Genomic DNA, 72,089 nt, shown 5'->3' on the forward strand with positions numbered 1-72,089 from the left:
GCAACCGAATGCCTAAACTTATCGGGTACTATTTCCCAAAACATGTATTTCTGAATATGTACTCCAGATATGCAAGGGCCTTGGAAAAGATACATGCTACCCGAGAATAAAAGTTATAAGAAAATTTTTTTCTTTTTGGCTTAAAAAATAAAATCTAATAAAAAAGTAGCTAGGACAAAGAGAACTTTGGAATATTAATAAATGGATTAAAATCACAGATAAAAATTTGAATTGAAATAAAAGAAAAAATGGCATCCAGGAAGACAGGGAAACTCAAAGCATCTCCCAGCGTGACTTAGTCTGAAATAACTTCAAAAGTTCTGTCAGCTTGAATACACAGGGCAGCAAAAGGTGAGTTGCTGTTCTAGAATAATTATTTCCACTCCTACTTTTTCTTATGTATAAACCCAACTGAGACAGATGTCAGCACTTGTCAATCCTCTCACTTGTTTTTTTTTAAACAGAAAAAGTATTACAAAAATAAATTTATTTGTGGAACAGAACACAAAGGAAACAACTTCCTTTATAAAAAATTATTGTAGCATTAAACATTCATGCTCTTTAATTATAAAATACTTGCAGATAAGAACAATGTATTTTCCAGTTCATAGCTTTTACTTTCTTAAATCTTCCCACACAAATCATAGATTTTACCTAGGAAATCACAGGTAAGCAAAAGAATATTTTCCCATTCAATTCCCAGAGAAGTAAAAGAAATTTGTTGCCTGTTTTTGTGAACTGTCTGTAAGTTGGCTTTAACTGGTACTGACCCTATGTGCAACAGAAACGCTCCCTAACACTGCTTCATTCCCACAATTGTTTCTATATTTGAGACTATTGTTCAGCCTCTGTGTCAATACCGCTGACCTTGAGTCTACCCCACCTGAATTTGGAGAACATCTCAAGAAGAGATTTGATGCATTGAGCACTAATGGCAGAAGGCCTGTGAGGCTATGGGATGACATCAACCACATTCTGCATGAAGGAAGCAAAAGGTCACTAAAAAACCAAACAAGAAAAAAAAGATGAAAGCAGATGAATTTTGATTTTGGTGCTGGTGAAGAGTATTGAAAATAGCACGGACTTCCGAAAGAATAAACTTCCAGATCTTTCTTGGGAGAAGTACAGCTAGAGACTACTTAGATATAAGAATGGTGAGACTTTGTCTCACATTCTTGGGACATGTTATTCAGAGAAGGGCACTCCTTGGAAAATAACACCATTCTTAGTGAAACTGAGGGGTAGTGCAGAAGAAGACCCTCAACAAGATGATTAACACTGCAGGGCAACACTTGGTTCAAACGTAAAAACAAGTTTAAAGACGATGCAGCACTTTTCAATGTTCTGTTATATTGCACCATAAACCAGCATGGGTTCACTTAACCTCAAGTATTAAATTTTTAAACAGGGTCTGTTTAAATCGACTGCTCATATGATAATATAAGTATTGTAAAATAGTAATTTCATTGAAAATAAATTCTCAGAAACTAATATTCTTTGCTGGTTTTTATTTGTTTAGAGTTCCTTAATTGTCAATTCTCTGCATTCTAAGTTTTATCACTTTGACTTTCTTTCTTATCCTTATCCTGTGTCTTCTCTCTAAAGTTTGGACCCAGATTTGAATCTAAACTGACTTATATCATGAGCTTCTGCTCTTTCTTGCATGTTTGAATGGTAATCGCTTGTTCAAATATTCTTGGAGACACTAATTTTAATCCACATGACTTCACAGTTTTACCCTCATACAAATTATTATTAAAAAGAAAAATAAAGCAATTAAGGCATTATTTTTAATAACAAAGAAAATATGAGGAACTAGAGAAGAAAAAGGTAAACTTGGTTGTGAAAATTCAACCTAGTCAGTACATTCAAGAGGTTTACACAATTTGAATTGTAAAAGGTTATTTATTAAAGCAAGTGTGCAAATGTAAGAGAACTTCAAAAAATTCTGGAAGATGGATTTGAAAAATAGGATTTTTCCATAAATTTTTGAAGCCCCTTCATATACCAAAAGATATACAAATGATATAGGTGCACATAAGTTGCAAAAATAATATATTTTGAAAAATAAATAATGTATGGACAATTATGAGGAACTTAATAATCATCTACTTATACATCTATAAAATTCACCTCATTTGGTGGTTAAATTTCATGCCAATATGTATGGTACCTGCATGAAGGTTGGGGTGGAGTCCAGCCGTCAAGCTGGTGATAGCTTGGTGATACCTCCTTAGAGTTGTGGCCTTATTATGAGAGCCAGAGAGGCCACTCTAGCTTGCCCTTTGCCTCCTGCTTGCTTGGGTTCTCTGTCTGCCTCCACAGGCAGCCCTGTGTTGCCTAGTAGCTGTTGGCATCCTGGCATGTTCCCATCTCCTTTGGACCCACGCACTTTGCACTCATCTGCCTGGGATCTACCTGCTTCCCCCCTTCACCTTTCTGTTTCAATGGGGTGCAGCTAGTGGAGTCTGAAGAGGGCTCTGGCTAACATTGGACCCAGGCACTTGAATTGGACTAGACTGGATGGCTCCTTTATATAAACTTTTTACATATTTGGGTATTATTGGTTTTGTTTCTCTACATAACCCGACCTGACACACCAAGAGAAATTCATTTTTTCCAACTATATACTATTAGATGCAAAGGAAAACAAATCATAAGAAATAGATCAGAACAATTAATCAAGTCCAATGTATTAGATGGGATTGTTATTTCAAAATTTAAAACAAGACATGCCTCTCATGTTATAAAAAGTGTGGAAGAAAATACAAACATGAAGCGCCATCTATTTCATTTGATGAAGTAAAGATAAATCTAACAATAATTCCTGTAGAGAGAGAAAAATAAATATATACAATAAACATGTTAGTTATGTTAGTTAGTTATGATCGTGACTTCTGGAGAGCAGGTATAACAAGTATTTATTGGAGAAATAGCTGTGAAAGGGTATTTTATTGCCTGACAAAGAAAGAGGTAGCCAACATAGCAAGGGAGATCATATAGGCTAGGAGGCTGGCCTCAAACTTGTGAGTTTCCGTCTCCTCAAAGAGTCTACTGCCTGTTTTTCTTTGGGTTTTACCATTGAATTCAAGGTGCACATGTGACGAGGTACTGGCTCAGTTCTTACTTATTTACAAAGCACTTTATCCTTTATCGGTTTTTTAATAGCCACGCGTGTAAAGTAAATATAGCAATTTTATATCTAAAATTTGCTTGCCAGGCTACTAAGAGGAAATTTGAAAAGTTTGAGTTACAAGGAGGGAACCTGTCTTTTAAATTCAAAAGTATTTCTTTTTTTATGAGGTAGATTTTAAAAAGGAGAATGGTTTGGCGTAGCTTCTTGAACAATTGTTCAAATGTCCTGGGTTTGGCAAAGTTTAAACTACATTTTCCCAATCCGTTTTTTTCTCGTAATATATAAACCCATGTATACTTCGACGGAAATATAATCCATATGTTTTGATTCATTTGCACTTAACTTGTCAGAATGCTGTTCATGAAAATCATCTCATGTCCAAGTACATTTACGAGATTGTCTTTAATAAGCTCTGCTTTTCTCCTGTCCTAAGGAGCTGCATTTTGGCATTAGTTTGCCAAATGGGAATCCAGGAAGGGTGAAGCTTGGAAGTGTGGATTTCAAATAAATGTAGACTTGGCCAAATTTCTCTTTCCTATTGATTTGTGTGTTGTAATAGTGAAACTAAGAGTACTAAGCTAAAGACCAAGTGGGCAAGGCTAGCTATTCTTTTCTTGTTAAAAAGCCAGTTCTTATAAAGGGTTTTAAAGGAGGGAATATCATAAATAGATCCCCACAAGTAAGAAGTGTGACCTCTCCATGGAGAAAGTATCGTATCTCTACAAGGACAAATTAAAGAGCAGATGCCAGACTTATGAGACCCTTTGTCAGCTATCATTCTTTAGAACGGAAAGGCAGCCCCCAATGATGAATCTAACACAAAGGGGAAAGAAAACAGGACCCAAACAATAGCACCTTCTCAGAGTGAGAATTGCATATCCTGCACAGGGTTAGTGTCTGCGCCTCTCAGAGAGGAACAAACCATATGGCAGGGAACATCTTAACGGATTTTGAATTTAATTGCACACAGTTATATGAAAACGGATATCAGAACACTTCAAATATTGATTTTACTTTTTAAATAAGCTGTTAGGAATTATATGCTGTTTTTATTCCCAATGCTTCTAAATATTCTTCCAGCTACAGAACACAGGCCTTGCTCATTTTGGATGAACAATCCCCAACACCCCAGTAGCTCAAGGACACCTTAGGAGTGGTAACGTGAACAGGAGCATGTTCTGCACACTGTTTAGGATACTGGGTGCCATTCAAAACTCCCCAGGAAGAGTGAAGCAAACTCCAGTGCGAGGCTCAGAGACTGAAAGCTCAAGTGCTAAACCAAACCTAAAATTTCAGTCCGCATCTATTTAAAATTGATGTAAACCACTTATCTCGGGGGAGAGCAAAGAAGACTATATTTTCTGTTCTGTCAGCTATTTTAAAGTAAAAACTATATATTCTGCAATGAATGTTTATGCGCACATCTGGATATATACACAAAACTAGTGTAATTAATGGACTATGTAAAATAAATGACTATATTTGAAATCTCACTCTTTGATTCTGGGTGTAAGAGTTTGCGGTTATAAAACTAGTACTCAATTGGACACACGTACATGTGCACACATGCACACAAACACACACGCACAACATATTCCACAAACCACCAACTCCAGGAATGAGTAAATTATTCAGCTCATTGGACCAGATAGATTTGATTAATGTCATCTGGACTGAAATACATTTTTCTAAAGGAAGAAAATTATAGAAAAGCATTTGAATACATTTTCAAAATATAATAGTAAGATGATAAAATTACTATGATTAAATACTTTATCATTTATATGTGAGTCAATTTTGTGGATCAAATAGTCTTTCACTGCGAAATTAATCTTCAGATAACATGTGTGACCATCACTCACTTCATTGATTTAGCAAAACATATTAGCGAGGGTCAATATTGTTCCAGGACTGTTACTAGGCTTGATGGTGGGAATGGAACCAGATTCATGTATAAACCAAGCAATCCCAAGTTTGTATTTATGTTGGTAACTCTATTCATTTTATGAGCGTTCTAGTTAAGACAGGTGTGGAGCATTGGATGAATTGGATCACCAATGGAATTTACCTTGGCGGTCAGAAAATAGATTCAAAGAAGAGAGGCCGTTTAGTTGAATATGGTGATTTTATATCCCCTCTAAATTATTAGTACCATGATAGAGTTATTTCTATGAGTCAAAATCAGCTCAAAGTCCACAAAAACAAAAAAACAACAACTGCTAACTCACTTGGGATTAGCTCATTCTATCCCTGTGTTTACTCTCTCGGAATCTCACATCTCGCTACAAGGTCCTGGAGACAGAAAACGGCCTTCAGGAATTTTTCATCCTCATGGACCTTTGAGACTGAGTCTAACCCTACATCAAATCAGCTCTGGGAGAGGACCCCCTAGTCAACATTTCCATTCCCAGAACATAAGCTTGGCTGGATGATTGCGACAAAAAGGGGCATGATCACGCTTCGAACAACTTCCTTTTTAAATGTAGCCTTTCCTTCAATTAAATACTCAAATTACAGAAAGCTCTGGTTTCTAGACAACTCAAAGTTGTCCTTTAAGTCCGAGCACATAGAGAGCCTGGCAGGTAAGCCGCATGTACGGGGCACAACTTGAAAGGACTCTGATACAATTTCTTTTCAGCTGTCAGACTGGTCAACACTCTTTCTCAAGCACATATACAAAGATGCTTCAAAATGTTCTAAAAGAAAAAAGAAAATGGTCCCATAGGGTCTCTGAGACTATGAACCTTTCTAGGTGAAGTCCGCCCCCTCTTCTCCCTTGAACTGGCTAATGAATTTGACCTCCAAGCAATCATTTAGCAGTCTAACCTTCAACCACGGCAGTGCCATGACTCCTCTTTTTTATTAAAGTCATACTAAATGAGAACCAAATTATCTTTGTTGACTTCAGTACTCATCACTAAAATGATCACTCAATCCAAATACTCTCCCCAAAATACATGTACCAAATCTAGTTGTCAGGCTGCTATTTTGCCTTTTACCTGCATTAACATCACCTGCACTTGAGGAAGGCTGGCCATACTGGCTTAACAGAAATTGCTCAGCAACATGCATTTCAAGGAGCCCCTAAAGTACACGCTCTGCTGGCCACATCCTATACCTGAAAGGTACCTACACCATTCATGTAGCACATCCTACACCTTTCATGCTCCTGAAAGGTCCTGCTAGGAATGGATCTCACGTGTAACCTGGGGGCTGCCTTTAAATTGAAGGTCAGCTGCATATTTGTTAGGCGTTCTGGTGGGGTAGTGATTACCCATTGGGATGCTAACCACAAGATTAGCAGTTTGAAACCACTAGCCACTCCTCTGGGGAAAGACAGGGCTTTCTGCTCCTGTAAAGAGTTACAGTCTAGAAAATCACATGGGCTGTATCCACCCTGTCTTACTATGAATGGCAATTGACTCGATGGCAACAAGGTTGGTTTGGTTTTGTATCTGGGAATGTACATGTCTGGGAAAGGTACAAAGAACATCCCATAGATAACATTGCTGTATCCTAAGCATTTCTTAACAGGCTATTCATTTTTTGACACTAAAAATACTATTTCTGTTACATACTAGTGTACTGTGCTGAAAGAAAAAAAAACAAGTCCCAGTCTTAATTTTTTATCGGTTGAAGATGTTTTCCCATGCTTCTCAAACTATTAAAAAACAGAAAAAACATTTTAGAAAACAATGCAACTAGTTGCTCATCAAGGCAATTCCAATTCCTGGAACCTACCGGGTCGCTGTGAGCTGACAGCAACTCAGGGGCAGTGAGTTTTGTTGCTGCTACTTTTCCCGTCCGTCTGAGTGGAACTGTGCATCAAATGGCTTCAATAGTTTCAATAGTTGATTTTTCAGAAGTAGATCAGCATGCATTTTCCCAAGGCACTTCTGGCTGGACTCAAATCACTGAAATTTTGGTAAACAGCTGAGTACCTTAACAGTGCACCAATCAGGACCCTGAATAAATAGAAATTATTTTCTTATTCAAGGCTCTGTTTCATAGGGATTTAGGGTAAGATAAAATGTTGAATATGAGAATTAATGATCAAAGTATTAATGCATGTTCTCAATATCTAGCATAGATTCTTTAACATGGATGATCACATAATATATATATGATTGATATAAATATACATTAGTAGGATTTTTAGTCTAAAATGAATATGAAAAATCCTTTAGTTAATCTTTACCTCTTCTTGGCCCCAACACATTTAATAGATTGCTATTTTAAGAATCATCACCGTTATAGTATAGTTAATTTTTTATGCATATTTTTCTAGCTTTCTGCATTGTGTTCTCTTCACGTTTGCTTTGCCATTGCTTGGTGCAGAGTCCCTGACGTAAGCCAGCCCTCACTACATCTTTGTGGAACTACTAGTGCGCTGACAAACATCCCGGATTTCATCTGAAATGTACAGGAACCTCTCTTGAACGGCTCCTCACCTTATTCTGAAAGCAAAATTACATGTTCAAATTAGTGACATCTTGGGGAAAATGTCTGTGGTTTTCTCCTTTTAACAGTTACAATTTGAGTCCGTATTTGTTCAGTGTTTGATTTGAAATCCATCTGAACTTACGAGTATCTGTACTAAAAGTCTGTCTTTAAATTCCATATTTGCACAGTAGATTTTTGTTGGGGGTATACTGCTCTGATATTTTAGTGGGGACTACAGAGTTTTGCTATTAATGTTAAGTAGTTGGGCTTATGGTAATTTAAATCCGCAGTTTTTGTGTGCATTAGTGTGTGTGCATATGTGAAGAAATTATACATCCGATACAAATGCACATATAAATTATGTTGGTGATTTGAATAAGTAATAAAAACATGGCAGTATAATAATATTTATGGTCACTGACTTTGGTACTTTTATTTCTGCCAAAATGTATTTGCTTGTTCAAATTCCTTTCTATGAAGAATAGAGTTATATATGTAAAGACTGTGGTAGGGATGAAAATATTGTTGAAAAATAGGTATATTGAAAATTGGGATTGTGTCTTTTTTTACTATAAGGAAAGGAAGGATTTATTACTAATACATTTGACCTAAATAAATTGAAGACGTGAAGATTTTATACTCTAATGTGAGCAATTAAAACATTTTTAACTATTAGTAGGGACATATGAGTTCCCCAACCCCTTTTTTCTATATTTCTGTTTGAGCAGCTTTGACATTATTAAAATTTATGATAGGAATTATATTTTGTAAATTATAATTGATCATGTTTTGTTATTTAAGATCTGACATATTAGTTATACTTGCATCTATTGCATTTGAAAACCCAAGCACACAAGCAGCTCAAATAAGTTAATACAATAATAAAAACAAAACTTTAAAGTGAAAAATAAAGCTACTTAATGCATGTTTTGTAAAAGTCCTATAACGTTCAACTATCTTTGAAATGTCTCATTTAATAATAGTGCATGCTTAGTTTTATTTAGGATGCTTCTAATATTCTAAAAGGAATCCAAGATCATTAATATACATTGAAATTATGATAAATACTAGGTAATTATAGGCAAGAACAGAAGCAAAATCAGAATGCAAGCTTCCTGAATTCAGGGACATTTCTGGTTCACTTTTATCCTCCTTGGTCTACAACAGTGCCTGACACATGATTCTATTGCTCTGACTCAGAGGGTCCTTAAAGGGACTGGTGGGATTTGGGTTTTCCCAGGCTGTAAATCTGTATGAGAGCAGACAGCCTCATTTTTCTCCCACAGGTAAGCTAGTGCATTTGCACTGCATAACTAGTGGTTAGCAGACAGATGTTTAACCCACTGCACCATCTGGGCTCCTTCACATAACAGTGCTTAACAAAGCATTATCTCTGGGCAGATTTTACCCAGAAGTCCTGATGGTGCCATCATTTTAAAAAATCTAGGTTATCAATTGAGAGTTCAGCAGTTTAAATTAATCAGGTACTCTCTGAGAGACAGGCTTCAGTACAAGGTTGGTAGACATTGGGACCAACTGGATGGCAATAGGTTTTGGAAATTGTTGTTTTTTGTTTGTTGATTTCTCTCTCTCTCTCTCTCTTTCTCTCTCTCCTTCCACCTTTTAGATTTCACACATTACTAGGGCTAAAAGTCTTGAGTTCCTTTAGTGGATTTCTTCTTACGTATTTCTATAAATAGACATTTTTGATTTTTTTGATAGGTCAAGATTATTACAGTGTATTCTATACAACACTGTTGTGTTTCCTCCCTTTATTGATTTAGTACTTTCTATTGAGTATGAAAATAATTATGTACATAAAAGATCTGTAGATATGCTAATTTTTACTTTTAGAAAAACATTGTCCAATATCAGTGTCTGTGATGATGGAAATGTTCTATATGTTGTTTTGTCTAATATGATAGTTATTCGTACATGTGACTATTAAGTATTTGAAAATTACAATGATAATTTTTAATGAAATTAATATAAATTTACTCTTCCATAGTCATATGTGTCTATTGCTTTGTATTACATTTTACAATACTAGAAACAGCATTTAACTTCAATGCTTGTATTTACTGAGGATGTGTACATGTCACTTTTTCTTCTCTTTAGTCAATCCAGCTAAATATTAAAAGGTTATTTGTAAAAAATTTGAGTATTTATCCCGATTATATTGTTCAGGATGGCAAAGTTTCACTATGGTCTCCTGTTCTCAGTACCTCAGTTTCATTATGTCCTACAAAAATCATTGTATTAAATATATGCAGGTAAAAGTACTTCATTTAATAAGACTCATGTGTCCTGAAACTATCATTAAACACATTATTTTTTAAAATTTATTTTTGACTAATGGAAAAATCAACATACCTAATAAGTTTTGTTATCTAATATTTTTGAATCTTCAAAAAATAGCCAAAATAAGTAATTACTTTTTATATCACTTTTTATCATTTAATGGGAAATTTCATACTAGAAAAGAGCTTCACAAAAGGATTTTTCTTTCATTGCTAATATTCTATCAATTCTTCTGCATTGTACTTATTGTGATCTTGTGAGAACCTTTATTACTGTCACTGCTATAGATAAGATAATTGCATTTTTAAAGCAAAAGAAAACCGCAACAAGGCAATAGGATTTGTTTGAACAAAAATGCCATTTTTCATTGGACACATTTAATTATTATAAGCCACAATAAACAGAATGTATTGCCGAAAGTCATTGGCCAGCTTTTCTTAGAATTTCATTCACTGGACGACAAGAATATCATCATGGATAGAGTAGATTAAATAAACACTTTTACATCTATAGGCACAATGCCCTGCCAAGAACATTAGGGCATCTTTCTGTTTTTATTATCTTGGCTTCTCTAACAAGTCCCCATAAATCCCATGCCTTGCCAGTGTCACAAAGACCTGGGAAATAGATTACGTTCAGAACTCGCATGTCGTTTTGCAGACCGTCACAGAGCAGCTGGATAATGATTCTTGAACGAAGCCCACAGTGTAACACTAGCGGAGATATTACAGAGTCAATTACTATTCAAGTTTATAGCTGCCAGTAAATTGAACTTATTTTCTGGGGATAAACCTGATTACTTTGAAAACCAAATAAGGATTTTCCTCCTGATATGTTGGTATATGTGAGATTTCTTTATATTTTGGAAAGATTTGTGGTTGTGTCCATTGTGAGCAATATTTGTTACATATGCATTCAAGCTCTTTGCCTTTATTTTGTGAACATAAAATATTAATAACTGCTAGAGAAGATGTAAAAGAACCATGGTCTAGGCATCTTTCTCACCCACTGTTTTATTAATGGAACAATGACCACATATAATTGTATCATATAAGGGCAGATCTAATGAACATCCTGGATAACTCTCTTACTGCAAAAGGCTTTGGAAGTGCTTCCAAAATTGCATGTTTAGGAATATTCAGAATTTCTACTAAGTGGAAGTCAAATCTTTTATTATTATTATTTTTACAAAATTTGGCCTTACACTGTTACATGGCTCTTTATGAAAGAATCAAATGGATTCTAAAGTGTAGATAATGAAGTTCCTTAAGAAATGAAGACCGTAGAAGAATAGGCACATTGTAGCAGAAGGCCCATGGACTGCTGAAAGGACACGCTGATCTCTGTTGAAAGAAGTAAGGCCAGAGTGCTCTTTAGAGGCAAGGATGGCAAGACTTTGCCTTAAATATGTTAGACATATTATCAGGAAAGACCAGTCCTTAGAGAGGACATCACGTTTTATAAAGTGGAGAGGTGGTGAAAACAAGTCTCTCCACGAGATGGATGGACACAGTTGCTGCATCGTTGGGGTCAGGATGAGAACAATTGTGAAGATTGTACAGGACCCTGCAGTGTTTTGTTCTGTTGTGCTTAGGGTCGATATGCGTCATAGTTGACTGGAAGCACCTAACAGCAACAAAAAGCTCTTTTTAGCAGAAACACAGAAGCAAAAGAAATCCTTACTGCCATTGAGTCAATTCTGACCCTTTTTTAAAAATTAGTCATTTTACTGGGGGCTCTTAGAGTTCTTATAATAATCCATATATCAATTGTATCAAGCACATTTGTACATATGTGGCCATCATAATTTCCAAAACATTTTCTTCTTTTCCCCTTTTTAAAAAAATCAAATAATTTTATTGGGGGCTCATATAACTCATCAAAATCCACACATACATCCATTTCATCAAGCACATTTGTACATTTATTGCCATCATCATTCTCAAAACGTGTACTTTCTACTTGAGCCCTTGGTATAAGCTCCTCATTCCCGGTCCCCTCCCCACCCTCCTCTATCATGAAACCTTGATAATTTATAAAGTATTATGTTTTCATATCTTACACTGTCCAATGTCTCCCTTCACCCACTTCTCTATTGCCCATCCCCCAGGATCATATGTAGATCTTTATAATTGGTTTCCCACCTTGTCAACCCTATCCGATGAAGTAGAATTTCTCCTTAGGTTTTCTAAGACATGTAGCCTCTCCTTTCTCCCACAAGATGGCTGATAATATTGGACCAATGACCTTGCAAGTCAGGGGCCCTTAAAGCTCTTTAGGGTAAAAATAAGTAAGATAATTGAGGGACAAGAGGGAAAAGATACTATCACAGGTTGGTGTATTTTGTGCACTTCAAGACTGTGTTAGGGTTGACTAAAGAAACAAATCCAGTGACCGTCACATATGTATAATAACGAGCTTTATATCAGCAAGTGATTTTGTATTGGGAAACATCCCCAGCCCAGTCCAACTCAAGTACATAACTGTGAAAGTAGTCCATAAACACATTTTCAGACTCACGCACTCACATGCAATGGATGGCACAGAATGCAGGAAGATCACAGACTGTTTGGTGAAAAGTCCTATGGATCCAATAGCGGTGGAAGCCTCACAGGAATGCTTCAGGTCTCAGTGTGGCTCATAACCAGGAAGGTGAAGGCAGAGAGGGGGAGGGGGTTCCCAGGACCCTCCTTATGAGAAGGCCACACCCACAATGAGGAATCAATAGGCTGTGAACTGAATGACACTCTAGACTCCATCCCTACACTTTATTTCTCAAGTTTATATGAAATTATGTAAAGATCACAAAGGCTAAGGTGAATTTTCTATGAACTAAGAATACAATAAATAGGAATTTCACAAAACTTCTATCGAGCCCTACATCAGAAGTCTACATGGATCAGAGATAATAGCATTGCTCATCTTTCCTGTTGGAATCTTTAAAGACTCAAAATAAGGGCCTGCGTCACCTGTGGCCCTTTGCTTTCCCTCAAGCTGAGAGCAACTTCTCATCGATTTTACACTGAGAAGAGAGGGAAAACCCACTTTTCAGGTCCATTCTTGAGCATGATTTTAGTCGGGATTATATCCTCATACCCTTTTCTATATGTGCTTTCAGAAGAGTACTAGTTGCTTTTCTGATTTTGGAACAGTGGACTTTATTGTGGCAGCAAGGAGGAATTTTCACAAAAAGAGAAGGTGGGGAAGGGAGACTCCGGATAGGGCAAGATATGACAAAATAACGATGTATAAATTACCAAGGGCACATCAGGGAGGGGGGAAAGGGGAGGGAGGAAAAAAAAAAAAGAGGACCTGATGCAAGGGGTTTAAGTGGAGAGCAAATGCCTTGAGAATGATTGGGGCAGGGAATGTATGGATGTGCTTTATACAATTGATGTATGTATATGTATGGATTGTGATAAGAGTTCTATGAGTCCCTAATAAAATGTAAAAAAAGAAAAGAGGAGAAAAAAATGATTAGGGAAAAGAATGTACGGATGTGCTTTATACAATTGATGTATGTATATGTATGGATTGTGATAAGAGTTGTATGAGCCCCTAATAAAATGTAAAAAAAGATTACATTTGTTATGCAAAATAAGTGTTTGAAAAGTTAATTTTATGTCAAAAATTCTGTGTTCACTTTCGTTTTACCCTCAATCGTAGACCAAAAGAAGCCTTCTCACAAACAGAAAAAGAAGAAAGTGGAATTCTATTTCAATTTAGATTGGTTAACCCTTTTAGAAATAGAAATATTAAGAGAAGTAGGGGAAAGATATGCTTCCCGATGAAACCTATATAATCACTTACACACACAAATAATACAATATATTTCTAAATACCTGTGGCCAAAGGAAATATACTTATGATGATAGAACTGAAATTGTGCTGAAATTATTTGGCAGACAGTATTGACAGAATTGAATCACCTAAATCTACATTACAAATAGCCAAGACTAGAGAGAAAATAGAGTTGATGGAATTTCAGTGTGAAAACAGGAACAATAGTCAGTGTTAAATACCAGCCCCTTATGGTTTCTGGTTTGTTTGTTTGTTTGTTTTATTTGTTTGTTTCTCTTGTCACTACTTATCTGCCTTTGATAATCTGGTTTCATTAATCATCTGTCTTTTGTAAGCTTTCTGAATCCTGTAAGTCAAGACAAGAAGAAGCCTCTGGAGTCACATTGGGTTTCCCAGAAGATGTCGGGATGCCTGTTGGACTTGGTTTAAGGCTCCTCTGCTCCTTACTAACGTCATCTATTTTCATCTTTCTCTTTGTCCCAGTTCTGCGCCCAGTTGTATATTCACAAAACTTAAACTTTAATTCTAATTTTCCAGCTTCATAATCTCTTTTTTTATTTTTCCTGGCACAGAACATTAGTAAAAAATCAGGCAATAAAATATTTCTTTAAAGCAGTTCATGGGACTCCCTCTCCCATTGGAAAAGTTGGAACAAAACAAGTTTGCATTTTTTTTGCAGAATGGAAAATTAATTAAGCTATTGTATTGTTGGCAGTAGCTCCATGATCCTATTGAGCTTAATAGCTTTCTTTGTGAAGTGTTTGGAGTTCTATACACATTACTTCAGGAAGGTTTGGTGACACAATGGTAAAGCCCTTGCCGACTAGCCTAAAAGATAGCACACAACAACATCATAACAATATACTCTTCCTGGTAGCAAACTATTGATATCGCTTGCATTTGTGATTTGTTGTTGTCATTTGTTACATCAAATAACATTCAACATTTTGTTTTAAATTGTTGCATTAAGAATTCTTCTTAACATTACATTATATAACTTTTTATCAGGTGTATGTTGACATGATTTCCTACTGCATAAATCATTTTCTCATACCATGTAGTCATTGGGTATGAATGAATTATTACCAATTACAAAGACCTTGTATTTAAATTTATTTGTTAATTTTATTTAACTGATTTCTAAAAAAGACTTCTACCTGTTTTAGGATTCTCTGATATCAATAATGCATCCACAAATATTACTTTATATGCTATACATATTTATATAACCACCTAGTAAATTTTTAAATATTTCTTTTATTTTGAAAAAATCACTATATCCAAAACACGTACAACTTCTTAATGTGTTATTGAAATTTTTCAAATCTAGAAAGACTCTAAAATTCATATTAGCACTATTGCATGTAATATCTGTTTATATTTCCTCATTAGCGGTCTCAGTAACATCAAAAGTTAGTTGTCTATTATATTTTGACAAGTCAAAAATGAAATTATATTGTCCTGAGTTGCATTTGTAAACTATTATTTTCAGTCAATTTATTGCTATTTATCTTCTCCAGTTTGCTCATTGTGGTGGTTAACATCATCTGAGAACTTGGCAAACCCTGATTTTCATGATGTGGCTCGATGTGATGATATAATATGGCAGTATGTAATGTAATTATCAGTGCTCTGATGTGGTCAGTCAATAGCTGGGGGCGGTAATAAGGCAGGGCTTATGTGTTAGTCGGTGTAGACTAGAGAAACAAATCCATAGAAACTCATATGTGTATAAAAGAGTTTTATATAAAGGGTAATTGTACCTTAAGAAAGCATTTCACCCAGTCCAGTATAAGCTCATAAGTCTGATCTTAGCCTGTATGTCCAGTACCAATCTATAAAGTCCTCTTCAGACTCACAAAACACATGCCATGATGCTTAATGCAGGAGGATCACAGGCCAGTGGGTAGAAAGTCTTTGAATCCAGTGGCGGTGTGAGTATCTCAGAGCTGTTAGAGGTCTCTACTTCTCGACCCACAGGATGATCAATATCAAGACACACAGCTCTCCAAGTAGACCAACAACTGTTGAAAGGAGACAAGGACCTATCCCAAGGGCAGCAGAGAGAAAAAGCCTTACATAGAACTGGAATTCCTAATTCAGACTGCTTATCTGTTAACCATGAAACAGTAAATGTCTGCTTGTGCTATTTTTACTATAGTTACCTATGGAAACTCCTTTACTCCTGAGAGCCAACAGCATAGTAGTTCAGTATCTCTCGTCTAGTATAAGTTTCACAGTGTAACTTTAATATATTAAATTTGAGCTCTTTCTTCCTCCCTGGCTGAAGCTCCTCAGTTGCTTTTCACCTCAGCCATTTTTACTGTCGGGAGACTTTGGTGATTCAGCAGTAGAATTCTTACCTCTTCGGTGAAATATTCAGATTGGATTTTTTTGGCCAATGTGCTTTAGGTGTTGCCACCCCCCACTGTCAGTGGAGGGTGTGTTTCTATGCTCCTGAGCAGGTTGCAACAAAGTTTCCAAACTAAGATACACTGGGAAGCAATGACTGGTTATATACTTCTGAAGAGAAAAAAAAATCAGCCACCGAAAGCCCTAATTAAGAACTAAATTGGCCTGATCTTTTTAAGCTTGTCATCAGGGATCAAATCAATGACAGCTAACATATTAAATTCTTCCTTTTCCAGCTAACTTCTTTCTTCCAATATATTTCAGTTAAGGAAAGCTTTGGTTTAATGGGTACCATGATTATTATATATATTTATATCCATTAAAAGAATAGGCATTTATGAGAATATCCCTTAAAGATAAATGTCTATGTGTAATTATCATGTGTCCAAAAATGTGAGCATTATTAACAAATTAAACAAGTGATCATTTAATTTCTTCTATGTACAATCATGAAGTATGAATTTAGACGCATTTCAGAAATGACCACTGACATAAGCTCATGAAATCTATGAATGAAAAAAATGAGATTATGTGACCTTTATTATGATAACAAATGCAGATATTTGTGGGTGTAAACAAAAACAACAGCAATGTATCACTGTGTTTTAGCTATAGAAGGGCAAAGGAAACCACATAACTGTTAAAGTTAGAAATTATAATAGAAAACAGAGGACTCGTTTTTAAAATCCACCACTTTATGTCAGCTTGTTGTACTGTGATGTCTTGTGTGTCACTGTGATGTTGGAAGCTATATCATGGGTGTTAGAAAACGCAAAGTAAACCCGTTTCAGCAGGGCTTCCATACAAGAACACACTATAAAGAAGGAATTGGCTGCTCACTTCAGAGGATGTAGCTGCTGAAAATCTTACACATAGACTGGAAACACTGTCAGAGACTGATCCCTAATCTACAGAAGCAGAAACTTTGACGAAAGTAGTGCCAGAGGAAGTGCCCCACATGTCAGAAGACCCTCGAAATGTGGCTGAGGGGAGGCCGCTTACTCAAAGTAGGATTGAGTCTGGTGGCCTGAATGTAGCAGACCTTCACAGCTTCATTTGCTCATGGGCGCAGCTCAAATGAGAAGAAACGGCTGAAAAAAATGTACTAACAATAGGTACTTAGAATGCATGAAGTATGAATGTAGGAAAATTGGAAGTCAATCAAAAATGAAATGCAATGCCTAGAATCTATATTCTAGGTGATAGTGGGCATTTTGGATCAGAACTTCATATGGTTTATTATGCCGGAATGACACAATCAAGAGGAATGGTTTTGCATTCATTTTCATAACATATTTCAAGATCCATCCTGAAGCATGATACTATCTGTTGGTAGACTTATATCTACCCATCGCCCAGGAACTCCAATCACCACAGTTGCTCAGATTTGCGCGTGAACTGCCAAAGCGAGTGGTGGAGAAACCGAAGAATGCTACCAGTGGCTTCATTTGGAAATTGATACATGTATTCAAAATGTAACTGTAATTATTGGCTATTGGAACGCAACTGTTGGGAACAAAGAGGAAGGAAGAGCAGTTGGAAAACGTGGACTTGGTGACAGAAAGAAAGCAGAGACGGCATGATAGACCTTTGCAAGACCAGCTAATTCTTCACTGCAAATATCTTTTTCAGAAACTGCAAAGGTGACTATACAGATTAATTTGTCCATAAGGACAACAAAGAAGCCAAATTGATGACATGCATAGAAAAGGTGATGGAAAAGGTCAATATCAGAAGCTAAACTCAGGCCAGGGGCTGATTATGGAGCAGAGAATCAATTACTCATATGTAAGTTCAGGTTGAAACTGAAGAAAATTAAAACATGTCCATGAACTATGGGAGGACGTCAGGAATCTCACTCATGAAAAAAGCAAAGGTTTTTAAAGATAAAGGGAAAAAAGAACAGGTCGATGTGGATGTCAGAAGAAACGCTGAAACTGACTCTGAATTGTAGAAAAGCTAAGGGAAACTGAAGAAGTAATGAAGCCACAAAAGCTGAACAGAAAATTTCAAAGGGAAGCTGGGGAAGATAACGTTAAAATTTATAAGGAAACGTGAAAAGACCTAGAGTTGGAAAACCAAAAGGGCGAACGTAGTCAGCATATTTTAAACTGCATGAACTCAAGAAAAAAAAATCCAAGCCTCAAATTTAAATATTTAAAGATTCTAAGGGGAAAATATTGAATGGCACAGGCTGGATCAAAAGCAAATGAAGAGAATAAAGAGTCGCTGGACCAAAAACCCCTACTTGGCTTTCCCCCATCTGAGGAGGTAGCAAATGAGAAAGAGCCAAAGGTGCTGAGGAAGAAGTTCAAGCTTGGCGGAACACTCAATGAAATGATTCAACGAGCCGATAAAGAACTGGAAGCACTTAATTGTTTTTGCCAGGAAATTTGGAAGACAGTTATTTGACCCCCTGACTGGGAAAGATCCATATTTGTACCTGTCCTAAAGAAAGATGAACCAATAGATTCCTCAGTTTATAGAACAATGTAATTAATAGCACATGCAAGTAAACTGTTCCTGAAGATCCAATCAATGGTTGCAGCAGTGCATCAGCAGAGACGTGGCAGAGCTTCAAGCTGGATTCAGAAGAGGATGAGGAACAGGGTGTGTGTGTCATTGCTGACCTCAGTTGAATGTTGGCTGAAAGCAGAGACTACCAGAACGATGTTTACTTGTGTTTCATTGACTGTGCCACGGTCTCTCACTCATAACAAACTACGGCGACCCTCGAAACGAACAGGCCATCATGCTTGCTAAAGTAGAGGGCAGTGAAGAAGAGGAAGGTCCTCATTGAGCTGGATTGCCACCATGGTTGCAACAATGGGCTCAAGCCTAGGAACCACTGGGAAGGTGCTGCAGGGCTCCGCAGTGTTTCCTTCTTTTGTACATAGGGTCACTACGGATTCAAAAAGGCTTGATGGCACGTGATGGCCGCTAACAAAAATTATCTTAAAAATATTTAGGATACAGCATCCCTAGGACCTAGTGAGTAATTGGACAGTGGTGGAAATGGAGGAGTAATCTTTTGCAGGAAATGTGTGTGTGTGTGTGTGTGTGTGTGTGCATGTGTGGCAATAAAGTAGAAACACAGAAAAGAGCAAAAAAGAAAGATAAAAATGATATGGAAGGGCCTACCTGAGCTCTTTCAGACACATAAGGAAGGAGACTCCAACTTTCTATCTATCTGAGAAGGATTTCAAGGATGCAGGGGTCAGACATGCTTCCACGCTGCACGCTTCTTCACTCTACTCTGAAGCTAAACATCACCCACCCCACCAAACCAGGTCATTCTACTTCTCTGCAACATTTGATAATCCCTTTCAACGGCCACACAGAACTCATAGACAATACTCAGGATTAGGACGTTTACTAAGGAAGTTTACGGGTTTTGTAAAATATTAGCAGTGGTCATTTTTGTCTGCAGTGCCTCCTTTCCTGAATCTCATTCCCAGGTTCTCAGCCATCCGGGTCCTGTGCCTCGACCCTCCTCTGACAAGTGTTACAAAGCTCCTAAACAAATAAACAAAATGCCCACTGCCACCAATTGTATCACAACTCAAAGGATCGCTATGTAAGACTTTTGAAGCTAAAAATCACTATGGGAGAGTTTGACTTCATCCTTTACCTAGGAGCAGCTGGCGGCTTTGAACTGTCAGCTTTGAACTTAGCACTCCAACACTTAGCTCCTTTTTTGCTGTTGTTAGGTGCTACGGAGTCTATCCTAACCCTCAGCGACCATATACACAACAGAGCAAAACACCACTCAGTCCTGTCAGAGCCGCACAATCATCCTTATGCTTGAGCCTATAGTTGCAGCCTCAGTGCCAAGCCACCTCATCAAGTACCTACCTCTTGTTGCTGCCACTCTACTTTACCAAGCATGATGCCCTTTTCCAGGGACTTGTCTCTCCTGACAACATATCCAAGTGTGCAAGACAAAGTCCTGCCATCCTGGCCATTCTTCTTCCAAGACAAATCTGACAAATCTCTTTGTCCTTTTCCCAGTCCATGGTACCTTAATGCAAACAAAAAGGTCTCCCTGCCGTTGAGTCGATTGTGACCCATAACAGCCGTGTAGGAAAGGGTAGAACACCTGTGGGTTTTAAAGACTGTAATTCTTTATACACATAGAAATCATGGCCTTTCTCCCACAAAGGATGGTCTCAAACTGCTAAGCTTTTGTAACCACTATTCCACTAGGGTTCCTTCTAACTGCTCCATGAGAACCCAACTCTTTAAGGGAGTCTCTTGCCCAAATCACTCAGTTTCATTTCTTCCATGAGCCAGAAGCTAGCCCGTAAGCCTTCAAGCTCTCAATGTGGAGACCTGGCTCCTCTGAGGACTCTCCCCATGGAGATCTCAGGCACACCCCGCTCCTTGGTCTTCTTTCTTGCTGGTCATGGGATTTTCTGTCCCTGCAAATGCTTCCTCTGTAACATTATACCCAACAGAACGGTAAAAGTGAACAATCCCCCATATTAGAGTTTCACATACTCTATTTTCGTAGCCCCACCCAACCATCTGCTAGGAGTTACAATGACTATGGAGAGAACAGCCATAGAAAGGGATTTTATTTTACCCAAAATCAAGAATTTAAAAAACCCAGAAGTTAACTCAAGATAGAAATTTCCCTAGATGTACTATTGAGGGAATGGCAGGAATAGAGCTGGAGTTATTGACATGGATTATATTTTGAAGGAAATTGAAAACTCTAAAAGCTATTAAAACTGTCAACAAGGGCAAATAAATATTTTCAAGGATTTCTTAAAAGCCTATGAATTTATTTTCATGAATACACTGCATGTATTCCTTATGAATTAAACAATACACATTTTATTCCAAAAATTGAAACAATACACATTTTATTCCAACAATACCACTACTATACCTGAGGTATAGTTATCTACCTCAGTTCTATATACTATATACTATGACTATGCAGCTGGATAGTCAGGTGAGTTAGATAACATAAAAGGGTAAATAAAAAAATATTACTTCTAGGGTCCTAGTTAACACATGCATGGACTTATATTTTTTAAGCAACATGTTTTAAATATATCTCTATGATCAATAGAGGACTTCAGACAAGTTTTTAGGAATACACTTATCTTAGGTACATATAATTCACAGGTAGGTATTGAGAATATATCAATATTATATACAATAAATATGGATATCATTTGAATTTGATATGTAGAAAACTATGCAATGGATTTTAGTTATAAGTGAATAAAAGTTATATAATAACACTCCAATTTTCTAAATCTGTTTGGCTCTATAATTTGACTGTTACTAAGGCGACGGGAACCCTAGGGGTGTGGTGAGTGCTGCTGGTCGCATAGCCATCAGGAGCTAGCCATTCTGCTCTGGGAAAGACTTACAGCCGGAGGGACCCACGGGGGCAGTTCTACTTTGTCCTACAGGGTTCCCTTGAGTCAGTCAGCTCCATCGGAGTGAGAGTGGGATGCTTCCGTTCAGCATTAGGACTCTTACAATCATGCAATGGCCTACTCCAGATTCTAATCAAGGGCAATCAGATATCCTAGTGACATTCCAAAGGGCCCTGGGGGTGCTAAGGCTCTTTGCTGGACGTACTAACCCAAAGGACGCTGATCTGAGCCCAACCGCAACTCCCTGGGAGCAGAGACCTGACAGACGGCTCCCTTGAGTCCTTCAGCTATTAAACACCACCAGGAGGCTTTCGCCTATGAGCAGGAATTAACATGATTACTCATCACAACAATGAGATCCTGATCGGGACGACAATGTTTCCTAAAGCAGCTCGGGTTTGGCAGAAAAAGAACAGACACAGACCAAAGTCCCAAACCCAAGGAGGAGTCGCGCAGGCTCCAGTCATCCGAACGACGGAAAATAAAAGAGTGCCTAAATTATGAGAAAATTACGAAAACAGAATGAAAAAGAAGAAATTCTTCGTAACTTGTAATCGAGGCTGAATTAGGAAGAGCTTTTTCATGAAGTACATAAACTTTCTAAAGCCCACGTGGACTCATATGGGAAGGAATTAAGAATGAGTTACTAAAACACAAAATGAAACACAGGGTCCTTATCCACAATTTTAGCATAAGTAAGGTCTTAAACCTTTAAGAATTTTAATAATTTTGAAAACTTACTTGGGAGAGAAAAACCTTGATTTAATCACAAGTGTCCTTATTCTACTCATTATCGATAAGCAGTTCTATAGACATATTGGGTGCTGTTTCAGACCCTGTGTTGGTATTATGAAATTTATAGCATATGCACTGATATATATTTTGATTCTAAAATATGCGGAATATTCTCCAAATCCCATTCCTAATGGTTCCAGAGAAGATTGGTTCCCAGCTCTTTAATTTCCCTTGATTTCCTCTCCTCTATGGCTGGAAACATTTCTTTCTCCGGCCTCAGACCTTCTTCAAAGATCTTGTTTGTTTTTGATTCCATGATCCTAGATTGAGCGTCACTGTCCCTTTGCGCTCGAAGGCTGTTACCCTAATGAAGGCCATCATGTCTTTCTGTCTCCACTAGAAAGGCTGGTAGACTAGAACCACCCGCCTTTCTGTTAGCAACTGCATACTTAACCACTGTGTCATCGATGCTATTTCTTTTAAATTCCTTTGGCCTTTATCTAGAAAGGAGAAGCCAAGGGGTCTTGTAGTTACAGGATAGACTGCTGATCCACAAGGTTCAAAGTTCGAAACAACCATTCTCTCTGTGGGAGAAAACCTGGACTTTCTACTCTCAAATAAACATTTACAGCTTCAGAAACCCACAGGGGGTTGTTACAAATCAGCCTTGACTTGATGGCAGTGAGAGAACTATCTAAAAAGGAAGCCTGGTGGCCGCGTGGTTGTGCGTTGGACTGCTCTTCAAGGACAGAAGTTTGAAAGCACTAGCAGCTCAGTGGAGGAAAGGCCAGGCTTTCTACCTGCATAAACAATCACAGTTCAGGAAACCCACAGAAGCAGTTCTACCTGTCCTACAGGGTTCTTAGGAGGCGCCATCAGCTCAATGGCAGTGGATTTTATCTCAAAATGCATACTACAATTGTGTATGGGGAGGGGGGGAGAAAGAGAGAGAGCATTTGGGAGACACATTTGATGAATAAGGATTTAGAATTAGGCCGGGTTGACTAGAGAAACAAATCCAAGGACACTAACATATGTGTAAGAGAGAGCTTTATATCAAAGAACAATTGTATATTAAGAAAACATCTTAGCCTTGTCCAGATCAAGTCCATAAGTCCTCTATCCACATATCTGATACTAGTCCATAAATTCCTCTTCAGACTCATGTAGCCACTCACAAGGATGCAGACTGCAGGCTGATCACAGGCTAGAGGTTGAAAGTCTTGTGGATCCAGTGGTGGTGGAAGATCTTCTTGTGACTCCTCCAGCTCTCTGAATGTGGCTCCTCAACAGAAATGTTAAGCAGAGAGTTTGTGGCCTGCCTCCAAGGAGAGAGAAGTTCCCAGGATCTTCATGAGAAGGCCGTGCCCACCAGGCGACATCCTTTGGCTGTGACCTGACTAAAAGGCTAAACTTCATCCCTTCACTTTATTTATCAAGTTGACATGAAATTATGTAACTAAAAAAGATTTCCAATATTTTACATGTCTTAAATTTGTTTAAAAACTCTTGCTTTATAAGATAGTTAGAATGGTATGGTATTCCTTACTTGAATAATGAGTTTAATCATGTTGAATATATTGATTGGGTTTATATGTATAGGATTCTCTGATGTTCGTGCTTATCTTAGTTTCTAAGTGCTGTCATAAAAAATATGATATCAGCGTGGCAATTTTAACAAACAGAACATCATTTTCTCACTGCTGAGGTGGCCATAAGACTGAATTCAGTGCATCGACTTAGGGAAAGGCTTCCTATATCTGCCTCTGGGGGGAATTCATGTTGCTTTCAATTTTTACCCCTTTTTTCTTGGTTATCTCAATGAAGCAGCAATTTTTCTGCACGTGTACCTCCTTGTTTCTGTGCATAATATTCTTATTTTATTTATCTTAAAAGTGACTTAAATACGTCCTTCCCCCCACCCTATCATGATCCCTAATTCTACCTTGCAAGTCTGGCTAGACCAAAGGATGTACATTGGTACAGATAGGGATTGGAAACACAGGGATTCCAGGGCAGATGATCCCTTCAGGACCAGTAGTGAGAGTGGCGATACTGGGAGAGTGGAGGGAAGGTGGGTTGGAAAGAGGGAACCGATTACAAGGATCTACATGTGACCGCCGCCCTGGGGGACAGGCAACAGAAAAGTGGGTGAAGGGAGACATTGGACAGGGCAAGATATGACAAAATAATAAATTTATAAATTATCAAGGATTCATGAGGGAGAGGGGAAGCATGGAGGGAGGGGAAAAATGAGCACCTGATGCCAGGGGCTTAAGTGGAGAGCAAATGTTTTGAGAATGATGAGGGCAATGTGCTTTACACAACTGATGTATGTATGGATTGTGATAAGAGTTGTATGAGCCCCTAATAAAACGGTTTTAAAAAGTGACTTACTTAAAACATTCTATACTAATGTTCTTTCTTTTTTCTGGAAAGTTCAACTCCTTTCTTACTCATAGCAACCCATGTACAACAGCACGAAACCTGCCCAGATGTACACCACCCTCATAATGGTTGCTATGTTCAAACCTATCATTGAAGTCACTGTTAACACATCTTATCCAACGTCTTCCTTTTATATTGCCCCTCCACTGAACCAAGCATGATGTACTTTTCCAGGGATTGATCTTTGCAGATACAGTGTCCGAAGTACATGAGATAATGTCTCCCCATCCTTGCTTCTGGTGAGCAATCCCGGCTTTGCTTCTGTAGAGAACCCAGCCTAACACAAAACTTCAACACATCAGATAGGGCAGATATAATATATAGTTATAAGACATAATGGATGTTCTTCTGATAGATGATATACCAGTTTTAATATTAGTATTGAATTCTACATTGAAAAATCATTTAGCTTTATTAAATATATAATTAGATGTGAATAAAGATATATTTGATAACTTAATAAAGATATATATGTGCATGTTAAAATAAGTAAAACAGTATTTCCATCGTGTATAATTTTAATTCATATTTTCAGTATGTTGAGGAGATTATCAACAACCTGCTGAAAATTCTCCACATCTGACCAGAAAACAAAAAAAAAAAAGGATTAAGAAGCCGATAGATTTATTTAAAAAGTTAACTGCCACAAACTTTGCCAAAATACAGCAAAGCCCTATCTTACAGGGATCACATTGAAGTTGATTAATACAATATTTTCTTTCACAAATAGAATCATGTCACTATAATTCAGTGATACTGATGAAGAAGTAATGGCTAAAGTGAAAATTTTGACAACTAGCAATACAGCAATAGCATATAGATCATTCCTGTTATGTTCTGTCAAAGAATCTTAACTTTTTTCCTATCTTAACTTTCACAAGCACAAATAATAGATCTTTTCCTATATTCTCTATAATAACATTTGCAGTAAATTTAATTTATAATGCTGTGTGAAGTATTGAGTACTGTACTGTCATTGAGATTACTGAAATGATAGTTCTGTTGGATAGTCTATCAATCCAAATGGCAGAACTTGGACCAATCTCGTCTGTGCTAAAATTCCCTTCCTTGTGAGAAACCCATGATTCTTTTCCTTGCTTCCACAGCTTTGCCTTCTGTTTGGAGCTTTATGAATAACTGGCTTTCTACGGATCAAAGCCACATCCTTTTTCACTAGATACAGTGTCATTGATCACGATAAGCACTAATATATAAATAAAAATATGCTTATGTTTCAAACTAAAGCTGACAAATTTATAATAAGACCTTATATACAATCTAGAACATTGCTATCCTTTGACCTGGGTAAGGAGAGAGCTGGGGGGTTATAAGCATCAAGATTTGGTTTAATAAAATATTGGTGTACTAATCTACCATTCTTGTAATGTTTTCCGTGTCTACTCTAATTTTTCCTATATTGAAGATACTATTATTAATTAGTATAGTGACATAAAATACAAAATAATTAAATATACAGTGACATGGTTTTCCTGTTAACAGTAATATATTATGGGAGTAACTTGCTTACCAAGGTTAAGGAGAAAATTATGTCGAGTGTTTTACAATCCTATCACTTTAAATGGTAGCTTGTTGGAAACTCTAACCTGTCTTTTCTTTTGCAGGGGGACCAGTGTTCTGACATATAAATTCTTAGCGGACCAGAGTAAGTCATACACAGGAATCTCCAGACTGGGAATTCTTTTCCTAAATGCTTTGGCAAGCTAGGAGATTAAATTCTAAAATAAATATTTATCAACAACTCAAGCAGCTAATTTTGTATGATAATATCACTAATTATTCTAACTAAGGGTAGTGTAACATGGTCCTGGAATGAAAGAAAATCTTGCTCAATTGCTCTATAACCTTTGGCTTCCCTATTAAAGTCTGGAAGAAAAGAGACATTCTTCAAATCCAGTTAAATTTTCTCTTTCTTCAGAAGGATTTGGGGAGAAAAGGAAGTAATTAGCAGTAAAAATGAACACATATTTTTAAACATTACTTTGGTTAAAAAATAAGGGGAAAATCTCAAATAACCCATCAATCAATCAATCAATCATATTTGTTTTTAGAATTTGAAGGAATAAAAAGTAACAGGTCTTTAATAGTGCTGTTTAATGGCTCTCAATAGCCAAGATTTCCAGGTTCTTCTGGTTGTTTGCTGACTTTGAGACAGGCCCTGACTCGTGGTGACCCCAAGTGTTACAAAGCAAATCTGCTCTATAGGACTTCTTCAAAAACTGCTCTGTAGGACTTCCTCAGTGTAATCTTTAAGGAAGGAGTTTCATCCCTATAACTTCTGACTTAGTTTGAATCACCAACCTTTAGGTTACCCATCAAATTAAAATCACCTGTCTCACCCAGAAAAGTGTATATAATTTTCTAGAAAAACAATAAAAGATGGACACTGTCTTAGAGTGAAAACTCCTTGTTTGGGCTGGGAAACATCGAAACTCACAAAAAAAAAAAAAAACTATCCATTATCCTCATCAAAATGGCTTCTCTACTTAGTTCTACCAAATATTCAGAGAAGAGCTCACACAAATCCCATTCAAATTATTCGAGAATATTTAAAGGATTTACTGCTCTGAATTCATTTTAAGAAGCAAACATTACCCTGATACCAAAAAAATTGTTATAAAATAAGAATAAAATAAAATATATACTAATATCACTCGTGAACATAGACCAACAATGTCCTATTCAATAGAATTTTTCAAAAATTAAAAGATAATAATATATCATGACCATATGGAACTTATATTGGATATGCTAGTATGGTTCAACACTAGAAAAACTATCAACATAGTCCACCATATAAATAAAACAAAGGAAAAAGACTCACATAACATACCAATTGACAAGAGTAAAGACATTTTGCAAAATCCCAATAACTTTTCTGCTAAAAACAAAACAGAAATACAAGAAATTTCTCAACATAATTAAGCACATATATACAAAATCCATACAACCATGAGCCTAAATAAGGAGCTACTGGAAAAAATCCCTGTGTGATCAGGCACCAGACAAGAATGTCCCCAAAGGAAGTGCAGAGTGGAGACCCAAGGCCCAAGTGACGGCCACTGGAGATCCCCTCGTAGAGGAGTTTAGGAGAGGAGATGGGTCAGTCAGGGTGCGAGGTAGTACCGATGAAGAACACAGCTTTCCCCCAGATCCTGGATGCTTCCTCCCCACAACTACCATGATCCGAATTCTACCTTGCAGGACTGGATAGGGCAGAGGTTGTACACTGGTGCATATGAGGGCTGGAGGCACAGGGAATCCAGGGTGGATGATACCTTCAGGACCAGGGGTGTGAGGGCCGATGCTGGGAGAGTGGAGGGTGAGTGGGTTGGAAAGGGGGAACTGATTACAGGGATCCACATGTGACCTCCTCCCTGGGAGAGGGATGGCAGAGAAGGAGGGGAAGGGAGACTCCGGATAGGGCAAGATATGACAAAATAACAATGTATAAATTACCAAGGGCACCTGAGGGAGGGGGTAGCAGGGAGGAAGGGGGAAAAAAAGGGCTTAAGTGGAGAGCAAATGCTTTGAGAATGATTGGGGTAGGGAATGTGCGGATGTGCTTTATACATTTGATGTATGTATATGTATGGATTGTGATAAGAGTGTATGAGCCCCTAATAAAATGTAAAAAATGAAAAGAAAAAAAAAGAAAATGATTAGGGCAAAGAATGTACAGATGTGCTTTATACAATTGATGTATGTATATGTATGGATTGTGATAAGAGTTGTATGAACCCCTAATAAAATGTTTAAAAAAAAAGAATGTCCCCAAATAAAACTTCTATTTAGCATTGTACTTGAAGTTTTAACCAATGCTATAAGACAGAAAAGAAAGTAAAATGAATCCAAACTGGCAAAGTCAAATGATTTCCATTTGCAAATGATATGATTTGATACCAAGAAAATCCCAAAGATTTGGCAATAAAATTACTAGAATGAATTGAAAGATTCAACTAAGTGATGGCACACATGTGGGTGGAGACCCCTTTGGGAGGTGAACGACCCTTTACAGGGATCACCAGATTCATAACAGTACCAAACTTACAGTTATGAAGTAGCAACAAAAATAAGTTTATGGTTGGGGGGGGTCACCACAACGTGAGGAACTGTATTAAAGGGTTGTGACATTAGGAAGTTTGAGAATCACCACTGACTGCTTTAGAATAAAAATGGGAACACTGAGGAAAATCTACAAGACAAGATTGATTACAATAGCCACTCAAAAGATAAAAACTCACAAACATAAAAACTATATACATAAAACTACAAAATACCAGAAACCAGAATCTACATACATGGACTATGCCGTGTTCATGGATAGGAAGACATACATTGGTAAAATGTGAATACTATTGGAAAATATACAGATGTAATACAATTCTGATCTAGCTTCGTACACTGTTGTTTTTACTAATCACCAACTTTGTATGTAAATGAATGATACTCAGGATAAGCAAATCATTACTAAAGACAAAGAACAAAGTGTTTTCGTACCTTTCCATCTTAAAATCGATCCCACAGTCACAGTAGTCAAAAGAGCCTAGTACTAGTCCAAAGACTTTTAACATAAATATCAATGATGAAGTTAACACCTAAATTATAAGTGATATATATAATAAATACTGAGCATTTCCTCGGTTATAGTTACTATGCTTGTTATTGAATATGCAGACATTGAAATCATAGTATCTATCTCTGAAGAAATCACAGGTTGATGTAATTATAAAGAAGGAAATATGACTATATATAAAAAGGAGCCACTACATGACTCAATAAATTAATTTTGAACTGTTATATCATTTTGTTCTAAAGCAATCTCAAATTAATGGTTGTCTTATCAAGTAATGAGTTCCTTTTCAGTCAAAAACTGACTGAATTACATTCAAGAATATTAAAATAGTCCTATGAAAGGCAGCACAGTTCAAAAAATAACAATAATAATGCATTTGAAATTAGTCTAGTTTCTATACCTCACTTAGCTAGATTTTTGTACCTATTATCAGGAATGGGTCTAAATTTTATTGTTATCCTGTAAAAGATAAGTAGAAATTGCTTTTGGAGTTTGTTTTATGCTTCATCTGAGATAATATGGAGGTACATGTAAAAGTATAGCTCCGAACAATACATATCTCTATTATACAAGAAAATCAAAAAGTGAAGCTCTTCTACAAATAGACTCCTTCTGGTTGAGTACAGTCTTGAAGGAAGTTTCCCCAAAGAATTCTGGGGCTTCATTCACCACTTTGACAATGTGGCAATTTTCACACCCACACAAGTCTAACATTCTGCTGCTTTCCAAAGTTCTTTGGGATTAGAACACAAAGAGAAGTTTGAAGTGATAGGATCAAGGCTATAAAGTGGAGGATTGGGTAAAATTTTCAATTGATCTTCATAGACCCGCCCTGGATAATGCCAAGGAAAGAGATGGTGCACTGTTATAACAGGGTGTGTGTGTGTGTGTGTGTGTGTGTGTGTGTGTGTGTGTACTCACACACATGTACATACATATATAGGAGCCCTGGTGGAGTAGTGGATTCCAAATGGGCTGCAAACCAAAACGTCAGCAGTTCAAAGCCACCAACATCTCTGTGGAAGAAAGTGGAGACATTCTACTCCCACAAAATTTTACAGTGTAGGAAACCCACAGGGACAGTACTTCCCAGTCCTATAGGGTCACTATGAGTTGGAATCCACTTGATGGCAGTGAATATTTTTTGATAGGTACACAATTTTCTATCTTCTGAAAATTATACTAAAATTTCTTGTTAATGGCCCTTAAGATTATCCTCTATTTTTGGACAAAGTCCATCAAGAATTCCAAAAAATAATCATCATAACCATCTGCATGTACTTCTCAGACTTGAATTTTATTGTACTAGCAAATTCCTCCAAAACCACTGGCTTCATTGCACCTCCCGTTGAAAACATCCTAACAAGGGAAAAACCAGTGAACTATTGAGAAAACATGTCTGCAGCCTGCTACTGACTGCAGTCTTATTGCCATATGCTTTATTTAGAATAAACACATAGAGTTATGAACTGAACTTCAACAGCTAATTTTTTACTTGCCATTATACATATTTCTCAATGTATGCATAATTACAACATTTTAATATTTTTATAAAAGGAATAAAAACAGAGATGTTAAAGCATAGAAAAACTACAATTAAAATTCCACTATTCAGGAGCTAGGAGAAACCTTACAAATGATTCTACCTGATTTCATTTTGCATATGTTGAAACCATAGAGATATAAAACTCTTTCTGGGTTACATACTAGCTAATCAATCGCCAAGAGGCCACTAATATTAATTTATTTGTTCTCTCCCTTAAAAGTAAGGTAATGGACACACACACACACACACACACTCACACACACACACATACATTTTCACATGGCAGACACCCGCACACGCTGGGGTTTTAAAACAAAATTATTAAATATAAACAGTCCGATTTAAAACTTAAAATTTTTAATTATACATTTGAGAAATGAAACCATTACCCTAAAAAAAGTAAGGTAATGTCCAAAATTTTACTAATACATTATATTTAATGCTTTTTTCCTATGATATTGTTGGCTCTTTAATGTTAATTATACAATAAAATATTGATATAGAGTTTAAAATATTTGTCTTATGTGTAAGAAACAATTTTATGGTTGTTGTGTGCAAACAATTACATATTTTCTAAGTTTTAGATTCAAGATATTTTAATCTAGACAGTAAATAATGATGGATTATTGATTTGTTCAAAATAAAACATCGAAGTACAATATTAACATCACATGAGCCAGCATACAAGAGCTGGTAACATTTTAAGTTATGAAGCAATAAATGAAGTCAAAGAAATAATGGTTTATTATAAAAAGGCTTTGTTGCAACTATTTCTTTATGACATTTTATTGGCTTCAGGTGCAGTGGGGAATAGTTAAAAATATATCATGAGAAACTATACAACTAATTTTAACCTTTTCAAAAACAAATAATATGTCAACAAACATTACAACTCCTTTTAATATGAACTTATCTATAAGTATTTACTGACCTAAAACACAGAATTATACTCTTAATATAATTATACAAAATTCTTAAGGAAGGCTGTGAAGGGAAAATAAAAATAATTTATAAATTATATAAGGTTCATGAGGGAGGGGAAAGTAAGAAGGGAGGGGAAAATGAGGAGCTGATACCAAGGGTTCAAGTAGAAAGCAAATGTTTTGAGAATGATGATGGCAAAAAATTGGGCAAATGTTCAGGACACAATGGATGGATGTATGGATTGTGATAAGAGTTTTACAAGCCCCCAATAAAATAATTTTTAAAAAGAGAGATTAGGGGAACATGTAATAAAAAATAAAATACAGTACACATTTAATTATTATATGGGGTACATAATTTTTCAAAAGAAAAGATTTTTTAACACACAAATGTAGTTTAATTCCCATTTTAACGTATAGTCAAACTATACATGCATGTAGTTTAAAAAGCTACATACGAAAAGAAAAGATTTTTAAATTTTTTCTTTGAATTATTTCCTTCTTTAAAAGATGAAATCTTTTTTTGTGGTTTACCAATGAAATTGGTTATCTGGACCTCCCCCCCCCCCCCGAAGTTATTTTTGTAACAAGTTTAAGAGCAGTTTTATACAGCTCGGAATTTTTCAGTACACAGAAGTATCACTAAAGAAAATACTCACTAAAAGTGCACTCCCGTAGTCAGAGGTATCCCTGTGTATACACTTATCTATTTCTATGCATGGACGCAGGATGAAGTTGACGTATTTCAACCAATGGCCTTTCAACATTAACAAAGATGACTGGCCAACAAGTACAATACAATTTTTCAGTCATTTGTTTACAAATTGCTAGTCTTGGAAAGATATTCCTTGCAAATATGTAATATGAAACAAAAGTCTTTGCCATCAAGTCAATTCTGCCTCTTCGGGATGCCATCGGACAGAAAAGAACTGCAGGACCCAGAAAAGGAATTTGCAGCAATCCCGAGCGAATTCCGAAGCTGTGAAACCAGGGATGTCAGTGCCGGCGGTCAGTTGGATCTTGACTGAAAGCAGAGAAAAACAGAAAGATATTTATGTGTGTTTTATTTATTTAACAAAGGCATTCAAGTGTGTATATCACAACAGATTATCCGTAACCTCTCAAATAATGGAGCTTCCAGAATATTTTATTGTGCTCATGTAGAACCTGAACATAGACCAGACCGGGCTAGACAAAGAGGGTAATAGATAATCAGGAAAGGCTTCCATCGGGGTTGGATCCTACCATCACATGTCATCTGTATGTTGAGCAAAGAACCCAAGAAATTGGCTCTGTGAAGAAATGTGTGGTGTCAGGATTGGTTGAAAACTGATTAGCAACTTGCTGTATACAGAAGACACAATCTTGCTTGCTGACCTTGCAGAGGATGGAAGCACTTACTGGCGAAAATCAGACTGTGGCCTCCATCATAGCCCAGATCTCACCGTAAGGAAAGCCAAGTTCCTCACAACTAGACAAATAAGCTACACCATGATAAATAGAGATGATATTGATGCTGTTAAGGATTTCATTTGACTTGGGTTGAGAATCAACATTCATGGAAGCGGCAAACAAAAAAAAATCAACCTGTGTATTTCAATTGATAAATGTGTGGCAAAAGATCTCTTCCAAGAACGACAGAGGAAATATGACATTTTGAGGGCTTAGGGACACCTGACCCAACCCATGATAGTTTTAAAGACCAAGGTCTTTATAAGTGCATGCTACCGCTGGTCAATGAATAAGGCAGGCCAAGGAAGACGTGATGTCTGAGTTACAATGTTGGCAAAGAAGATTAAATATACCATGGACCTCCAGAGAACAAACACATAGTTTGAAAGAAGTACATCCAAAATGCTCCTTAGAAGCCAGACTTCCTCTCACATACTTTGGACATATTATCAGGCGGTATCTGTCCCTTGAAAAGGTCAAGAGAGGTGAAAGAGAAGATCATTAAAAAGTAAAAAGAGGACAGACACAGCAGCTACAGCAAGGGGCTCAAACGGAGCAGCAATTGTGAGGAAGGCGCAGACCTGGCAGCATCTGACACGCCACTAACCAGAAAAGAGCAAAGTTTAATTCCAGTAATCTCTCATTTCACAACTGAATGGAATATGTATATGATTTTAGAAATCACATAACGTAAGAGAAATCAAAATCCTCCTCAAATATATCGAAGAAAATCATCACTCGGGAAAGCATACCCAACTTATTTTAAAGGTGCATTATGGTCTCTTTTAAAAGCAGATGGGGCTGTGGGGCCACATTCCATGACAGAGAGCCTCTAGAGACATCTTTGATCATACTTTGTGATGTATAAAATATGTCACAGTTGTACTATAAAAGATATCACCCATCAGGTAAGGCTGTCTTTTGCCCTTGTAGCATTATATTGGAAAAAATAATGTTCCTCTCTTCTACTTATATGGAATTACTGCATATGAAAAAACCAACCTATTTAGTCTGTATGAGACCATTATAATACTCCTGGTTTCTTTCAAAAGAAACGAGTCATAAATAAACATGCTAAAGCGAGTAGATCGGGTTGATATTTTGTTTCAACATTCACCCTTTTCATAAGTTGTTATAAACTGTGAATATATTAAGTACTGGTCTACATTAAAGCTTGGTTTTACAAAAGGATTGCATATTTCTCCAGAGACTAGTTGCTTTCATTTGATTTCTGTTATGCATACATCTTAGTTTACTTCAAATCTGAACCTATGTCACATATAGTATTTATAACAAAAGGACAATAGTGGTAAACTAGTCCAAAATGTTATATTTTATTTCCCAGCTCCTCACATATTTTTTAAATTATGCATATGTGTGTGTCAGAGAGAGAGAGAGACAGAGACAGGGAGACAGAGAATTAGCTTTAACAAATTTAAGATAAAAAAACTAAAATTATGTTTTTGTGCTATAACCATTATAGTCTTCTATGAGATTTATTTTTAAGTATTATCACCTGTAAAACTTTGTCATCTTATAATTGAAGTAGAATTTCTTCATATTATATTTAAATGGCAATGGGCCTACTCTATACAATTATTTTAGGGGAAAAGATTTAAAATTAATTTGTAGAAAAATTTTAAAACAGTTTGATGTAAAAGTCAAAGAAATAATGATTTTGATTTGAGAACTTTAAGTAATTACTCAAGATTTTATCAAGCCTAATACTTTAATTGGCTCCCCAGACACTGACCCTGTTTTGTAAGGAGCTCGTCTATCAATAGAGCAATACTCTCATATGACAGCATTTGACTATGAAACCAACAAAAACCTAAATAAATAAGATACATAAACTATATTGAATATGTGCTAAATCTGAACCGCTGACAAGACGACTTTTGCTAGGAGAATATAAACAGAGGTCTCAGATACCTTTTTTAAAAATCTAATAATTTGTTGTCTTTAAAAAACATAGATTCTCAATTTACTATTTATTTGTGCAAAAGGGTCTTATGCTTATACATAAAATTTAGCAATCTATTTAATGTATGAATTATGAAGAAAGAAAACCTTTTAATAGCATACGGTGTAACACACTGGATCGATTAAACTGCTCCATCTGGTCTAAGTCTAGAAAAGTCGCTGCCATATGTTTTGAACATCACAACAAACTGTTTTATACTGTCACCACCTTGAGAACGGTTTTATAAGTTGCATTTTTAAAATGTAAGCATGCATACGTGTATATACAATACACTCACACACATATATCGCATGCACACCTTTTCCTCACTGAGGCACAATACCCAATATGCAAAGTAAGCACAGGCTTACTTGTGCTTACTTACTAATCTGCAATGAACTATTTCACATGTTTTTTACCACGTGGAGAAAAGCACGTGAGATTTTTTACAGATTACTATATAGGCACAAACAAGCCCATGCTGATTTACTGGCCTTACTGGGCACACCATCCCTGCCAGGGACTGTACATTTGGAGAGGCTTTGGTTCCATAGGAAGGTACTCAGAGGCTGGGAGACCAACAGATGCCAGCCATACCTAGAAGCAGAACCTTTGATGTGGGAAAATGTGAAATTGTTCCCTACAGATTAGTCAGTAAGTACGTGTAAGCCTGTGCTTACCCTGCTTATTGGATATTATGTGAGGAAAACCCTGCTTATTGGATATTATGTGAGGAAAACAGGTACCGTTTCATCTTTGCCTGTTTGCATACCTGGAAAGCAGATATGTAAAATTTTAAAAGGCGTTTGGTCATCTTGGTTCAGTGTAAAGGGCCGTTGGCAACACTAAATAACATAACAAAAAGAGAGAGGCACAAACTTTACTATAAACTGTTTACTTATAGTCTTTAAATCTTAAATGACTTTATTTAGATTATTCTACGATGGTAGTTTGTATATGAGGTTTACTCAAAACAAAAGAATAATATTAAATACATCCTAAGGGAGAAAACATTATGAAATTCTTGTTAATATTAAGGACTAGCAATATAAAAAAATTTATCCAGTAGTCCTATTTTTTTAAGTTAAAATTTCATAAAGATAGATTAAAAATCAGGATATATATGTTGCTGTTAGAAAAATAACGTATCAGGTTCAAATGAAATTTAGGAATGTTAATCTCTTTTGCAGCTGCTATTTTTGTTTTATGGTATTTTCACAGCTGTTTTTAATTTATTTTAAGAAATACTAAACCTTTAGGAGAATTCCCAGGTGAACAACCACAGTACAGATAATTGGTTTCATTGCAATTCAGATTATGAACATCATTTTTCAGTTGTTGCTTTCAAACTATATACATAGCTAAATCTGTAAACCATTTTCTTTATTCAGCTACTATCAAAAAAGGAAAAATGAAGTTAAAGCATCACACAGTTTAATATTTTATCTGCTAGATTTCCACATTTAAAAGTATTTACCTTCCGCAGTAGCATGTTAACATAGCCTACGTATTGCCTGCAGGTGTAAGTTATATTTTTATTGTGAAAAGAAGAGCAAAATAAATTATGAAAATCTTTTCAAAGCTATGATTACTTTAATAAATTTCAAAACTGGCAGTATCATATGATTTCATTTCTATACCTAACATCATCTCCTTTGATTAATTATTGCTACAGCCAGTATATCTTCATTTAGAAACATCCTTGATTATCAGCCACACCTATAGCATGCAGTTTTTAATAGAAGCCACCCTTTCTATGCGAGCCGCAGGGGAAAGTAATTAAATTTAATAGAAGCCGTCTTTGTTTTATCGCCACCCTCAATTTAAAGCCACAGGGGTAAGTAATTAAATTTAATAGAAGCTTCTAAACAAAGATATATAATATCAGATAGGTATGCTGAGGCAAAGAAGACATACTCTACCTTGGGACTGGTGAAGCGTGTGGGTTTTTATGAAGCCAAGGTAGAAAATGTAAAAGTTCGCAACATACTTTTTTTCTTTAAGGGGTTCAAAATGGGTGGAGAAGGTGTAGTTGTCACCCTGCATTTTTCAAACAACAAAAAGAGGGGTGGGGTTGTGCAGCGTCCTTGCAAAACCACAATAGCTTGGCCAAATGCCTGCGGTGAGCATTGGCTGCTTCATTCCCTCTAAAATCTGTTAAGCAAGAGCAGGTTTCCTCCTCCAAAATACAATGCTTTAGGCTCTGTTAGCTGCAATTCATCAGAACATAAGAACTTTTATGTTCATGTTTGTTTATTCTAGATCTGACCTGATAAGTTGTTCTTTTTGCTTTGCTACGATTATGGCGATGATGGATCTCACTTCGTTCCCCTGTCTGTACCCAATGACGTGTCAACCCAGGAACAAGACTGGAAGCAGCCTCTGGGTGGTTCATTTCAGCTTCCTTCTAGGGAATGCTTTGGCAGGCCGGCTCACCACACCATCTAAGTCGTTTGATGGATTTGCAAAGACGCTTATGAAGAAGTATTCTGGAATTCACATTGGTTCTGTGATAATTTGGGGGGGCTGAGCCATTTAAGGCAAGATGTCAAGCATCTTTCTGATTCCTAAATTTTATCCAGCATTTTAATACTGCGTTTAAAATTCCAATATTCAAAACCATTAGAAGCATATTTAATCTGTATTTTTCCGTGTTTGATTGTTTAAAACTACATAGAGAAACAGCCTCAAATGGAAAAGGAGCAGTTGGTACCATATTCAACAATATTCTACCTCTAATGTCATAAAAACATAGTTGATAGTAACCTAAAAAAGATGAGCCTCTCAATTTCCCCAGTGCAGATGGTCAAGGATAGGCAGTAAGAGCTTCCCATAAGCACATGGTGTACAGAGAAGGCACTAAGGGGGACTTAATAAGGAAAATGAAAAGTGCATTTTAAGTAGCAAATGAGTGCAACACTGATAAATACTATGGGAAATGAAAATGGGGTTCTAAAATCCATTTCTGACAGCATAAAACAAGTGGTTTATGATATGCAAAATAATGAACAGATCACTGCAGGTATTTAGAAATTATTTGTTAATCTGTGGTGGTTTTTGTTGGTTATTCTCTTTAGTATATAACATATACATATACGATCATCGCTATTTTGTGATTTAAACTGCTGCAAAAACCAAAATTTTGTGCGTGTGATTAATTATTTAGAAAAAAATATTTTGTCAGTGATACTGCCCAATGACAAATAGAGTCTTTCGTGTGGGGAGATATTTTTTTTTAAAAATCTGTAAATGTAATCCTCATAAACAATATCTATGAATGAAAGAAGCATCATTGTGGTATTTATTCCATTCAAATGCCTGGAAGGTATTTTAAAATTTTGGTTTTTATTTCTTAATTTTATTCATTTGTTTATTTAAAATTTTATCTTTTTAAATTTTGTTTTTTAAATATTTGTTTATTTTTCATGTGGAAATTTAAAATATTTTGTGTTAAATTATGCCCATATCAGACTCTCTTAAGATTATCCCAACTTAACCAAAAATGTGTTTTATCTTTCTATTTCTCTTTTCTTTTGATTTTTTTCTTTTAACCAGAAACAGAAAGGTTGTTTCTCATTTTTCTTTCCATACATTTCCCTGTAAAGAAAGGTGACTTTCTTTTTTGAATTATTCAGGCAGATAACTCTTTCATACCGTTTTCCCTATTCTTTTATCAGTGAAGCAAGCCAATAGTCCTTTTCTTGTTCTCTAAGACAATTCTAGTCTAATGTTAGCACTATTTTTAGAAAGATAAACCATCTCCTACCTTTGTTGTCAGAAAGGGCACATTTTCCCAGCTCAGGTAAATCATTGCTCCCAGGTATATAAACTCATTTAGATGGTGTAGTCACAATGATTTAGAATTGTTCGGATTAAATACATAACCTTCCTACTGAAAGATAGAAAGTTGACTATTTTGTTTGTATGTTGACAACGATCTGTTAAGTGCTAGATTTCCTATATTATTTTCATGTCTATCGATACACACCTGGAGTGATGGGACAGTTTCTCGTGACTCTAAAGAGAGGGAAAGCTTTGAAGTCACTCCAAAGCCAGGATTAATATAACACATGGTAACTTCTCTGTTGAATAAAGTCACATAAAAATGGCCTCCTAAAATTGTTCAAAACCTTCCAATTCTTTCTAAAAATCCATTGGTTCTTATGTTATTTCACTATTTAAAAAGTAAAGAAATTCAAATAGTGAGAAGTTTTATTTTCATTATTAGTATTATTAGAGAAAAAGAAGTAGGGCGTTTAAAAATTTTTGAGTAATATTCTATAGTTTATTAAGATATACCTGCCTGGCCTGCTTCTCTGATTAGACACCAACATAATGATACACAAACATATTCAAAACATTAAGCACACATACTTCACAGCTGATTTTTCTGGTTAGAAATTGTGGGACAAAAATATAGAATTTGATGCAAACTGTGATTATGGGACTATGCAGAGGCACTGAAGGAAGTTCAGTTTCCCTAGATGAGAAAGCTGGTGGTACTATTGGGTACACATTGGGCTGCTAACCATAAGCATAGCAGTTCAAACTCACCAGTCCCTCTAGGGCAGCAAGACGAGACTGTCTATTTCTTTAAAGCTTTAACTGCCTCTGAAACCATGTACCGCATTGCTATGGAGTCAGAATTGACTCGATGGCAGAATGTTTAGGTTTTAGGATTTTGGTAGTGCACAAGGTTAGTGTACTAGGCCCCTACCCAAAAGGTTGGATGTCTGAGCCCACCCAGAGTCCCTCTGGAAGAAAGGCCTGGAACTTTATTTTGGAAAAATTAGCCACTGAAAACCATAATCTTATTCCAATATATGTGAGTTTGACCCAAGGACAACCAAAATGGGAAAATCAGAAATGTAGGAAAAGTCACTTGATCCAAAATAACCTGCCACAACTCTGCTATCTTTTGAGACTGCAAGGAAAATTATGGACTTTGGCAGATAACAAATCAAGCTCATTGAGAATAGGGACCAGCTTTCAACAGTTATGGCCTTACTCTTCCTCCACCAGTGAGGATGACAAGATGGTGTTTTTTTTTTCCTTCAAGGAGATGCGATTGGGAGAGAAGCTATGACAGAGAAAGGTGAAGCAACAAGAGAGAGAGAACTATCCCTACATCACATGACTGAGCAGTGTTATCATATACCAACTGAGGTCTCACTTTAATACAGAGAGCTTGGGAATCTTACAGGAGCCAGAGTCAAGATCGCCAGCACCAATATTCTGAAGTTATATTCCATGAAGTTCAAGTATACATATGCTTATATTAGTTTCTTTATATAGTTTCTGAAGGCTATATATTTGATTCCAAACTAGATAGAAATTATGCCAGTATCCTTTTGAAAAGAAAGTGTGATTACAAAATATTTTAAGAAATTGATGAAGTTGAATCAGCATGGGTTGAATTATTCTAATTACATATAATTATTTTGAAAACTCTTCTATTTAGTCTTAAATATCAATGACACTAGAATAAAACTGAAAAAATTTTAATTTCTATGGTTTCTAAACATAAAGAAGAGATTGATTCCATTGTAAAATATTATAGTATTTTGTGTAACATATTTTTCTAATGCTTTTACGACTATGAAACTATATCTTTTTCAGTGAATTTTAAAATATGGCTGAATGAATATATTATTGGAGTGATCATTTTTAGGACTATGCATGCTTTTGCCTTCACTTCAATAAAGAGATTACAGTCTTCACTTTTGCTGTCTGTAAATTTGAGTCATCTCATTTTTATACATATATATGAGGAAATTTCAAAAGTTTTTTGAAAAAGTGAAATTAAAAGATAATTAAATTTTTTCATGAACTTTTTGAAACCTCCTTCATATAGATGAGTAGCTCCAATTTCAAATATCACAGAGTATATATGTGTTAAATATGAAATTAGTTATATAACTAAGTAATACATATTACTAAAACTTTATTAAAATAGTCTTAATTGGATTTTAATTTTTTTTCCAGGGGAGAGCACAAACACAGTCCCCCACTACCACAAATGATGCAGTCGAGTTTCCCACATTTGGGGAAATCGCGGGGGTCAGCACATCACGAATGCAATGGATGAGCCTTGCCCTGGGAAAACCACCTTCATGATCATGGTCTCTCCCATGCCAGGTAAGTATGTTGATTTTGTTATTTTATTTTGTTTCTGGTAACTAAATAAAATTCAACACAGAGACACATGAAATATAACAATGTTAACTAAAATCATGAAGATAGTATTTTCTTAGGGAATTCTGAAAAGAGTGTTTTAGTTATAATACTAGTTAAACAAAGGGAAGATTAAGGACATTATTAAATATTAAAGATTTTTCAGGGAGAAAGTAAACACCTATTTTTCTAATGGTCTGGACCATTAACTACAAGATCACAGAGACTTTGAGGCTATAAAATTTGGAGCAAAGTTGTTAACACATTGAAAACTAGAAAATATTTCTAATTCATATACAAATTTAAAATACTACAAAGAAATGAGGTACAAATTACGAGTGCAAAGAAAAATTCTTGCTTCTCTTATTCTGCCACTTTATCCTTGAGGTGTGAACCAGCCCAGCCAGTCTGTCCGAGAACTCACTGCCACTTCAGTTGTGTATAATCCAGTAGTACTTTTAGTGATGCTACAGGGAATGGTGAAACTGCCTCTGGGTATCTGCTCCCATAAATGCTACACCCTAGAAAAATTACAGGGCAATCTCTATGCCCCAGAGAGGTTACTATGAGTTGAAATAAACACCCTGCACCCAACAACCACAGAAAGACAGTGCCTACCTGTCATGTGCTGTCAGAGTGCTATGGGAAAGGGTTATCTCCTTACAATTCCTGGAAAAGTAAGGCTCTGAAAAGGCTACTGTATTGTTAATCCTATAATAATGCATAATAAAATGTAGTTTCATAAATTTCATTCTATTGCTATATTTTTTCTTTTTTTTCTATTGCTATTTTTTTTCAAAGGATACAGTGAGAAGTGTATGAATTGACTATGCCAAAAATATATGCTGTAGGTCATCCATATGTAAATGAGGATTTAATGTCTGAATTCAGCTATGCAATTTTAACAGGATCTTTATTGACTCGCATAAAAATTTAACATCTATTTCTATAGAATACAAGTGTGAACTACTTCAACCATTATAAAATAATATTATACATAAGATATCGGTGGGATAAAGGACAAACAATAGCAGCAGTATTTTACTTAAGAGATTGAATAGAAAGAGAAACCAGTGTTATAGACACAGATGTAAATGGAGATTATGATCCAAAGCCATTTCATAAACTAAATAAAAGACTAAAAGCCTGCCTAGTTTGGGGAAAAATATATGGCACAGTTTACCTCCATTATCAGATAGTTGAGGTGAAGGTAGATGATTTGATGTAAACATTCGAGATTATAGCTTTAGTTTTCCATTTCACCTTTTATTATTAGGATAAAAGGTGTCACTAGAGCCAACAGTCCTCAAGCAGCTACAGTAAGCTCCTCAAATGTAACAATGCATAGAGGAATAGCAAATGGTAGATAATCGTCTGTACCAAACTTCCTGGAAAAAGTTTTCGCGCTTATGGAGTAGCTCGCTAAAGGTAGATTTTTTTTATTGACCCTTCTGCCTGTCTAATACTCCATTCTAGCAAGAATTACAAGGGTTGAGTGTTAAATGAGGGAGAGGGTTAAGTCTGATTTGAAGTTTACATAATTCTTGGGAAAATAACTACATAGTTTCTCAGGTAAAATAATCCAGATTCATCTGGAATGCCACAATATTATATTGGCTGTACAGGCACTTGCATGATGCTAATGAAGGGCTCGACTACCACCAGCAGTGCATGAAGGCTGACACATCGGACGCACCCACAGATTCTTCAGAAGAGAGTCCTTGGGAGGGGATCTGTTTCTGAAATGTTCTTGAAAATTTTTCAAATGTTTTGATCTTCATACATGGGGTTAAAAAAGAATCAAAATGGACTCAAGGGCAATTATGAATAAAAATAACAGTATTCCTGCACTATTTAAAAGGTGAATATCATTTCACAAAGGAGAGATGTGATTCTCAACAATATTATATATAGCTATGAAAAAATATAGAGACCTATTCTAAGTGGGTAAAATTTCTTAATATGGGTGTTCTGTCCATGTCTCTGTAACTCTCACCAAATGCCCGAGTGGATGATACAAACAGATATGTGTGACACAATGGAGGGGATTTAGCTTTTAGTTACCACTCCCTTAGCTGTACGGATGAGCCAACTTTGAAGCAGGAGCAGAGAGAGAAATCCCAGAGCTATTGGAAAAAGAGCCCTTGGTGCAACATGTTCAAGATTTCTGTCTGATGTGACAGAAGGTCAGGGCCAAAGGCTGCAGAGCCTGTGGCATGGAGACTATGGGACTGAGCAAATGAGCCAATCTGAGACCAGAGACTGAGGTGGTGAGACCATGAGCCAGAACAAAGGAGTCATGCCAAGACTATTGAACTGTGAGACAGAGCAACGAAAAGGCTCACAAATCCAGGGAGGCATAAGCCAAGGGAACACATAACCAAGAAGCTAAATTCTCAAGAAGATTTCACGATGGCTGAGAAGAGGTGTTGTTGTGAATCAATGCCTGTGTTCTTATCAGTTTTTTGATCTTGACTGGTGGTAACCTACAAACTTCCCTAATACACCTCTTTAATTGGAGTATTGTTGTCTGAGTTCATTATCAAATCCAATAAAGGAGCAGAGCACTGTGGGAGGAGTGGTTGGTGGCAGCAAGGGGAAGAAGGATGGAGGTAAAGGCATGTTTGATCTCTGCTCATAGCAAGAGAGAAGTCAAAGGAAGACAGATCTAGCTCTCCTCTGTGCTGCTGCCTGCAACTCGATCATGGCGGCTCTCACTCGAACTGCATGAGGGCACTTCAGAAAGTTCAAAGGAACATAGAATGCTAAGATCATGGAACTTTCCATATATTCCATATATGTTTCCATTTATTTCCATATATTTTCCATATATTAACACCCCTCATGTATGTATATAAACATGAGATGAACTTTAAGTGACAGTTTCAGATTCTATTTAAGTGTAAATTAGAAAATTATTTCAAACCCTTCAACAAAATGAAAGATAGTATAATGGTGGGAATAAAATATGAAAACAAGAAGAAAAACATATATAGAGCAACATTCATCAATAAATGGGATATTGATCATTTAGAGCTGGAATATTTAGGTTTTTTAATTTATACAGCAAAAGAGATAACAAGATTGAAAAGAAACCATTGAATGACTGCATTTTGAAACAGAAAATAAAATCAGTTAAAGTTAACTTCCCAATCCCTTCATATCTGCATATGCAGATCTACACACTGCTACAAACACACACACAGCAATAACAACAACAAAGCAAATCCAAAAACACTGTTCCTAATTTAAATGTATCATCTTGTTTCAATTTATGGCTCTCAACCAAAACCCAGTCAAACTCATTGCCCTTAATTTGATGCTGACTCATAGCAAGCCTATAAGACATAAAGTGAACAGATTTCAGCAGAGCATTTGACTAAGAACAGACAATGAAAGAGGACTCAGCTCTCCACTTCAGAGGAAGAAGTCACTGAAAACCTTATGCATGTCTCTCCTTCATTGCCAGATACTGAAAGCCTAAACAAAGGAGCAGAACATTGTCAGAGAGACTGCCAGAGGACAAGCCCTTGTGGTTCCCTGACACCTTCAATGGGGCTGAAGTGGAGTTGACTTCTTGGGAGGCAGTAGACAGTGGGGATGGCAGTCAGGGAAAGTCTGTGAGAGCGAGCCTAGAGATCACATAACAGAACTTTGAAAAACTAGCAAGTTATTCATAGTAAATATCTTTTTCAGCAACACAAAAGGTGATTATACAAATGGATTTTCCAAGATGGAATAAACAGAAATCAAATTGACTATCTCAATCGCAGCAGCTAAAAGCAGACCAGCAGCAAACTGTGGAACAGACCATCAATTACTTAGATGTAATTCAGGATAAAGATGAAGAAAATAAAAATATTTTGCAAGAGTCAGTATACTACCTTGAGCTTATCCCACCTGAACTTCAAGAACAGATGTGCTGCATTGATCACTAATGACAAAAAAACCCAATGAGCATGGGAGGATGTCAATATCATCATTCATGAAGAAAGCAATCAGTCATGAAAATGACAAGAACTGGAAAAAAAGTCAAGTCATGAGTTCTAATCTTGAAAGGTTCTGTGGGCAAATAATTGAATGATGAAGAATTGTCATGAGATGATGGAAAGAATACACAAACTTGCTCTACCAAATAGAACTAGTCAACATTCCACCATTTCATGAGGTGATATGTAAGCAAGAACCAATGTTGCTGAAGGAAGAAGTTCAAGTTGTATTCAAGGTCTTAAGCAAAAACAAAACTTTAGGAATTGATGGAATACCAATAGAAATATCTCAGCAAGCTGAAGAAGCACTGGAAATTGTCATACTTCAGTGCCAGGAAATCTGGAAGATAGCTATTTGGCCAACTAACTCAAAGAGATCCATACATGTGACCATTCCAAAGAAAAGTGGCCCAACAAAATGCTCAAACTATCGAATCTTATCATTGATATCATACACAAGTACATTTTTGCTTAAGATTATCCAACAATGGTTGCAGCAGTACATTGACAGGAACTGCCAGAAGTTCAGGCGGGATTCAGAAGAAGTGGAACAAGAGATATCATTGCTGATGTCAGATGGATCTTGGCTGAACACAGATCCAAGAAAAATGTTTACTTGTTTCATTGACGATGCAAAGGTATTTGACTGTGTGGACCACAATAAACTGTGGATAATCTTGAGAAGAATTGGAATTTCAAAATAGTATGTTTGACTTCTGCAGAATTTGTACATGGATCAAGAAACAGCATGTGAACAGACAAGGGCATACTGAATGGTTAAAAATCAGGAAAACTGTGTATCAGGGTTGTATCCTCTCATAATACTGGTTAAATCTGTAGGCTAAGCAAATCATCAGAGAAGATGGCTTATATGAAGAAGAATACAGTATCAGGATTGGAGAAAGGCTTATTAACAGGCTGAGACACGCATGACATAACTTCTTTGCTAAAAGTGAGGAGGAATCCACACACTTGCTGATGAAGGTCAAGGATTGCAGCCTTCAATGTGGATTATGACTCAATGGAAGAAAGATCAAAACCCTCATAACTGGACCACTAGTTAACATCATGATAATGGAGAAAAACTTGACGTTATCAAGGGTTTTGTCTTGCTTGTATCCTCATTCATTGTTCACAGAAGCAGCATTCAAGAGACGAGTGGGTAAATCTGCTGCACAAGGCCTTTTTAGAGCAGTGAAGAGGAAAGACGTTACTTTGATGACTTAAGTACCCCTAACTCAAGTCATGGTATTCTCTATTGCCTTCTATGCATGTGAAAGTTGGGGGTGAATAAGAAAGACAGAAAAAAGAATTGATGCATTTGAATTGTGCTGGATAAGAATATTGAAAATACTATGGACTGCTAAAAGGACAAACTGATCTCTCTTGGAAGAAGTACAGCCAGAGGCCTCCTTATAGTCACAGATGCCGAGACTTTGTCTTACGTACTTTGGATATATTGTCATGGCAGACCAATCCCTGGAGAAGGACATCCTGTTTGGTAAAGTAGAGGGGGAGTGAAGGAAGACCCTAGATGAGATAGATTGACACAGTGGCTGCACCAATGAGCTCAAGCACAGAAACAACGGTGATGATGGCACAGGACCGCGCAGTGATTAGTTCAGTTGTACAGGGTCACTGTGGGTGAGAGCCGACTTGATGACACCCATCAATAACAAAAACTCCACTCTCCCTCCAAATTTCCCCTTTTCATGCTAAAGTTTAGGATACTATTAGGTACTCTGGTGCTATGAATACAAAGTATATAATGCAATTGTGCAAATAAACAAACATTTGTACAAATGGCAACATTGCATCAAACCTCAACTAGCTTCAGAAGGTGGAAGATATTTACTATCAACATAGACATCATCGGCTTAGGCTTTCGGTGATTTCTTATGCAGCAGAGGCCAAAGATACCTCAACCTTCCAATCTTTTTAGCAATGATGCTACCACCTAGCTTTCAGAACCATATTTTTCCTTTTGGTTTCAGGAGTGGGTATTCTTGAAATAACTCCCAACTAATGGAAGCATGGGACTTTGTAAGTGAAACACTAAGGTCTATGGGAATTAGAGTTTCCGTTTTCCAGTGGTCATTTTGGTTGTTGATAGTGGTAACAGCTGGAAAGTCTATAAGGCATAGTAGGCCGCATGTAGAGCAGTTGGAACAAAGGCCGGCCAGTTCATCAAGGGAACTGTCAAGCGGTTAAGGTCTTCTGATTCTAATAAGCCAGAGGCCCAAGGTAATATGTATACGAGGGGAAGATAAACAAGGTGTGCAGAAGGTGAAACTAGAGTGTTAATACAAGATTTCCGTGATTCTTTTAATATCCCGTGGATATTGACACGTGGAACCTGTTCATAGACCAAGGTAAGAGACAGTGTTGAAACACAAGAATAGTGCGTCATTTAAAATCTGGAACGCTCTTATTCCTTTGCCTATCCTCATTCGATTTGAAAGCTGGGCAAAAAAATACAAGTGGCTGCACTGTACGAAGAAGATGGACACAATCTGAAATACACACATGGGAAACCCTGCTTGTTAAGAGAGATGTCGCCTTGAGGATCCGAGAATACAGCCCGAGGAAACAACATCAACAACAAAACATAATACAGTCCTCGGTGTGGATTAGACCTCAATGGAAAAATGAAGCAAAGATCTTCAAAGCTGGCTCAAACATAAGAACAATTGTGAGCATGGGCCAGGACTGGGCAGGGCTTCATTCTTGGGAACATAGGGTTGTCGTGAGTCAGAACTGACTCAGTGGTACCTAACAAGAACAATGACATAAAAGTAAATATAGCTTCAACTAAAGATTGTCTGTCTGCGATACTCAGACTAAACATCCCAAATAATGGATTTGAGACATTAATAAAAACAAACCACATAAACACATACATACATTCCACTTTTATAGGCTATTTTTATTCCTACTAAAACCTCAATTTTGGATTTCCTTTCATAAATATATCTCTCAAAATAGTTTTATTTCTTATAATATTTCCTGTCTTAAGTGTCTCTTTTCTTATTTTAAGTCACTCCCTGATCTTTTACCAAAATTATTCTGGCAAAGCCATCAGTGTGTTCCACATTGTCAAATACAATAAATCCCTACTCTACTAATTTGTAATACTTGACAAGGGGGATAACTTTCTCCTCTTGGTAACATTTTCTTTTATTGGATTCTAGGAAGCCACATTTCCTGATTTTCTTTCTGCGTCCTTCTTAATATCCTTTTCTGCCTTCCCCTCTTCTCCTGGAATTCTCCAAGGTGAGTCCTTGTATTTACTCCCTTGTATATGTACATCCAGTCAGCGAGTAGACTCACCTGCTTTTAAGGCTTAACACACCAGAGAGTAAAATATCCAAAATTTATAGCTAGAACATGACTAACTCCACAATTATTGAGTCATATTATTGACATAACTTTTGGGAACCAAACCAAACTCACTGCCATGGAATCAATCCTGACTGATTGCAAGCCTATAGGGTAGAGTAGAATTGCCCTTGTGAGTTTCTGAGATGCTGTTCTTTATGGGAGAAGAAAGTCTATCTTTCTACAATGGAGCCTGTGGAATGGTTGGTGGTTTCAAAATGTCAAATTTGCAATTAGCAACCTACCTTATAATCCACCATGCCACCAGGGCGCCCATATTGCTCTTTAAAAATCTAATTATTACCTCAAACTTAATATGCCCAAACATAAACTTCTAGTATTCCCCGTAAACCTGTGCTGGTGACAATCTTCTCCATCTCTAAGAATAACAGTTTCACCTTTCCAATTACACAAGCAGTGTCTAGAATCACTGCTGACACTTCTCTCTCATGGTTTATGACTGACCAATTCACCAACCAATCTTTAATTCAACCATAAAAGAAAGACAGGTCTATGTTATCACCTCCACTACTACTACCCCACATTTTATCAATACTATTTTTATATTCTGCTGTGCTGCTTACTTGATCTCTCTATTTCTACCACTGGCATGTTGCAGTTAACTGTGAATCCAATTTTGGCAGATCATGTTACTCTGAAGCAAACACCCCTTAAAAGTTTTCCCATATCACTAAGAATAAAACTTGTATTCTTTCAATCCTTTATAAGACTTAATTTGGTCTGGTCTCTTATTTGCTATTGTCACCCACTCTTCACTCTGTTTCAAACAGGTTGGCTACCTTATTGTTCATGGAAACCCCCCCCCCAGGAATTTATCTATACATTCCGCTTCTTAGTCTCTAGTGCTTTCCACCAAGAATTCCAAGAGCTCAGGACTTTCTTAAATCCACCTTTCAAATCAGGTCTCATTCCCCTCCATTTGAATGCTTTTATTCTGCATTATTTTGCTCTGTACTGCATTAGCATCAGTCATATTTATTCCTTGTTAATTTCTTTAATGTGTGTGTCCATACATTTAATGATAGGAAAAGATTTAACTATTTTTTGTTCATGGTTGGTTCACTAGTTACTATACCAAAAATGCTTACCATAAATGTTTCTTGAATGTTTGCTTAGATATTATCTGAATATTCTCCATTATTCTACTTGTGTGAAAAAAATGTATTCAGCTGGTAATATATATATATATATATATTCTACAGATATGTATCCTATGTTTTCTATTTTTACATATATGAAAAAAGACTAAATATGTTTCAATAAATCAAATTATACACATTTTGAAATGAATATAACTTATTGATGTACATTTATGTATATCTCTATTTATATCTATCTGCTACCTATCTGTTAAATAATGTTTTTCACAAGACCAGAATAATGGGAAATATATATATATGTATGTATATGTATATATATATTTACATCTAGAAGAAAAAGGAAAATTAAAACATAAGTTTCAATAAATCAAATAGTATGCAATTTTAAGTGAACATTAGTTGCAGTTTTTATTAAGATTATGTTTGAAGGTCTACTTCTGAATCATTTTTATTTTAGAGCTGAAGATATAAGAGATCAGTTATTTTTAAGCATGTGAAAGAAATTTATTTTTAAACTGATGTTTCCTAAGTTAAAGGAAAGTAGATGCTTTATAGAAATATTTTGTTATGAGTTGTACATTGCATTTAGAAAAACCTGAGAATATAAATATATATAAATCTACAAGAAAAGTAATAAGACACAGTTATATTGTTCATTTTAACTCATAGTAAAATATACATTAGTGTGTCTAATTCAAGTTATGTTTGTTGATTTTGTCTAGTTCTCTTTCTTTCTCCTTATGCAGTTACTGCTGAACAGTGAGTAACAGATATGATAACTTTTACTTCTAAATATTTTAATATCTATTTCCTAATAAAAGTACTATATATTCTAAAGAACAATTGTATAATTATTAAAATCAAGAAGTTAGTGTGACATAATACTATTGGCTAAAAGCCACAATTCCTCTTAACAACTTTATTTTGTTGGGGCAGGGCTCCTGATTCTAATAAATTCACTTAATGCATTAATTAGCATATCCTTTAATATGTATGAGTTTCTCAGCTTTTACTATTAGTTCATATCCTTTATCATTGATTACTATTTATTTGATGAAATAATGGTTACAGAGTCTCCATTATTGCATAAGCCCACGAAGGAAGGTCGAGTAACTGAAGGGCGATCTACAGCCGTGATAGTACTTTCACAAGACCCTGAATTGAGGAAGGGTGATGAGTAGGATAATTGTAGAACTTTCAGACAAAGAAAAGCAGATTAATTACATCTAATCCTTTTGGAAGTTTTATGATGTAGCCATGGTACATGGAAAATCTTTTTCTCATCACTTATAAGCCACAATTATACAATTATTCTCAGATGAAATTAATTTTCATAAATACAAATGCCTCTTGATGTTCATATAGTACAGTACCTTTAGAGAATGTCCTTTTGTTTATCTACCTAAAGTATCCATCCGGTGTTCTGTTGTATTATTATGCTTTCATGTCTTAAATATGATTGATTATATTTTTGTTGTTCCATGCTGTTGTTGTTTGTTTGTTTTATGCATTACTTAATCAGTTGAAGCTCACCAATTCTGAATGACCTATCAGATGGGTTTGCTTTATTCTCCTTATTTCTGGTGGTAGAAACTATACTTTACTCTAGAGCAGCTCTTATGTAAATCAAAACACTCTTGAAGACCAAATAACTGTTCAACATTTTATTAATATAAATATTTCAGGTCTGAAGAGCATATATCTGGATAAAGCATATCGAATGTCTAAAATTTGGTAATGTTCTCAACAGAAAATGCATTTTTATAGTACAATTATCTCTCAGTCTTGAAACTTGAAATCAAAGAGCAACATAATCTTATAATTAGGGTACAATTGTATGTGAAATCTTAGAAGTTCAAAGTTGGAACACTGAAAAATCTGATATATAGCTACCAGAATGGGCACATTCCACATGCATTTGGTTAATGTACAGCACCTTGTTCCTTAATAGATTGTTGAGCTGCAGCTGATAAACACAAACAGGAAAGGGGAAAAAATGTTTCGTTATTTTAGAGCATGAAATTATAAAATCACAACTGTAAAAGGATTTAAATATATTTATTTTCCTTTTCTATCTTAAAAAGGAATAATGGGAAATGGAGCCAGCACTAGATATATTTTATTAATCACACAGTCTATGTCAATGCATTACATGCATAGGAATGTGAAATGTCAAATTCGATTAAATGAGCACTTGTAAAATAAACCATTTCACCACATGAGCATATTTAAATCATCACACAGTTAAATATATGCCCTAAACACACAAATAAATATGTTGGCTACTTAAAACTTCAATGACTTAAAGAAGAATATTGATTTCCATATGTGGTGATGCAAACAGACCATGTCTTCTTTTACATGTTTACTTCTGTATTTGACTCATAATATGTTTTTAAAAGTAGCCTCTTAATGAAACAAGTAGCTTGCCTTCTTTGTTTTACTCTCCCTATTCTGCATGATTTTCAAATTTCTTGGTTGGAGAGGGAAGTTTCTTTAATAGTAGCACACATTAAAGATAACATGTGTTCCCCAAAAATGTAAGATTTAATTCTTTAGCCAAATAAATTTACTTCATAAAGGTCTTCTATTACTATGAAAAACTTCTCCATATGCATTGATATATGTGTTGATACATATGGATTGAATGGTGTCCCTCAAAAAAATATGTGTCATGGTGCCTAGGAGTTCAGCTGCTAACCGAAAGATCAGTGCTTCCTATTCACCTGCCAGTTTTTAGGAGAAAGATGTGTCAGTCTGCTTCCATAAAGATTGTAGCCTTAGAAACTTTATGGGGCAGTTCTACCATACCTTGTGGAATCTCCATGATTTAGAATAGAGTCTATAGAAATCCAGTTTAATGCTGTCCTCTGAAGTGCATTCTTCTGGGGGGTATGGGCATGGGGGTGTCCACATAGTTGGGATTGTGGCCCGCCCCACAGACCTCTCTATTGGTTCAGTGGTACATGTCAGTATGTTGTATTCACGTCTTGGCCCATGGGTTGAAACTTGGTCTCTCTCTCCCTTTCTGGTGTAGATATAAAGGGGAACAAATCCTGATCCACCAAGCCCCGAGGACGATAATACTGCTCAGACACTACACAGAGAGGACCATAGGGCTGGCCCCACCACGAAACATTATGTCCCTCACTGAATTATTGTGCCATGGGGGACAACACTGGAGACATAGTGTGGGAATCGTGCCCGATCTGACCCCATCCCACTAGGGCGAAATATTAAGGGCATGCAACAGAGCAGCAAGGGGAGCAAAGTAATGAAATCCCTGGGGACTACCAAAAATAGACTTTGGAGACAGAGTGTGGCACCCCAAGTGACTCGACTAGAAAACATTTATAAAGGCCAACAAACAGGCCTTGAACTATTTATAGGCTTTTCCTTTTTTTTCAGTGGCTTTCTTTTTTGCTGTTGTTCTTTTGTTTTTGTTGTTATTGTTTTGTTGGTTTTGATTTCCTTTGATATTTTGTTTGGTTTTGCCTGGTTTTTGTGCTTATTTATGTCTCTCCATGTGTTGATAGGTGGGATAAACAATTTGGAGAGAAAAGACTGGAAAAGATAAAGGAGAAGGAGAGGTGGGGGGCGGGGCAACCCAGGGACAAAGGAACAACAAAGGAACCAAAATCAATTGAGAGAAGGGCGTAGGATGTAGGATGCCAAGTGGGGCTTAATCAAGGTCAATGTAGCAGAGAGAAATTACTAAACCTGAATGAAGGCCAAACATGGTGGTGGAACAAAACAAAAGGAAAGTAAAAGGAAATAGAGGAAAGAACCAGGAGGCAAAGGGCATTTATAGAGATCTAAATATAGGCATGTACATTTGTAAATATATTTATATATGACAAGGGAGGAATGGAACGGTGTATTTATATCTATATGTTAAGAATTAAGGTTGCCAATGGGCACTGGGGCTCTACTCAAATACTCCCTCAATGATGCTCACCTTCCTGAGATGATCATGAAGATTAAATGGGTGCATAAGCAAATGTGGTGAAGGAAGCCCAGCTATCAAAAGACATAGCATCTGGGGTCTTAAAGACTTGGAGATAAACAAGGGTCCATCTAGCTGAGAAGCAACAAAGCCCACATGGGAGAAGCACACCAGCCTGTGTGATAATGAGGTATGGATGGGATCAGGTATAAGGCATCTAAGACCCAGAACAAAATCATACCCAATGTGAGTGTGGGGTAATGTGGCGAGGAGTGGAGACCCAAAGCCCACCTGTAGTCAATTAGACATCCCCTCCCAGAGGAGCCCCAACGAAGAGATGAGCCAATCAGGGTGCAGTATAGCAATGATGAAACATACAACTTTACTCTAGTTCTCTAATGCTTCCTTACCCCTACTATCATGACCTCACTTTTACCTTACAAATTGGATTAGACCAGAACATGCACAATGTACAGATAAGAGCCTGCAACACCAGGAAGCCAGGATAGGTAAACCCCTCAGGGCCAACAATGAGAACAGAGATACCAGGAGGATAAGAATGGAAGTAGAGGGAATTCATCACAAGTATCAATATGTAACCCCCTTTGAGGGGGACAAACAACAGAAAAGTGGGTGAAGGATGACAGAGGACAATATAAGATATGAAAATAATAATCTATAACTTATCCAGGGTTCATGAGGGAGGGAGGGAGAAATGAGGAGCTAATATCAAGGGCTCAAGTAGAAAACAAATGCTTTGAAAATGATCATGGAAGCATATGTACAAATGTACTTGATATAATGGATGAATGTAAGGATTATGATAGGAGATTTAAAAGCCTGAATAAAAGTACTTAATAATAATAAAAGATCAAAGCATGGGCAGTTCAATAGTTAATTGCTAATGGAAAAGTCACTGGTTTCAAATCACCAGCCACCCTATGCTTGAAAAGACTTGGCGAGTGGATTACATGAAGACACCACCAAGAAAACGTTCCAGTTTCTGCTCTGTCACATTAAGCTCCTATTGGTTAACACGGACCCAGTTGCACACAGTAACAACAGCATGCTTGTGAATAGAATCCCATTTGGGAAAGGATTTCTGGTTTGTTAATGATATCAACAGAATAGGGTATGTTTCAAACCAACCACATTAAAAAATAATTTTATTGGCATGTAATTCACATAACATACAATTCAAGAGTTTTAGAACATTTTCCTCTTTCTCATGTTCACTATTGTCAGCATTTCCGCTCCAACCTCCCCTGTGTGCTCCTCATCCAGTTACTGTCTATAGATTTATCAATCCTGAATTTCTTAACAGGAAATCATGCAGTACAAAACAAATGAAAAACCAATGATAATGACAAAATGAAACAGAGACATATATCAAATGTGCTTGAGACAATATATGTATAGATTGTTATCAGAGCTGTAAAGAGCCCTCAATAAAATGATTTATTTTTTTAAAAAATTCAACCAAAAGGAAAAATATTAAAAACTGAAGCAATTTTAAAATGGGTCCAATGGGAGATCAAATGATCAAGTAAGGCATTGCCTTTTAACTTACCTTCCATGGCCAGAACATGTTTTCCAATGCTCTAGGATAGCAAGGTCATTTGCATACCAGGCTTATGGAAAGAGGGAATTAACACAAGGCTTAATTCAGGTGGGAACCCTCGAAATGGAGGTGGCGCTTTCACTGTCATCCACAGCCTTCAGAAACCAAGTGAACAAAATTTAAACTCTAGTACGACTCCCTTCTCTGGATTTTGATTTTTATTATTTACAATCCTTGGATTAAAAAGGCAGGTCTGCTTCTTCCATGTGGACTTGGTTAATGTATCATTTACTCTGGATTGCATCTCAGCATTAAATTAAAAAAACTGAAACAAGTAACTTCATGAGCAATGAAGCAAAGATTGAAGTTGTCAAGATTTCATTTTATTTACAGTGAAAATTAATGTACATAGAAGCACAATCAAGAAATCAAACAATGGATTGCATTTGGCAAATATGCTGCAAAAGACTTTTAAAAATTATAAAAAGCAAAAATGTCACCTTCAGCTTTAAGGTGTGCCTGGCCTAAGTTTTTCATTGTTTAATTATATACATGGGACACTGAACAATGATTTAAGGATGACCAATGACGAATTGATGCCTCTGAATTAAGGTGTTGGCAAAGAATATCCGTTATTCCATAGACTGCCAGAGAAGAAGCAAATCTTTGTTGGAAGAAGTACAGCCTGAATGTTACTTATTAGCGAGAATGAAAAGATGTAATTTCACATACTTTGGACCTATTATCAGGAAGGCCCAGTCCCTGGAGAAGGACATTGTTCTCCGTCACGTACAGGGTCTGTGATAAAGAGGGTGATCACGGAGGAGGCTTGATACTGTGGCTGCCACTGAGAGTAATCCTAGTGAAGATGGCGCAGAGCAGGGTGGTTCTGCTGTATGTTTGCCATCCTGCCCTCCAGTGCTTCCATATGCGCTCATTATATAATCAACCAGTTAGGGTCTTGACTTCAACTTTTTCTGCATTTATCATATTACATATTGGTGTAGTTTTGAAGATGTTGTTTCTACTTAATGCTGATATGTAATCTATACTGAAATCTTTGACCTTCCTTGATGAGTATTTCAAAGTATCTTTATTTTGAGCAATAAACTGTATCATCTGTATTTCACAGGTTGTTAATTACTCACCGACTAATCCTGATGCTATGTTCTTCATATAATCCATATTATTATTGATTATACCCTTCATATATGGCTTGAAAGTATATGGTGAAAGGATACACTCCTGCTGTACACCTTTCTTGACTTTACACCATGCACAACCCCTCTGTTCTGTTCAAACTACTGCTTCTTGGTCTATGTACGGCTTCTGCATGAACACAAATAAGTGTACTGGCATTCTAATTTTAACTTTCAATCTTTTGTGGAAGGTGTACGAACTAAAGCAAGTACTCAACTGTATGGATTAATCGGATATGTGAAAAGTACTAGCATCCTCTGTATCCTGATATTTCATTGTAGTTTGGAGGGTTTAAAATAGTTTATTTATTGTACCATGCTAAAAAATATTGTGTCTGCATTTAGGACTCAGAGATTTTGGTAGTCAGCTAAGTTCCCACAAATATTTCTAAGTAGACATAAATTCCACATTTCTTACAACTCCATGCTTCAATTTGAAAACCCAACCTTCCTGAAATTGTGTATAATGTAGAATGAAGTTATTATATAAAACTTTCTAAGGGCTAAAATAAATACTTTTTATTTACTTAGATATTCTCTCTAGACCATTCTCTGAAACCAATGAATTGCATAAATGTACATTTTATTAAATTTATTTGGAGATTAAGGGGGATTTCATATTAAGGGATTATAAATTAGTGCAATTTAATAAAAACTACAATGTGACTAGTAAAATATTTTATATGTTATGTATACCATCTTATTTAATTAGTGTAACAATCTGAACTGGGGATTAAAATGAGACAACTCTTGGAGTTAAGAACCCTGAAGCTTGGAGAAAACTCTAAAACTCACTGTCATGGAGTAAATTCCAACACATAGTCACCCCGTAGGAGAGAAAGAAACTGCCCCCTTGGTTTTAAATTTTTACATTATTAGACAGCCACAACTTTCTTCCATAATGATGCTGGTGATATTGAACTGTAAATCTGTGGTTAGCAGTCAACCTGTAATCCACTAAACCACCGATACTCCAGGAAGTTTATAGAGGTTAAGTTATTTACTGAAGACTACTCAAGTGATAAATGATCAAACAAAATATGAATAAATTTCTTACCCAGGTGTGGTGACCTGTGCATACATAGTTACAAAAGCAATGCTCCTTTCCACTGGTGCACGTTCCCCTCTCTCAAAAAGAGTTGCACTTGCAGTCCTCATCCTCTTGGATCATGACTTCCCTTGCGGTTTGTTGTGGATAATAGAATATGGAAAACATACTGTACTAATGTCGAGTGTAGTCTAAGAGTTCTGGTAGTTTTTTCTGGGTTTGTTTGCTTTTGTTTTTTCCTTTTTGAACAATAGCTACCAGGTAAAGAAGACCCACTTCTATGTTAGTGAAAGACAAGCAGAGTTTAAGAAGGTCTAGAAAACAGGAGGCTACGAAAGAATAGAGAAGTCCAGTTCATCTCAAACATGTTGCAGACCTATGGATGAGATAATGCGGGCATCCTCCATGCCTAGTAGAGCTGTCTCAAACAACACAAGGTAGAACGGAGATGACTTACCCAGGACAAGATCTGCCGACGTTTAAAAATTCATGAGCAAATAAACCATAACAGTTTTAAGACCTGAATGTTGACAACTTTTATAGCATTCATTATTTTATGGTATATTTTGCCATAATCTCTTCATGTTTATTTAATTTAACAAAATTATATAGTATTCATATTTCACAATAGTCAGAAAAATTCATGACACAAAACTGAGCGAGAAAAATAGTTAAGAATGGAATCCTTAGTTCCAATTAAAATTTTCTGAAACTAAAACTCCCTTCATTGATATTTTCACTGGTTAAGAACTCACAGTAACTATTAAAAACATTCTAAACAAAAGTATTTTAAGCACAAAACCCTTAAAAGTATCCTCTCATCTGACATCACATTCAAAATAAAAGTGTTTCCATTTATTGAAACCTACACTGTGCTCAGTAATGTGTTTATTTTTTTATTTATAATCATTTTATTGGGGCTCATACAACTCTTATCACAATCCATACATACATGAATTGTGTAAAGCACACTTATAAATTCATTGCCCACATCATTCTCAAAATTCGCCTTCCACTTAGGTTCCTGGAATCAGCTCCTCATTTTCCTTTTTTCCCTTCTCCTCCCTCCCCACTTCCCCCTTCCTCAAGAACCTTTAATAATTTATCAATTATTATTTTATCTTATCTTACACTTCCTGGCATCTCCCTTCACCCACTTTTCTGCTGCCCATCCCCCAGAGAGGAGGTTATATGTAAAATCCTTGTGATTGGTTCCCCCTTTCTACCCCACTTCCCTCCAAATATTGCCACTCCCACCGCTGGTCCTGAGGGGTTCATCTGTCCTTGATTCCTGTGTTTCTAGTTTCCATCTGTACCGTGGTGCATCCTCCTGTCTAACCAGTTTGCAAGGTAGAATTGGGATAATGATAGTTAGGGGGATGAAGTGTTTAAGAACTAGAGGAAGGTTTTGAGTTTCATTATTGCTACACTGAATCCTAAGTGACTCATCTCCTCTCCATTACCCCTCTGCAAGGGATGTCCAGTTGTCTACAGATGGGCATTGGGTCCCCATAATGCACTCCCCTCATTTACAAGGGTATGATTTTTCTTCCCCCTACTTTTGGTGTTTGACACCTGGTACACTTGGCCCTTCATGATCACACATGTTGGTGTGCTGCTTCCATGTGGGCTTTGTTACTTCTGGGCTAGATGGCCATTTGTTTACTTTCAAGCCTTTAAAACCCCAGACACTGTATCTCTTGATAGCCGAGCACCATCAGTCTTCTTCACCACACTTACTTATGCACACATTCGTTTTCACCATTTATGTGGGGAAGGTGATCACACAATGATGGTTTTTGTCCTTTGGTGTCTGCTATCTGATCCCTTCAACACCTCATTTTCACTTAGGCTTGTGTGCTTCTTCTCTGTGGGCTTTGTTGCTTATGAGCTAGATGGACATTTGTTTACCTTCAAGCATGTAAGACCACAGATGCTATATCTTTTGATAGCCGGGCACCATCAGCTTTCTTCACGTTTGCTTATGCACACGTATGTCTTCAGCAATCGTGTCGGGAAGGTGGGTATCATGAAATGACCGTTTACCTGAGCAAGGTGCTCTTGTATTGAGGGAATACACGTGAAGAGACCCAATGTTCACCTGCTATCCTACCACTAAACCTATAAATACATGCACATAGGTCGATATCACCCATAATCATAAATATATTTACATATGTACATGTCTGTATTTAGGCTTCTATGTATTGACTTTGCCTCCTACTCCTTTCCTCTATTTCCTTATGCTTTCCTCCTGTCCCACTACCATGTTTAGCCTTCATTCTGGTTTCAGTAATTCCTCTCAGTTACCTTGCCCTTGGTCACTCCCTACCAGTCCTCCCATTCCTTCCCAGCCACTGGTATTGAATCACTCTTTCTTCCCTTGTCCCTGGGTTGGCCAACACCTCCTCCCTTCCCCTACCTCCCAGACTCTCATGTCGCTCCAGAATCATTGGTCCTGTTATTTTCTTCTCATATTGTTTGTCCAGCCTATCTTATCTAGGTGGACCTGCAGATATAGTAATATGTGCATAAATTTGGGGATGGCTTTGACAGCACCAAAGTAGCACATAAGAACATGGTGATGATAGCAGCAACACCGACAAGCTAACAAACCAAAAAGTTACTGATATACAAAATTTAAAAGAGAAAAAAGAAAACAAAACAAAAAGTCAGAAAAAAAAAGAAGGGGAAAAAAAGCCTGTTAGTAGTTCAAGGTCTGTTTGTTGACCTTTAGGAGTGTTTTCCAGACGTCTGGTAGGGTGCCATTTCCTGGCCCCAAATCCATCCTTCATACTCCCTCAGGACCTCCTTTATCTGCTTCCCCTGCTGCTCCATTGCACGCCCCCAGTGTTTTGCCTCAGTGTGCTGGGGTCAACTCAGTTGCACATCCCCCACTGTGTCTACTGTGTTGTCCTGTGTAGGGTCATGGGTCAGTGCAGGATGTTGCATCTCCCCGTGGGGCCGGCTATATAATCCTCTCTGTACATTGAACCCTTTGAGCCTGGCTATCATCCCCTGAGCTTGGTGGGCCCAGGTGTTCTCTGTTACGTTCTTCCTCCTTCCTTTGCTTCAGCTTCCTTCTGGGTGTGGTGTGGTGGGTCAGTTCCTTTCCCACACCAGACGATCTATTTTCATGTTCTGTGATACTCCCTTCCATGGTTGTGGTCGGGCTAATTCTGATTAGGCCCAGCATATGATCCAGTTTCTTTGTGGATTCCTCTGCATGTTACGTTGCCCTTGGTTTGGCGTGTCATGGTGGGGTCCATATGCATGTTCTAGTTCAATGTGGACACAACCAATACTCTCCCTCAGGTGGGTTAGTGCCCTGTTCCCCCTGTGGTATCAACTCATTTTCTCCCCACCCTGCTTCTCCCTCCACCTGGCCCCTTCCCCTTCTTTATGTTGGACTCTCATGTACCTCCCTAGATGTGGCCTGCCCTCCCTCCCTCCAACTCTCTATGCGTCCACCCATTTATTGTAAGACAGGTGTTTATTCTTCTATTCCTGGTGTGCTGATTATACTTACCTCAGGGGACTCATGTTATACCTGTCCTTTTGAGTTTGGCTTACCTCGCTTAACATGAATCCTTCCAGCTCTTCCCACGAAACAATGTGTTTCATGTGATCGTCTATGGTTTTCAGTGCTGCATAGTACTCCACTGTGTGTATATGCCAGAGTTTACTAATCCACTCATCTATCGGTGGAAACTTAGGCCAATTCCAAGTCTTTGCGATTGTGAATTGTGTCACAATAAACATTGGAGCACAGATGACTTGTGTTTTATTTGTTGCTTCCACCAGGTATATGCCCAGTAGAGGGATGACTGGGTCATAAGGTAGATCAATTTCCATTTTCTTTAACTATTTCCAGATTGCTTTCCAAAGTGGCTGTACAAATCTACATGACCCCCAGAAGTGGAGGAAGGTTCCTACTTCACCACAGCTCCTCCAACACTTGTTGCTCTCTGATTTGCTGATTTGGGCTGGCCTCGGGGTGTTAGGTAGTTTCTCAGGGTTGTTTTTGATTTGCATTTCTCTTATGGCTAAGGAACTGGAACACTTTCTCATATGCTTATTGGCCATATGGATCTCTTCCCTAATGAAATTTCTTTTCAGTTCTTTTACCCACTTCCTTAGGGGGTTAACTGTTTTCCTCTTTTTGCAGGTCATGATGGTGTTATAGATTTTAGTAGTGAGCCCTCTGTCCGATGTGTCATTACTAAAAATCCTCTCTCAATCTGTGGTTTGTTTTGTCACCCTCTTGGTGAAGTCTTTCGAGGGACACAGGTGCTTTATGCTTATTAAATCCCAATTGTCGATTCCTGGTTCACCTGTGTGTGTTCCCTTCCCTGTTGCAGTGAGCCTATGAGTTCCCTGGGCCAGTGCTCTGAGGTTAGTCCCAATTCCCTCCTTGATGGTCCTGATGGTTTGGGGTTAAACTTCTAGGTCTGTGATCCACCATGAGTTTTTTTCTGGTGCATGGGATGAAGTAAACATCTTGTTTCATTTTTCTAAATGTGGATATCCATTGTTTCCAGCACCACTTGTCAAAAAGGGCATCCGCTACCCACATGATGGTTTGGGGACCCTTGTCGAAGATCAGTTGTCTATATGCTGAAGTTTTATTGTTGAGCTTTCTGTTCTTTTCCACTGGTCTGAGTGTCTGTCGTTGTGCCAGTACCACACTGTTGTGACCACTGCAGGCAAGTCCTCCAACTGTGTCCTTCTTTTTGAGGAGTTCTCTGCTAATTCTGGGTTTCCTCCTTTTCCAATGCTTTGATGAAGTTTGATAGTATTTTAATTGGTATAGCAGTGAACTTGTAAACTGCTTTAGGTCGGATTGTCATCTTTACTAAGTTAAGCTTTCCAATTGATGAGCAGGAGATGTTCTTCCATTTGTGGAGGTCGCTTTTGGTTTCCTGCAGTAGGGCCATGTAGTTTTCCTTGTATAGGTCTTTAGTATTTTTTGTTAAATATATTCCTAGGTATTTTAGTTTGTTCTTAGCTACTGTGAAGGGTACTTCCTTCATAACCTCCTCTTCCATGGTCCTGTCCTATGTGTATAGAAAACCTACTGACTTCTGTTTATTGATCTTGTATCCTGCTACTCTCCCCTATTCCTGTACTGCTATAAGTACTCCAGCTGTGGAGCTTTGGGGGTTTTCAATGTACAGGATCATGTCGTCTGCAAATAGCGATAGTTTCACCTCCTCCTCTCCCATTTGGATCTGTTTGATGTCCTTCCGTTGTCTTATGTTGTTAGCCAGAGCCTCCAAAATGATATTGAGTAGAAGTGGGGACAGAGGGCATCCTTGTCTTGTACCCTTTTTCAGTGGGATTGTTTTTTTCTTTTCTCCATTGACTATGATGCTGAGGATTTACCTTCCAATCCTATCTTCATGAGTGTCTTGATTAGGAATGGGCGTTGGATGTTGTCAAATGCTTTTACTGCATCTGTGGATATTATCATATGGTTTTTATCATTTTCCTTCTGATGTGATGCACAATATTGATGGATTTTCAGATTTTAAACCATCCCTGAATCCCAGGAATGAATCCTACCTGGTTGTGGTGGATGATATGTTTTATATACTTTTGTATTCTATTGGACATTATTGTGTTAAGGAATTTTGCACATCTGTTCATTAGAGATATTGGTCTGTAACTCTCTATACCCGTGGGTTCTTTGCCCTGTTTGGGTATCAAAGTAATGCTGCCTTCATAAAATGAGATTGGGAATTTGCCATCCTCTTCTATGTTATGAAATAATTTGTGAAGGAGCGGTGTCAACTCTTCCCTGAATGCTTGGTAGAATTCTGCTGTGAAGCCATCTGGCCCTAGGGCTTTTTTTGTTAGTAGGTTCTTGATGGCCTTTTCTATTTCTTCTTTCGCTATGGGTTTGTTGAGGTTCTTGATCTCTGTATGAGATAATCTAGGGATAGATTGTTTTTCAAATATTTATCCATGTCTTCCATGTTTCTGAATTCATTAGAATACAGACCTTCATAGTACTTTGTGATTATCCTTTTAATCTCATTGGGGTCTTTTGCTATTGCCCCTGATTCATCCCTCATCTTGGCTAGTGATGTTTGCTCCTTTCTATCCCTGGTAAGCTTTGCTAGAGACTGTCAATTTTGTTAATTCTTTCATAGAACAAGCTTTTAGCTGCATTTACATTTTGCATTGTTCTCTTGTCGTCCCACTGGTTTAACACCGCCCTGATTTTTATTATTTCTTTTCTCTTGCTATTGGTGGCATTGTTCTGCTGACTCTGGTCTAGGTGTTGGAGGTTATGTGTTAACGTATCTGTCATATGCCTCTCTACTTTTTTCATATATGTATTTAATGATATCTATCAAGCTACCTCTGATAACTGCCTTCACAGTGTCCCATAAGTTTTGATATGTTGTATTTTGATTCTTGTTGGTTTCTAGAAACTTCCTTATATCCTTTCTAATCTGGGCCTGTACCCATTCATGTTGCAGGAGATTGTTGTTCATTCTCCAATTGGTTGTCCTTGCTTTTCTGGACATGCTCTTATTAATCTCCAGCTTTATTTCACAGTGATCTGAGAAAGATGTCTGGATAATATCTATGGCTTTGAATTCACTCAAGCTGGACTTGTGTCCCAGCATGTGGTCTTCTTGAAAGAGATCCACGTGGGCTTGAGAAGAATGTGAAATCTTTGCATTTGGATGGAAAGCACTATAAATGTCTATCAGGCCCTATTGCCTAATTCCATTGTTTAGCTCTATGGCATCTTTGCTGAGCTTCTTTCACAATGATCTGTCTTTCTCTGATAGTGGAGTGTTAAAGTCACCTACTATGATTGTTGAGGGGCACAAAGGGTGCTCAGGGAGGCACAGGCCACAGTGCCCACCTCCTATGCCAGCTGGAAAGAGCTGGGGCAGGTTTAGAAGCTGGTGCTGGGGATCCCGCAAAGCACCGAAGTGGTGACAGCTGGCCAGAGTGCACAGATGGCTCTGGTGGGGACCGCAAAGCCATGTCTTATGCTCCCTAGCAGGCGGGACGCTTCTCGCTTCTCACTTGAGCCGCAGGCCCTGTGAGCAGTCCAGGCTCCTCAGTGACATGGTCTGAGCTGGTTTCGGACAGCGGTGACTCTGGCGGCAAACAGCGGGCAATGGTGCCTGCCCTCCACCTTGGGAGGAATGTGCCAATGGCAGGCTCAGAGCTCAGAGCCTCCAACTGCTAGGAACCCCGCAATGCACTGGGGAGGGCAAAGCCGCTCCCTCAAGAGTGCAAAGCCCTGTCGCTCTTTCTCCCAATAGGCAGGTGCACCCACTCTTACACTCGGCACTGTCAATGCTGGAGGGAGTGCCTCGTGCAGGCAGGTTTAGCGCTCCAGGCCATGGGCACAGGGCTCCGTGGTGGCACAGGTCAGCCTGAAGTGGCTCCAGTGGCAGAAACACGGTGTTGGGGATAGAAGCAGGATACGCTCTTGCTGCAGGCTTGTACTGGCAGGAAGTGAACAGCACAGGTTCCTGAGCCTGGAATGGAGCGGGAGCTAAGCTGATGGGGCCGAGTGGCTGGGAAAATGGGGTGCCAGTGGAGAGGTCCCAGATAGCAGTGGGGGTGGGTGGTCCCTCGTGGGGGTCACCCACACAGCCCTCGTTAGATTGCAGGTCAGTTACCCAGGCCTTGCATGAATGGAGGGAGGGACGGAGGCCCAAGGGCAGATCTCTGCCACTTGGGGCGTAGGAACTTCGGGAAAGGGAAGCTTCCCTCCTGGTGGGGTCCCGTGAGTGGACAGCTGCTCTAGGAGGTCCCACCACTGCTGCGCCGTCTTGGCAGAACAGTCAAGCGAATGGGCGCAGGGTCCCAGTCTGGGGATGGAGTGGGGCTATAGCTAGTCACGGCCACAGTGGCGGTAGCCTAATGACCCAAGATGTCCCAAGAATCAGGTCTGAATCACCGAGGTCCCAACTAAGGACAAATGCATGGGGTGGAGGTGGGGTGCTGGCCCTGGGGGATATTTCGCTCACCAGACTCCTACCACTCAGCTATCTGGACACCAAACCCGCTTTGTTCGAAGGAGCTCTCAGAGTATGTGGGTTCCCTGGTCCGCCATCTTCCCAGAAGTCAGTAATGTGTTTAATGATGTATATACCCCAATCATGTACTTAATTGAATTACTTAGGATAATGAAGATATATTTAAAATCTAAGAAGGATGTAAAACATTGAAGGATTCAAAGTGCATTTAAGAAGCACTTTGAAATATACAATTATACTCTTGAATTAATTAAATATTTTCATGAATCTATTATTAATTACATATTTAAAATGTTCTTTTCTATAAATTATTTTATCAACTTTAATTATACTTCATAGATCATAGGAATTTATACAAAAATTCGACGAAAATGGTAATTTAGAAAATATTTAAAATACCAAACTTGTCATCATATTGGGCAAAAATTAAATGGCAATTTTCTTTCTTAAATTAGAATATCTGGGAAACTTGAGTGAAAAATTGAAACAATACAATACCCATCATTTTGTCAGTGTAGATAAATTATAATGTATTACATTATAAAGTGTAAATAAGACATACTATAAAGAGAATATTTTCAACATTGTCCAAAATATATTAAAAGTAAAAATAATTTAAATCAATATGTAATAACATTTCACAGGATTGTTATTTTATATAGGTGCCTCCTGGTCTGCTCTGAAGAACTCAAGAAAAAATTCAAGTACTTTATTATAATATCAAAATGATTCTATGGGCAACATTTTTAATGATGCAAGAATTATCCAAAACAAGAGGAAAAGAATAAACAGTCATTGGACCAAATGTAACTAGTCTACATTCCACCATTCCAGGAGGTAGTTTCTGAGGAAGAACCAATGATGCTCAAGGAAGAAGTTCAAGGTACAGTGAAAGCATTAGCCAAAAACATGGCGCCAGGTATTGACAGAATACCCATTGAAATGCTTTAGCAAGTGGATGAATTACTAGAAGCACTCACGCTTCTATGTCAGAAAAACGAAAACAATTACTTGGCCAACTGATTGGAAGAGATCCATATGTATACCCATTCCAAAGAAAGGTGAGCCAACAAAAGGTTCAAATTATAGACCAATATCCTTGATATCACATGCAAGTAAAATTTTCTTAAGATTATTCAGGAAAGGTTTCAGCAGTACATTGACTAGTTATTGGCTGTATTCAGAAGAAAACTTAGAAGGAATATTGTTGGTGATGTCATATAAATCTTGGCTGAAAACAGAATACCAGAAAGATGTTTATTTGTGTTTTATTGACTATGTCAAGCCATCTGTCTGTGTTTCATAATAAACTATGGATAACCTTAAGGAGAGCGGAAATTCCAGAAAAATGCATTGTGCTCATGCAGAACTTGTAAATGGATCAAGAAGCAGTAGTGTGAAGAGAACAGGGGAATACTACATTGTTTCAAATCAGGGAAGGTGTGCCACAGGGTTTTATCCTCTTGCCACATTTACTCATTCTTTATGCTAACAAATCATCAGAGAAGCTGACTTAAAGAAGAATGTAGTATCAGGATTCGAGTAAGGTTTATTAAAGAAACCTTCTATATGCAGATGACACAACCTTGCTTACTGATATGTCGTGTGTTAGACAGGGTTCTCTAGAGAGACAGAACCAGATTGCTAGTAATCATATATCTATATATCTATATAGATATATATAACACAAGAAATGAACCGTTAAATTATATACAGATAGATAGATAGAAAATACAAGAAATTAACAGTTGAATTATAAATTATAAAGCAGTGAGACACTAGCAGTCCTTTAAGTCTTGAGAGCCGCCAGTTCCTTTTCTGTAGAGAGAGCTGGGCTATATATACCCAGGCAGCAAACAGCAAGGCAGGTCACCAACTGTCACCAACTGTCGGTCCCCAGCTCCAGAGATGAACATTCCAATCGAGTGGTCTTAAAGGGACCTTAACTTACAGCAACACAGTCCACAGGCTAGGCGTCCCACAGGTACTGTACCCTTTAAATTGAGGCACAGAGCTAGCAAGGTGAGGCTCACTGAGCCATTTATCTCTCTGCCCTTCAATTAATCCTACTTGTGTTTATCAGCCAGGCTGGCACAAGAAACTATCACATGTAGGCAGACTTGAAGCAATTGGTGGTGAAGATCAGGACTTGTAGACTTTGGTATGAATTACAGTTCAGTGTAAAGAAGACCAGAATCCTCACAGCTTGACTAATAGATCACATTATGATCAATGGAAAAAGATTGAAGGTGTCAATGATTTTGTTTTTGCTTGGATCTACAATCAATGCTCATGAGCACAGCAATCAAGAGATCAAAACATGAGTTGCATTAGGTAAATCTGCTGCATGAGGACATCTTATCAAATAGGTAAGTAAGGATGGCACCTAGAAGACTAAGATGTGCCTGATCCAAGCCAGTATATATTCCATGGTCTCATATGCATGTGAAAGTTGGACCTTGAATAAGGATCAAAGAAGAATCGATGCATTGGAATTGTGGTGCTGCGGAAGAATATTGAAAGTACCGTGAACTACTAAAGGACAGACTGATCTGCTTTCGAAGGAATTGGCTGGAGTGCTCCCTGGAGGCAAGGTTAGCAAGACTTGTCTTACATAATTTAGACATGCTGTCAGGAGAGAATAGTCTCTGGAGAAGTGCGCCATGTTTGGTGAAGATAGATTAACACTGCGGGCACAATAATGGGTCCAAGTTGGGGAACAATTGTGATGATGGCACAGGACCAGACATATAGGGTCATTATTTGTCAGAACCAATTCAATGACATCTAATAACAGTCTGTTCATTCACAGTGACAATATGTCCAACACGTCTAGCCCTGCATCATCCTCATAATTGTTACGTTTTAGCCTATAGTCACAGCCATGTGTCAGTCCATCTCATTGAAGGTTTTGTTGCTGATGACCCTTCACTTTTCCAACCATGATGTTTTTCCTTAGGGACTGGTCCCTCATGGTGAAATAGCATTTCCAAATGCTTCCAAGGAGCTGTACTTATTGCAAAATATTTAATATTCAGCCAGTCCTTGGCATATTCAATATTTTTCCAACGTCATAATTCAACTTTTTTACTATCTTTCTTAATTATTGTAAAGCTTACACATGCATATTTGCAATTGACAATATAAGGTTTTAGATGAATCACACTCAATGTAAATTTGTTACATATTCAGACTTCAAAGACTTCTTTTTCATCAGATTTTCCCAGTGCAGTAAGTTGTTCAATTTCTTCACTGCTGCTTCCATGAATGGTGATTGCAGATCCAAGTAAAATAAAATGATTAATTATTTCACTATTTTCTCAATTTATCATGATGTTAGATATTAGTTCACTTATAAGAATTGCTGTTATCTTCACAGTGAGGTGTAACACAAATAAAGGCTCTAATCTGCTGTCTCCATCAATAAGTGCTTCAAGTCCTCTGCACTTTCAGCAAGAAAATTCTGTCATTTGCATGTCACAGTTTGTCAGTGAACCTTCCCCAATCCTGATGTCAATGCATCTTAATATATTCTGGCTTTTCTCTAATTATTTGCTTAGCATACAGATCAAATATGTATGGTGAAAATATATAACCCTATATACACTTTTCTTCACTATAAAAGTAGTGTTTTATTGTTCGGTTAAAATGACTGCCTCTCCGTCTTTGTATGTCTTCTTCTTGAGCACAATTGTTTTGGAATTCTCATTCATCACAACAATAGTGTGTGTGTGTGTGTGTGTGTGTGTGTGTGTGTGTGTGTGTGTGTGTTTGAAAGTGATCAGAATAGTCAAGTGCCTTTGCATAGTCAATAACACTCATAAACATTTTTCTGGTACTCTGCTTTCAGGAAATATATCTGATATCAGCAATGACATTCCTGATTCTCATTTGAATCTTTCTTGAATTTCTGGTAATGATCAAACTTTTTGAAATGTTGACTTGTTCTTTTTGGGACAATGACTTTATTCTAATTTCCTTTGGTGCTTCCTGCATCATTCAATATTTTTCCTATAGAATCTTTTGATATTGGAACTCAAGGATTATTTTTTTCTTTTAATTCTTTCCATTTCAGATACGCGGAGTAAGTTCTTTCTTGTTTTTCTAACTCTAGGCCTTTGGATCTCTCATAATAATATTTTACTTTGTTTTCTAGAGCTTCCCTTTAAGTTTTTTCTGTTGACTTCATCATTTATTTGACTGTGTCATTTTTCCTTTTCCTTTAACTGTTCTACAATTGAGAGCAAGTTTCAGAATCTCTTCTAACATCCACTTCGATCTTTTCTTTCTTTCCTATCTCTTTAATGATCTTTTCTGGCAATGATGACAGTGGCACATCTATTCTTGGAATGTTCTTAACTTTCAGACCTAATATCCTCAAGTTCACATTTTGGCTTTCATGGACTTGTCTATATTTTTATCATCAGCTTAACTTGAACAATGAACAATTGAGCAATCATCCCTGGTCGGGTTTTAGCTGCTCTTATTGATTTTCCTCATCAGTTCTTCCCACAGATATAGTCAATTTTATTTCTGTTTATCCCACCTGGATAAGTACCTATGTGTAGTCCCTGTTTGGATTGATGAAAACATGTATTTGTTATGATCAAGTTGTTGGTCTTGCAAAATTCTGTCATACATTTTCCAGTTTCATTTTTATCCCTATCACTGTATTTTTAACTATTCTTTTTCATTTTCATTTCCAAATTCTGTATTCCAATCACTAATAATTATCAATGAATCTTGATTGCCTATTTGATCAATTTCAGACTAAAGAAGTTGGTAGAATTTTTAATTAGTCCATTGTTAACTTCAGTGGTTGGTGTATATATTTGAGTAACAGTTGTCTTCCGTGGATTTCATTGAATGTGAATATAGTCCTATCTCAGACAGCATTGCACTTCAAGATGTGTTTTGAAATATCCTTTCTGATGATAAATACAAAGCCATTCCTCTTGGTTGTGTCCTTCTGAGCATAGTAAATGATGTGATTTTCTGATTCAAAATGCCAATGCCAGTTCATTTCAGGTCACATAGGATGTTGATCTTCATGTATTCCATTTCGTTTTTCAATGATTTAAAATTTCCCTGGATTCATACGTCACACATTCCACGTTCAAATTCTTAGTAGATTCGTAAACCTGTTTCTTTTCATTTTGAATAGTGTCCCCTGCGTAAAGGACTGTCTCAATGACTTTACCACCAGTCTTTACTCCACACATGTCATTGTGGCCAACTTTGAGAAAACAATTTCCCAGTCATTTCTTTAGTGAATTTTGACTTGAGGAGGAGCCTTGGTGTGCTTGTTGTTTACTTGTTGGGCTGCTAACAGCAATGTCAGCAGTGTGAAAGCACCAGTTCCTAGCCACCATGGATGAGGTTTCATTCTCTGGTAAAAAGTTGCAGATACAGAAATTCACAGGGGCATTCTACTCTACCCTACAGGGTCTCTATAAGAATCAACATGGACACTGTGGCAGTGGTTTTGGTTTTTGGTTTTCTCAACCTGAGGGGCTCATCTACTGGCACTACCTCTGACAAGGTTCTGCTCTGTTCATTAGGTCTCCAGTATCAGGTAATGTTCCCATTAAATGAATGACATTTTCAGTAGCTAATTTCTGAAGGGGACAGCTAATTCCTTCTTAGTCTGGATGCTCTCCTGAAAGCTGTTAATTCTGGATAACTCTGTTGGCATTTGCACTACCAATCCTGGAATTCTAGCATCAAAATAACACACTGGTCACCACAGTACAACAAAATGACAGGCAAGCGGTGATATATATATATATATATATATATATATATCCCCCTTATCAGAACGCCTCAAAAACCATCCAAATGAGGCAGCCTCACTACAAATGGGGTCAGTGTCCCATCTTGGGGGAAGAAAAAGAAGGCCAATGTTCTATAGTCGCCCTAAATTAACAGAGATCTGGATAAGAGCAATCAGTACATTTTACTGGGGGATTAGATTAAGAGGAGGGAGACGGCTCACATCTACATTGGAGTGGGCAATTAGAGTTTGGATGATAGGCGGGCCAATTGGGAGACCATACATCTCTATGAGAGCAGAGAGCCTCATCTTTCTCCCACAGAGCCACTGGTGCTGCTGCGTTGGTGCACAGCCCAGTGCTTATCCCCCAGTGCACCAGGACACCTAAGAAGATGAGCATGCCATAAACTAGGGTCCTTTAAATCAATACTACGAAGTTCTTGCAAATTTTCCAACTTTTCAGTTACTTAAAATCATAAAGAAAACAATGAGCATAGTGCAATTGCATTTCAAATTAGAATTTATTTCAAAACTGGGAACTATATTGAATATTTCAAATAGACCTATCTGTGTCTTTATTTCTGTGTGTGTGTGTGTGTATTTATATAATAGGTATAGGTACGCATACAGTTATGTACCTGTACATATTACATATGCAGTGCTTGTATTGATTAAGAAAATCTCTCAAAAACATGCAAAAATCAGTGGAGATAATTTAAGAACAATTTTAATAAA

General features: G+C 37.2%; 1 non-coding gene across 1 annotated transcript; it reads right to left on the bottom strand.

Annotated features, from left to right (window-relative positions):
• Positions 1 to 41,132: 41,132 nt before the first annotated feature.
• Positions 41,133 to 41,296, bottom strand: LOC142449755 (U1 spliceosomal RNA). The gene has a single exon (XR_012784867.1). It is a non-coding gene; the product is annotated as a U1 spliceosomal RNA (small nuclear RNA).
• Positions 41,297 to 72,089: the final 30,793 nt, after the last annotated feature.

The sequence above is a fragment of the Tenrec ecaudatus genome, chromosome 5 (genome assembly GCF_050624435.1).
Source record: "Tenrec ecaudatus isolate mTenEca1 chromosome 5, mTenEca1.hap1, whole genome shotgun sequence".
Lineage (NCBI taxonomy): Eukaryota > Metazoa > Chordata > Mammalia > Afrosoricida > Tenrecidae > Tenrec > Tenrec ecaudatus.